A 72,089-nucleotide genomic window follows, 5' to 3' on the forward strand; every position below is an offset into this window, starting at 1 on the left:
ATTCCTACAGGATGCCCAACTCTATTCTCCTACAGCCACTAACCACGGCATCAACTACTTTTAGCCTAAACCACTATTTTTTGGGGGGGTGTGCGAAAGAATCCAGCTTCTATTCAAAGAATTCTTTACTGTGAAAGTATCATATTTTTTTTTCAGTTTCACGATGCACATTATCAGTCGCATTTCATCTTGGTGTAAGGGTAAATACGTGCAACTCTTAGAGTTATTCTGTGTGCAACAGGGAAGCGACGCCCCTTCTCCCAAAGTGCTTCGGTCCAGCTCGGGTGACGTCACCTTTCAGCTGTTGTGGGAAGAGCAAGCGAGGTGTTGGCGAGTTTGAATCGAGTGCGAAGTAGTGGAGAAGTGGGATGCGCGGGTGCTGGTTGTGGCTGGAATATGCGGGCTGCTGCTGCTGGAATGGGTTGGAGGATTAGTGATGTGCCCACACAGCCGCCCCCTGGCATTGCACTGATTTGCTCGTTGGACTACAACACCCTACAGCTTCCTAGGAAAAGTCTGTTCCACTGAAAACTTTCCCCAAGTGCCGCTTGACGATCCCCACCCCCTCTGCCTTCTCCTGGTCCCCTGGCTGCCGGAGGAAGTGACAGTTTTGTGCGAGGAGACCTTCCATCCCCATCCTGCTGTGACCTGGTAATGTGACTGATCGCTCTCCTGTCGCCTCTTAAAGGGGAAGCAGCCTAATTTGTAGTCATAGTCAGTTAAATATATTTTATGGAAATGTTCAAGTGAGATATATGGACATGGGTCATTTTGCTCAGAAATAATTCCCCCCCTCTATTTGTAATTATTCTATTAAATAGAACCTGCAGGGTTGTTATACACCCCATCATCATCATTTATTTATATAGCGCCAACAAGATACGCAGTGCTTTACCTTAATTATAACAAACTCCCCATGTATTATTTATGTATAATATCCAAAGACTTGGAATGGATAAATTTGCCTTATTGCCAGGGCAATAATGGGTAAACCGACAACAGTTTTCGAGAAAGAATTCATAGGCACGAGCCGTTGTTTTTTTTATGAATAAACCTAAAAATGATTGGTTCAGAATCGGATCGGAGATAGGTTGGTATGATCATTGCTTAGGGTTGCCACAACCCCCTTCTTTAAAACCTAACACATATGGAATCCACATCCTGCATGGCTAATTAGCAATTTATTTAGATGCATGATGCAGACTGAACTGATTTATGTGCAGCCATGCATCTAAATGAATTGCTAATTAGCCGTACAGGCTGTGGATTCCATATGTGTTCGGTTTTAAAGGGGTGAGGTGGCAACCCTATCGTTGTGCCTGTTATTTGCTACAGATATTACTAGTGCAGAGTGATCAAATGAAGAAATAAGTGCAGAAGTTTAGATTGCTGGCTGGTCCATTGGATTGCAAGTGCCCTCTGTAATCCATTTGGGAATGTGCTGCTAAAGCATCGTGGCCCTCCAGCTGCTGCTGACTTCCCAGTACCACCAAATAGGAAAAGCTTTGGAACTCTAGCATAACAGCAGCTTTACTCTACTTTTATGGGCTCGTCTTTTCGCGTCCTTTCTTTTGTATATTCTTTATTTTCCTTTTGTCAAAGTTTTGAAAATAAACAAGGGGGATACAAAAAAAACGAGTGGAGGGGCACTACTAGTCGTATCACTCTAGTAGTATACAAGTCACAACAAGTTTTTAAAGTGGATTTGTCACCTAGACACACAAATCTGTATAATACAAGTCCTTTTCAAATTAAACATGAAATCCAATTTCTGTTTTTTATTAAAGCATTCATGGCTGTTGTAAGCTCATTAAAAAAATCTCAGCTGTCAATCAAATATTGAGGCAGTGATCCCCAACCAGTTTGTGAGCAACATGTTTCTCTCCAACCCCTTGGATATTGCTCTCCAACCCCTTGGATGTTGCTCTCCAACCCCTTGGATGTTGCTCTCCAACCCCTTGGATGTTGCTCTCTGTGTCCTCAAAGCAGGTGCTAATTTTTGCAAGCAAGTTTTGGTTGCATAAAAACTAAGTATAGTGCCAATTAGAGCCTCTTGTAGGCTGCCAGTTCATTTAGGGTCTACCAAGTAGCCAATCACAGTCCTTATTTGGCACCCCAAGGGTCTTTTTTATTCTTGTGTTGCTCCCCAACTCTTTTTACATTTGAATTTGGCTATGGGGTAAAAAAGGTTGGGGAACCCTGGTCTAAGGCATAGATGAGGGGCAGACAACTACTAATTTTCCATTCAGCACTTCCTAGATGTCACTGCTCTCCTCCATGAAAGGATGAATTTTTTCCGCCTTGTTTCGCCGCGGAAATGACGCCCATAGACTTTTATGCGTGGCGCATCAACAATTTTTTGATGCCCCTGGACTATAATGGGCAGCGGTGAAATTTCGCTGGTGGCGAATTTTTGTTGAAATGGGTCGAATTCGCCCAAGACTATTCTCCTCGCGTTCCCTACACACTATTCACCATTGAATTGTGTAACCAGTGCATTTGGGTTGGACACCGGGTCCCCCATTCTGGTGCACAAACAAGATTCTGAGATGATGCAAGGCTTGCCACAAAATGGCGCCTGCCTGCTTGCTATAATTATGAATTAACAGACTGAAGGAAACAAGATGCAAATAATTTATACAGTGTAATTAAAGTTCATTTTGCTTTACTAATCTGATAAAATAGGATTTTGAATTTTTTTTAGGGTGACGGGTCCCCTTTAACTACTCATTATACAGCAATGTTCCTAAAAAGGGGTCTAATACATATTCTAATTATAAAATTGTATGGGGTTGAGCCTATAATACCAAGTTAGTCTAGGGGATTGTACTAGTAGATAACAGCTTTATTCTTTTACTGTTCCTTTGTCTTTTAAGTATTTAATCAAGGTTCCCATATGTTACAATATTCTTTACCTCTATCATATACGTTATTTCCTATATTTTCCTTATCTTTTCTACTAGGGCCATCCATTCAGCATGTGATGGATGTTGTGGAGATTTCCACCACCTAGGAATTAACGTTTTAGCTGCATGTAAAAGATGAATAGTAAGTAAATCTGATTCAATACACATTCAATAAGATCAAAGATGTATCAGTTATCTTTATTGGTATTTGAGTGATTGTAGATACAGGGAGTACTCGAGTTACATACACCCGACTTTCATACAACTCATACTTACAAAGAGAGGCTATTACAGTAATATGTGGTGGTTTGCTTGGTCTTTATTAGTAAAATAAACCTGCCCCAGTCCCCTCTGGCATGTGTTGTCTAATGCAGAGCACAGAAAGGTAAAAATAAATACTATGTTAAGACAAACAAATGTCCAAGTAGCATTTAATAAGTAAATGTACCTGTTGCAACTTACATACAAATTCAACTTGAGAACAAACCTACAGACCCTATCTCATATGTAACCTGGGGACTGCCTGTATATCCCATAAAACTTTGTTCCAAAATACTGTAAGGTTGGGGCACATGTACCATGTGTGAAGGTGATTGCAATGAAGCAATTGACTAACTATAGTCTGCCAGTGAGTATTTGTAAACCAAATCTGTTAACATAAATGTGATTACATTATACAACTCCATATTGATTTAATTAGGGCCAACCGCAGGCTACAGAAGACCGAAAACCCTACTACTTAACGACACCAGAAGTTGGGTTACTGCTGGTTATTCTCTATGGGAATGTTCTGCAGTCTGACTTCCTACCATGCGCTATAGGCTGTTGTGTTTGTATTTTTGGGCTGTTGCAACCCCAAAACCCTGAAAATACAGTGATTTGGACACAATATGTGGTCCTGGGGGATGGCACTTTGCATTATTTCCATACTGGGTTGTTGTTTTATTTAACCTCTGGCATATATGTTCTGCTACTATGGTATATAGTTATATATTGCATTTAGCCTCCACGCATGCTGCTTTAAAGCTGCAACATCCCAAACTGGTCATTCCTGCTTGGGGGACACCCCACCTGTTTACAGTTATGTCCATGTTTTGTTTTATTTTGTTGTCTGTCCCCTTTTTAGTAATTCAACCTGATATGCAGTCTTCCTAGGAAAGTACTTTTCTTTTTTTTCTTACTATACCTGATTTTTCACAGCAGAAGATTAAGCTGCGTCTGGTCTCCAACAGTATGGCTACTGAAAAAAAAATACACCAAGGAATTATTTTTGAGAGATCATAATATGCACAACCACAAACTCTTTCCATTGTTAAAATCATCACATATATGTGAAATGTCTGAAGTTCAGCCAATGCATAAAATTCTTTAACATTTTATGACTCCTGAAAATATGCATATATGTTTGTTTTGTATCAGAGCAAGATGTTCTTTAGCTGCAGTTTTCCTTTAACCACAGTGCTTCCCCACCTTGCTGTCTGTTACTTGACACTGCATTATTTATGACCTGCTGGCGGTGTATAGGTGTGAGTTTTCAGCATGAGACTATATTGCTCAGCTTTTCAAAGTGTGGGGGAGACTTTGGGAACTTAGGCAAGTAGTCTGGGAATAATAGTGTGCAGGCTCTGCTGGAAACTCTGGTTAGAAGATCCTACGTACCATAACCTCCGAGTAGAGCTTCATTATTTGCTTATTGCCTGAGAAACCGATCCAAGAAGCTTTCTGGTGTTTATACAGTTCTGGTGTTCGGGGATAAGTCATGAGCATTTAACTGTTGCTAAATGCCAAACCCCAGAATTCCTTGTCATACCGAGGATTCTGTGAGAGGTGGTTTTGGCATTGCTTTGAGCTCTGCGTGTCATAAATAATAGTGTATTTCAGTTATTTTGAACCAGTAAGCAGCTGTCTGTACAGGATCGTCGACTACTTTTTCCTCTAAAAATGCAACTTTCTATGCGATTAAAACTCTTTGAACAATTCAAATTATAGGCTTTTAGGCTATGGACACACAGGCTGTTGTCGGCGGCTGTTTTCAGCCTGCATAATTTGGCTGACCTTAGCCTGTGTGTGACCGCACACAGGCTGATCAGATTCAAATCAATGGAGCAGGGGCACTGAGCAGATCTGCTTCTCTCAGCCTGCAAAATTACTCAGACTGAAAACCGCCATTGATCAGCCACTGATGACAGCCTGTGTGTCTATAGCCTTAGGATTGCAACAATGAGAGTGACGCTTTATAATTGTCCCAGGCATATACCAACTTGATAGACACCTTGAGGCTATAGTTCTTAATGCAACACTGCAGTAATGCTTTTATCAAATGGATTATAAGCAATGTAGCACTAAAGACTAGCAAATATTGTCCAGAGATAAAGAGCTGTTCCTTTTAGACTCAAAGTGGTTACAGTATTGTCATGCTACGGACTATAGCTTGCACATTACAAGCGGGCAAATAGATTTACAGCTGAATCCATAGAAAATCTTGCCTTAAGCATCACTGTTACTGAAGTTGCATGTCTATTATGAAAGTGTGTCACTGCCTGGACAAGAGCAGAGCTGAGTCTAAAGGCATCTCTTCATCAGCTTGGGAATCTTTCCACCTGGCACAGAAATTCTCTTCCCATATCAGACTGGTAATTTGTTGGATGCAGAACTTCCCTTTGGAGCCAAACATGCTCTTTGGCTTCTTCCAATCTCCATGTCAGCGTGGGAATGACAGCAGCTGGTGTGAAGGCTTGGCATGTTAAAGGGATTCCTCTTAATACCCTTTCCTCCACAAGCCAGTTCTGCCCGTCTCCCTTTGCTTTCCATGGAGTTAGGATCTGCTGTCCCGAGTTGTGTGCAACGGTCATAACACAGTCCTAGGTATTCTGTATGAGCCTCCAAGGGAAGGGGCACTTCACAACTGTGTGAATGAGTGTTCTAGTCATCCTGAGTACAGGACATTCACAAGGGTGAACTATTGTGCGGTGTCAGATTTGTAACTCTCAGTAGCCACATCTACATAAGATACGATTTATTATAAAGGCACACGTTTCAGCTCTTTGTATCTGTAGTCTAGAACAGATATAAACCATGGGGTGTGAAATAGAGATACCTCTACACTGATCAAGAACACTGTTTAGTGCTACATACAATATTGCTTCTTTCCTAGATCACCTCTGCCCAAAGCAGTACAACACTGCCTTGATAATCCCCCTTCTTTCAGTACTGATTCTATGTCTCTGCAGCTTCATAACCTGCATGCCCAGTAAGGACAAGCTATATTATTAGACTGTTCTTGGGTGCTGCGCCTCCTCTGCTGGGTTGATAGCCCTGTTTGTTGTTGGAGGTATTGTAGGCAGGGCAGCCATCAGGGGGGGACAGGGGGGAGAGTTGTAGGGGGCCCTAAGGGTAAGGGGGGCCCGGCCACGCCGCACTTTCATGATTAGCTGGGCCCCCCTGCTTTCTGAGAGCTGCTGACTTCGGGAAGGCAGGGCTGGAGCACAAGGGGAGGTATCTTCTGTCCTTTACTTCCCCTTATTGGTCACTGAGTTTAAGTCCCGGTTGAGCTGCTCAGGGATTGGTTAGCTGAGGTTTGAACTTCTCCTCCAGCTCATCCAATCACCATGCAGCTTTACCAGGACTTGCAATTCTGTGACCAATAAGGGAAGAAAATGCTGTCACTGGAAGAAGATGCAGCCACCTGTGCTCCCCTCCTCCTTTCTGTAGTTGGCAACTCACTGACAGCAGGTGGGTCACACTAATGAAACCGTGCAACATGCCAGGTAACCCTTTGTGGTCCCTGTTGTGTGGTGGGGCCCTGGGCACCAAATTTTTTTTAAACTTCTGGGGGCAAGTTTTTTTTTACATGGACGTTTAAGGGGGGCCCTGGCCACCAATTTGCTTATAACGTGGGCGGGGGCCCTGGCCACCAATTTTTTTTTACCCATGTGGTGTCCTAGCCACCAATATTTTTTAATGGGGGGGCCCTGATCACAAATGTTTTTTTTAATGGGGGGGCCCTGACCACAAATGTTTTTTTCAATGGGGGGCCCTGACCACCAATATTTTTTTATTAACACTTGGGAACCATAGCCACCAGGTTTTTTTTTAGTGTGTGGCGGGGGGTGGACCTGTGGGGTGGGGAGGGCGGACCTGTAGGTGGGGCTTGTGGAGGGCGCAGCCCAGGGAGCCCAGGAAATTTTTTGGTATGGGGCCATGCGATTTATGATGGCGGTCCTGATTGTAGGTGTGAATGTGCAGGGGGTGGGTTAGATATTCACTCACAGATAGTCTCAGATTACTCAGATTCATTGTTTTGAATGAAGTATGTTGTTTTGTTTACCGCAGCTTCCTTATCTCAGTGTTGGTACCTTTATAATGTTGGAAATTATGAGTACCCCCGACTAACTGCTGCAGACATATAAACTGTGCACTTAAAATAGCAACAGTGCCTGTACCTAGAAAGTTTTCTATTTCTGTATATCATATGACTATAAATATTTTCTAGGGAAATACAGTAAAGTAGCAGCATTTAGTTATGTATGTGTGTGTTCAAAATTATTTGCTTGCATGCATGTAAGAACATCTATGTGTTTTCAACAGGATGCCATTTAATACAGTATTGTGTACCTTACTCCAGTTGTCTCATTTTGCAGAACAGCAAAAAGAATTAGTAGAATGCTTTAAAAAAAATATAAAAAAAAAATTTAATATATCTATCTCTCTCTCTCTCTCTCAAAGGCTTTTATAAAGGCTAGAGTGCTAGCCGAAATGTCAGTTGTTTTTTTTACAAATAACTTTTCCACTTTTTAAGACCTGAGAGTACGAACATTGTTGTTCAATTATTCTATATTTTATAACTGCACCCAGGCACTTGGATTTTTTGTTTGTAATGTGAGTGCCGGCTAATTTTGACGTTTTTTTATATTTTATATATATATATATATATATATATATATATATATATATATATATATATATATATATATATATTTAATGTTTTTTGTGTGTGTGTGTTTAAATTGTTGTTGAACCCTAAGGCCCGTGGCACACCAGAAGATTTATCACCAGTGATACTTCTCTGCTTCTACAGATGACTAATCTGTATAAGCTTTCCCGCCGACAGTAATGTTAATTGCTGTAAAACCCATATGTCGCTTCAGTCTTCCAAAATCGCTTGACGTTTTCTCTTGATGCCACTTGAAGTGATTTTTGGAGACTGAAGTGACACATTGGTTTTACCACCAGCAATTCACATTATTGCCAGTGGGAAAGCTTTTACAGGAGATTAGTAACTCACAGAGATTTGTCTGTGGCGATTAATCTCCTGTTGTGCCATTGCCCTAAAATAGAGCATAATGGTAAAACAAGAGCTTGCCTTATTAATACGCAGTCAGTGACAATCAGTTCCCTTTTGCACTTCATGCTTCCTGGTCTTGAGACTGTAATATAGCAAGAAATAAGGGGTAATTAGATGTTCTCATCCTACTAAAACCAGCCCATGCAGAACCATATCAGTCTTTATGGTTTAACATAGGGATGCACCGAATCCAGGATTCGGTTCGGGATTCAGCCTTTTTCAGCAGGATTAGGCCGAATACTTCTGCCCGGCCAATCCAAATCCTAATTTGCATATGCAAATTAGGGGTGGGGAGGGAAATCTCATGATTTTTTTTTTTGGCACAAGGGATTCGGGGTTCGGCCGAATCCAAAATAGTGGATTCGGTGCATCCCTAGTTTAACATGTGGCCGAGAACTTCTGCTAACAGCCTCCTTCAACAGGGAGACGGTAACAGCTAGAGTATATGAACAAGCACACACACTATCTTCCCTTTTGTCACATAGTATCTTCTGGACTCGATGTCCCTTTCATGACCATTCGGGCCGAATTATGTCACAGGCCAGCACAAACACAATGCCGGCAGAGATTAGTAACAGCATCTTTTGTGTCCATGCCTAGCGAGGCTGAAATATTTCAGGGTAAATAGTTGATTCCAGGCAGTAATTGAAAAGCCAAATAATGTCTGTAGTTTGGAGCTTGGTTATGAGTTCATAGAAAACAGATGGCGTGTAGCTTTGTCACAAAACACACAGGGGGATCAGCTCATTTCATGTGGGGGGGGGCATTTGATTTCATTGGCCGGCTATTTTTTGAAAAATGCATGTTATGGTCGTTACGCAGGGCATCATTTGAACCTTTGGTGCTGATGGAGAGTCTGTTGTTTAACCCCCTTTGCTTTAATTTGCTTGATACCCTTCCCATGTCTGTTCACTATGTAAAAGAGTTTATCACTGTCCCCATTAAAAGCCCTTCATGTAAATAGCTAATGTATCTGCTGGCTTAGTGTTCACAGATCTGACATTCAGCTGGGGCCAGCAGGTCAATTCTGTCTGCTTGTGGGAGGAGCGGAGCAAAGGTTCGGGGTTCTGAGGGGCCAGTAGAAGGAGGGGGTGAAAAGGGTGACAGTCGAACAATTGGGCTCTTCTCTGTTTAGAACGTAGGGTGAGCGTGGCAAAGTTATGAATAAACATCACCCTTCACTTGCACATAAGCATGCATCAAAGTCTGTCACTGCCTGCACTCTTCTTCCCAGTAACAGCACAGTGACAGCTGAAATGTTAAATGGTTGGGACCTCTCGTGCCACATTTGATGCATTGCAGTAACCTAATTAAATTGCTATTAAACTACTAAAACCTACATTACACAAAAAGTATTTGATTGCATATCCTTTATTAGCCTCATTAGCTAGGCAGTTTTTTTATTTTTGTAATATTTTTTGTTGCTTTTCTGCTTTATTATTTTACTCTTTTATAGTTAGTAGACTACTGACTGTGGGCTTTCCGTTCAGTAACATGTTTTTTTTATACTAGATATAACATTTTAGTTTGTTTATTAGAGTTTTCTGCTGTCTGTTCAGACGGGCTTGGAGCCTCATTTTGTCTGGGTCCTTAACCAGTGGTTTTTAGAATTCTTGGATTTAAAGGGATCCTGTCATCGGAAAACATGTTTTTTTTCCAAAACACATCAGATAATAGTGCTACTCCAGCAGAATTCTGCCCTGAAATCCATTTCTAAAAAGAGCAAACAGATTTTTTTTATATTCAATTTTGAAATCTGACATGGGGCTAGACATTTTGTCAATTTCCCAGCTGCCCCTGGTCATGTGACTTGTGCCTGCACTTTAGGAGGGAAATGCTTTCTGGCAGGCTGCTGTTTTTCCTTCTCAATGTAACAATGTGTCTCAGTGAGACATGGGTTTTTACTATTGAGTGTTGTTCTTAGATCTACCAGACAGCTGTTATCTTGTGTTAGGGAGCTGCTATCTGGTTACCTTCCCAGTGTTCTTTTGTTTGGCTGCTGGGGGGGGGGGGGTGATATCACTCCAACTTGCAGTACAGCAGTAAAGAGTGATTGAAGTTTATCAGAGCACAAGTCACATGACTTGGGGCAGCTGGGAAATTGACATTATGTCTAGCCCCATGTCAGATTTTGAATATAAAAAAATCTGTTTGCTCTTTTGAGAAATGGATTTCAGTGCAGAATTCAGCTGGAGCAGCACTATTAACTGATTCATTTTGATTCCCATGACAGTATCCCTTTAAGTTTGGAATCCCCTTGCCCTTACGATAATATTACATCTGCAGAAACATATCTATCATCCTGCTATGGTTGCAAATAAATCTAGGACAGCAAAGAGGCATTAATCCCACAACACATTCTAGTTGTCTTCTGGCTTGGCTTTAGTCCCCGATTACACTACCATTGTACATTTTTTTTTAGGATCCTCTGCACATAGCTTTAGCCCACTAGCCAGGTATAGGTTTGTGGTGGTGGTGTTCAAGGGCAATTGAAATCACTTCTGTATTCACATTTGCATGCGTACATTCACATTTTGTGTGTACACCTGCCTTCAGTCATCTGACCTCTCTGATTTCTCATGCAATGCAGTACATTGGACTCCAAAATAAAGCCCCACATCTGAGAAAAGGATTTCTATGGTTTTAATTGTTGTATTATAATATTTGTATTATAATATTATGTGACTTTATGGTTTTGTTTTATAATATTATACATTCGGTATCCAACATGTTTTGGGTGAGTATCCAGAATACGACATCTATAGTGACATAATTGGAACATCTGGGCAAGCTGTGTGCCATATAAATTGCTCTCTTAGTGGTCAGCTCTGAAATTAGGGATGCACCAAATCCATTATTTTGGATTTGGCCGAACCCCCGAATCCTTCGCAAAAGATTCGGCCGAATACCCCACCTGATCCTAATTTGCATATGCAAATTAGGAGTAGGAAGGGGAAAACATTTCTTACTTCCTTATTTTGTGACTAAAAGTCATGTGATTTCCCTCCCCGCCCATAATTTGCATATGCAAATTCGGATTTGGTTCGGCCAGGCTGAAGGATTCGTCTGAATCCTAATCCTGCTGAAAAGGGCCAAATTCTGCCCGAATCCTGAGGAATGGAGCAGATCTGTCTCTCTCAGCCTATGAAAAAAAATGTGTGCCCTCAGCCTAATATGGAAAACAGAAGAGCAATATATGTTTTTATTTTTTGGCGTTTACTGCCCTTTTAACCAAGACTGGTTAGTGTGCTACGGCAGTTAAAGAGGATGACGTGTCTAAGTCTGCAGACTATAAATGCTTTTCTTTTAGTTCATGGAAACAGTCACAAGTTGTCTGACATATTTGCTTAGGCATCAGCTTAGCGAAAGGTTTTGTCAACTATAATGCAAGCTGTTCCTGTTAATTCTTACACATGCATGTGATAGGCCCTTGCACAACCCTGGGAATCCAGGTTCATATCGGTAATATGAAGTCCAGTCATTACACTGAGTGCCTGGCGACTGCACTCCGGTGCAGCGTTTTCTCTCACTCCGCACAAATGCACGCATGTGTGTAAATGAAGCAGATGTTTTTTTGCCTGGTCCAGTGGTTACATATTCCATATGCGGATTCACTGCCAGATGTTCCTCAGGAGAATAAGGACAAGATGATTTCCATGTATATACTGGATTGAGTAGTAATTTTTTCCACTGTCTGCATAATTCGATTTAGCCTGCTCCTTCCAGCTAACCTTTTTATTACTGAGGCGACTCGCAGATACCATTTGACAGTGGGGTCTGAGGAGATCTAGAGCTGTCCATCTGGAAAAGGCTTGCTGTCTTGTCTTATTGTTGTTCTACAGCACTGTTGGCTCAATGTAGTCCTAGTAAGCCCTGGTGTATCTGTCCAATGTAAACTAAAGTTTATTGCCAAAGTTCTGTTTTGTTTTCAGAGTATATGCTTCCCCAAAGTTATTTGACACTACAGCACATTTGTCTTCCACTTCTAACATCCTGCTCACAGATTGTATGTGTTCTTAGAAAATCATTGTCTACAGTGTACTTCAACATCCGCTTAAATTACTTGAGATTTTATGAGACTATTGCTGCAATGTCCTTCACATAGCTTAGTGCAGGGGTCCCCAACCTTTTTTACCCGTGAGCCACATTCAAAAATAAAAAGAGTTGGGGAGCAACACAGGCATGCAAAAAGCTTCTGGGGTGCCAAATAAGGGCTGTGATTGGCTATTTGGCTCTATATAGCAGTACACCTGGTTTTTATACAACCAAAACTTGCCTCCAAGCCTGGAATTCCAAACTAGGCACCTGCTTTGAGGCCACTGGGAGCAACATCCAAGGTGTTGGAGAGCAACATGTTGCTCGCGAGCTACTGGTTGGGGATCACTGGCTTAGTGGCTGAAATTTATTACTGATCACTTGATGCCAGCCATATTTGTAGATGTTACTAGCTCTTTTATATAAGGGGATTTGGTACAGAAGGGAATATGTATTAAAAGGCATTCATTTGCCCAGAAGCAGTAACTCATAGCATCCAATCAGCAGGCAGAGTTTATTGATCACTTGTTTAAAAGCAAATACTGGGCAGACATAGTAACTTTTATTACATATGGGGACTAGGGTTGCCACCTTTTCTGGAAAAAAAATACCGGCCTTCCTATATATTTATCTTTTTTCCCTATTAATTACATTGGGATCAGCCATCATTTTTACCGGCCAGGCCGGTAAAATACTGGCCAGGTGGCAACCCTAATGTTTATGTAGATAGTGGAAAATTTAGCAAGTAGGTGGCTTAAGTCACTACTTGGCCATATACTTAAAGGTCTGCAAGGTTCCTAAACAGGCAGATCTTTGCCCAGTTTGGACACCCATTGGCTAAGTGTGATTCAGTCATACCACAGTGATGCGGTCCTTGCCCAACAAGATTTTTAGACATTTCAGATATCTGTTGGGCAGTTCTTCCTGTGGGCCTCATACTACATACATTGCTCACTTCTACTTTTTTCAGTTATTACCATTTTTTCCTGCTCACATCTAAGATGTTTACACATGACAACATCAGAGTTGGGAGGGCCAGACTGGGATAGCAATCTTAACCAGTGGTGACAAGAACTATGGCAGTTTCATCACTGGCTAAAACTCCATGCCAGAGAATACTGCATGGAGAAAACGTACGGATAACTGAGGACAAATAATGTTACATAGTACAGGTAGGTTAAGCTTAAAACCCTGAAAGACAAAATGTGACAATAGATTTATAGTGACTATTCAGCCCCCACTAAAATCTACCAAAAATATTAGAAATTAAGTCTGAGAAGAAGTCTGAGGTCTGTGACATTTATAAATGCATTTAGTCTCTTTTATAAGGTCACAGAACAACTCATAACTTCTAATGTCTTTATAATACACCAGATCCTTGAATATCCTATAAATTATATCCTTATAAACAGTGCTTGGTGATGTCATCAGTTATGATGGGTATTTAGTTTTTTCTCATATATTCATTCATTCCGGTATGGGATCTGTTATCCAGAATGCTCGGGACCTGGGGGTTTCCGGATAAGGGCTCTTTCCGAATAAGAATCTTCATGTCTCAAGGCTACCAGAAAATCATGTAAACATTAAATAAACCCATTAGGCTTATTTTGCTTCCAATACAGATTCATTATAGCTTAGTTTGGATCAAGTACAAGCTACTGTTTTATTATTACAGAGAAAAAGAAAATAATTTTAAAAATGTTGGATTATTTGATTATAATGGAGTCTATGGGAGATGGCCTTTCCGTAATTCGGAGCTTTCTGGATAGCTTTTCAAACAACAATGTCCGCGCTCTCAGGCCTAAAAAGTGGAAAAGTTATCTATTGAAAAGAACTGATGTTTCAGCTAGCACTCTAGCCTTAATCATCTTTATCACTATCTTTATATGGATATATATATATATATAAAATTATGACAATACAAAATGAAAAATGGTGATTAATGTAGTTTCAGCCAAAAGGAACTCTATCAATAGGTGGTACTGAACCACAAGATAATAACAAAATAGTTGAGAGTGAATTTTGTTCATAAGTAAAGTAAATAGATTGTTACAGAGTAGTATAAAAAGATTGATGTAAATACCAAATATCACAGTCTACTTAAAGTACTTTCACTAGCTAGCTCTGACCTGTGAAGAGCCGATGAAAACCGGAAATTTGTCTCTTAAAGTTACAGGAGTGCAATTTTTGCCACCCCTGGTAATCAGTGGGGTGCTGCCACTTGAGGCAAGTTTCTTAACTTGCTTCATTGGCGTAGTGCCCCTAAAATCCACAGCAAAATGATAGTACATAAACACTCCTTTAGTGCTATATGTGGTAAAAGCATGTAATGGGGCATTCCTTCCAGTTAACCATATCCACATATCTCTTATATCTTGTCTCTTCTGACATATTTCCAGATTTTTCACCCCAATAACAATAGGTTTGTGAAAAATCTCCGTATCCTACTCGGGGGTGTCTGGGTTTATACAAGTATTTGTCTACTGTCTATATTAGTTGCACTCTAATAAGCCTTTCTGAACCAACTCTTTGAGTATACACTGTCTTTGAAATGTCCTTGATGTCCAATACCTAGTGTGGAAGGATTCATCATAGGAGCTACCCCTGCTGGAGCGCCTATAAAAAAAGCTCCAATAAAAGCTGGATGTCCGCTATTATCTCTCAGAATGCTTTGCTGCACATCTCTCTGACCGAAACTCCATTTACCTTACTAATCAACAGGCCAAAGAATGCATTCTTACATTGTTTCAAATTATATAATTTTATATAATTTTCAAATTAATCATTCACATTCAACAGGATTGCCCTTCCACAGTACCAAGATAGTGGCAATGTGATGGAACAGGGGACCCCTGGAGGCCCTACCATATGAAGCAAAATTAACTGACGGGTAGATCTGTCAATGCTGAGAGTACCAATATTTTTCCATATTTACATATATATGCTTGTGGTTCAGGTCAGGCGTGTTGGCTATAGTTCCTGATCCGGCAACGTCCCGCTTCCATCCTGTTTGTGCTGGAAATGTATAACCTCTGACATTCCATTTATCATCTTTACCTCTGCCTGGGTGTTACATCATATATTTACTCTACCAGCGGAGTGGATTCAGTTAGCTCTTCCTAACATTGTTAGATATTTTACTTTAATGTTCTCACTTCAGATCAGGATCTCTTTCCTGGCATTATTTTTCTGAAATATGACTCACCAAATGGAAAGTTCCACCCCTTCTCCAGACTATACAAACTGATATTGTTGTTGCATTGGGTTGGTTGATTTTTTTGAATAAATTTTTTACTCCATAACACATTATTGCAGTTCGTAAATGATTTTTAAAGAAAAATTAATATTCTCTTTACATTTTTCCAGTCGTAACACTTCAGACCCATAAGTAATAGCAGCCTAGAAATAACGTTTGTTGTTTCCTGTGAGGGCCAGTGTCTGACTGGTGCACCGAGATGGCAGGAAAACTCCCGGTAGGGCAAGGTGTCGGTGCGCACTGCTGATTTTAGCAATATGGCCTATTTCATGGTCTTTTCCTATTTCTTTATGGGAACAAAGAGGCTAAATTGATGGAAGAATAGATTATAGTATGTAAAGAAAAGAGACCGAAAGAAAAAAGAAGTTGATTGAGGAGAATGGGCCTACTATGGTCTAAGATTTTCTGTTGGGTCCCTGCCATCCCAGTCCAGTGCTGTTAAAGGAGAAATAAACCATTGCTACTAAAATCCCCTACCCTACATAGACCCCCCTCTCTACTCCCCCCCCCCCCAGCCTAGGTTCTACCTTTGCTAAATGCAACTAACTCTTTACTTACCCCTCGGTGCAGATTCTGTCCAGCAGAGTTCACGCCAGCCATCTTCTTCCCTTTGGTAATCTTCGTGAAGTAAGTGCTGTGTCGATGCATGGGCAGTTGGAGCAATTTTCTGATTCGCAATAACTGCAAATGTGCTGAAAAACACATATTTCCAAAGTGCTGGAAGAAGACCTGAAGATTAACGAATCTGTTGAAGATGGCGCGGGTGAACTCCGCTGGACAGAATGTGTACCGAGGGGTAAGTAAAGAGTTAGGGGCATATAGCAAAGGTAGCACCTAGGCTGGGGGGAATAGAAAGGGGTGTCTTATGTAAGGTAGGGGATTTTAGTAGCAAGGGTTTGTTTCTCCTTTAAGGGCAATATAATATAATATTATTCCTCTATAGGAAAAATGCAACATTTTTCAGTGCTAATAGCTACTAATCTGCTGGTGTGTAATAATGTCTGGGGCAGACATTGGCTGCCACTCTTGACTGATATGGCAACAGTTGATAAATGTGTGGCCTCCCTAAGGACTAGTGTTAACTGTGGAAGTAGTCAACAACAACCAAGATATCATGGGCCCCCTTTTCAATGGGCTAGGGGTTTCAATAATTCAATTATATTGTGACCAGAATAATGGCAATGGCATATGTAGCAATTATTTGCTCGCAGGAAACCTCCAGAAGACAAATCTACAGAAAATATCTTGCTATCTGAATCCATAAAAAACACAATGTAAATCAAGAAGGTATTTTCTCAAAATTACCTAAATTGTTGCATGTAAGTGTTTTATAATCCTAATTCTATTGGATCCAAATGGCTTTGTCGCTCTGACGTTTGTAAAAGGCTAAACAAATCTATAGTTTTCCCATTCTCATCTGAGTTTCAGGTCTGGATTTTAATCTATATATTTTTTGGTATATATATATATATTATTGTGAATATCCTCGGAGTGCTGTCAATATTTGCAGAATGGATCTATATGTTACAGTCTTTATATGTTTCAGTCTTTTGGGGTGACTGGGTCTAATTGAATAAAGACATCAATGGAAGTGGATCTTGTCACAGAGACCTGACCGGAGAATTAGTTTTACTTAGGTTACTTGTTCTCTTCACATGTGGAGGGAGCCATTTAGCAACAGTTGACTTACACATCTTAACATGGAATTCAGGGGGTACCAGCTAGGGTGGTGCACACTGGATACATTTAGAACGGTGGTTTCTATGTATATTTTTCAATGTATAGGTAAACAACAGAACCAATGAGAAGCTTCAACTCTCCCCCACCTCCATACATACACACACACACACCAATACACAAAGTCTGACATGCCTGTCATGCTACCTCCTGCATGCTTCTGATGTTCTGGAGCGATTGTTGGAATATGGAACATGCCCAGCTTTGGCTGCAGTATCATTTCTCATCCAAAGGTTTATATAGAATTACAGTCCTCCTCTTCAGCTCTCCGTTTCATGCTAAAGGAAAGCCTACTACTTGTGTATGTGCACCAGATGCTGTTGGGCAGGGCAGAGCTCAGGACACACATGGGAATGGCTGAGATTCCCAGCTGCTGCCTCCTTCTCCTGTTTCCTTCATGGGATAGAGACATGGACCACTGAGTGCTGCCTGGGTGTGTACCCTGTTAATGGCAATTTTTGCTGTGCCTTTTATTACAGATACCCCCATATGTAATATAAGGTGCTAAGTTTGCCCAGCAGCAGTAACCTATAGCAGCCAATAGGATGTTTGCATAAAAACAGGTGACCTGTAAATGCTTCCTGCTGATTAGTTGCTATGGGTTACTGCCCCAGGGCAAACTTAGTGCCTTTTATTACATAACCCCCTTAGAGTTTATCCCATTTAATATCATTATTTCTTCTTCAGGTTCCACCCAGTGAAAAAGAATCTTAGATATGTGGATATCAAGCTCTCTGACAGTCCATAGCTGCTCCCCTACAATTTTCCTTAACTATGGGAGGAATTTTTCTTTTAAGTTTTGCATTTTTTAGCCCCTTTTCAACCTTTGTCAAACATAACCGATTAGCATTTATTTTATTCATAATTTTTATTCATAATGTTTATTATAAGAGAGTGTAATAGGCACCTCGTTAGCTAGGAAATTGGGAGCAAATAGGCACCTATACATTAACATGTTAATTAAACAGTGATTACATAGCCCGTTCGTTGTGGAATGAACAAATGGTAGGCTTGTCATTGGCTGACTGCATCATCTTAATTTAACTTAAATTTTCCTTTCCTTTTCACAGACTTTTCCTCTCCTGGACATGCTTACTTAACACCAGATTCAAAGATGGCATTTGATCTATCGTCTGTTGTCCCACCGGACATGCTGCAGCACATCGATAATCGGACAGTGGACACTGGTCAAGATGAAACTTATGAGGGCTTCTGTAGCTTGGAAAGTGAACGGCATTATGATGTGGTTCCCACAGTTGTCTGCTCTCTGTGCTGCCTCTTTGGGCTGATATACACCTTTTTTGGTAAGATATGCATGTGAATCATTTTGAAATGCAGTAAAAAATCTGCCTAGAGAATTAGGGTGTGTGAGAATAGAAGGTAAATCTTGGGGAATGAGAAGTATGCCTGCTATAGGGTACCATAGTGTGGAGTTTTCTTCATCAGTAGAACAGGGTGATACACCAGAAGCACAGTGTTTGTAAACATGGCCATACATGCTATAACTGTGGAATCATCAGACCTTTATGCTTGTGGGCTGATCAGAGTGTTGGCCCTGCATAAGTCAATTAAATTACATGGGTTGATCTGCTCCTTGCCTAACCAACACTTTTATAGGTATATTAGTGGTTTTAAACCAGTTCAAAACAATACCTTGGCTAGAAAACAGAAGTGTGGGATTTTTTAGGAAGACTGGAATGTATTATTACAGGTATGGGATCCCTTATCTGGAAACCCATTATCCAGAAAGCTTCGAATTACGGAATGGCCGTCTCCCATAGACTTATTCAAATAATCCAATTTTTTTTAAATTATTTCCCTTTTCTCTATTATAAAACAGTACTTTGTACCTGATCCCAACTAAGCTATAATTAATCTTTATTAGAAACAAAACCAGCCTATTGGGTTTATTTAATGTTTACATGATTTTCTAGTAGCCTTAAGGTATGAAAATCCAAATTACAGAAAAATCCATTATCCAGAAAGCCCCAGGTCCTGAGAATTCTGGATAACAGGTCCCATACCTGTGCAAAAATTATAGGTGGACTGCATTTTGCATACAAAAAGAAGTAGGTGCATAGTCATTGGTCAATGGCCATCCAGTGTGAAGTAATAACAAGTAAACCATGGTCCACAAGTCTCTGAAATTCATCCTTTACTCATTAGTAGACAGAAAAAAACAATACTGTTTTTTATTCTGTCTGTTTGAATGGCATTGTCTTCTGGTCAGTTCTCACTGAGTCTTTGACTAGAATCAAAAATATAGTCTCTGCCTGCTATCTCATTCCGCTTCTGTATGCCTATTGCATGATGCAACTTGGTCCTAGGTTGTCTTCTTATTAAATATTATTGTAGCTCTGTCTACCCTCATTCCTATTTCTCTTTCGTTCCTCAGGCTATCGATGTTTCAAAGCCATTATGTTTCTATCTGGTCTGCTGGCTGGTTCGGCGGTCATTTTTTTACTTTGCTATAAGGAGCGGATCATGGACACACAGCTGAGCCTAGAGCTCAGTGCGGGCATAGCCTTGGGCATCGGCCTCCTCTGTGGACTGGTCACAATGCTTGTGCACAGTGTGGGTCTCTTCATGAGTGGACTTTTACTGGGACTTCTGCTTGCCGTTGCTTCCTTGGTAGGCCTTGAACAGTTTTATCACCCGCCCACTGCCTGGATTCCAGTGGGACTGATGATGAGTTCTGCTATGCTTTTTGCTGTACTGACTCTCCAGTGGCAAAAGCTTTTTACAGTGGTCTCTACTGCAACCTTTGGAGCAGCAATCTTGACTGTGTGCACAGATTATTTCATAGAGCTGATGCTGCTGGTACAGTATGTGTATGACTGCCTTCGCTTAGAGACCTCTCACCCCCTCTGCTGGTATAGCTGGGTTGTCTTGGGCATGTGGCCGGTGCTGAGCATCTTGGGAATTGTAGTTCAGTGGAAGCTGACAGCTGAGGGCTTCTCTCATACTGATGGTAAGTACATTTCTGCATTCATTTTTTTTCTAGTCATAAAAATAGTAAGAGTCTTCTTGTTTTGTATTAAGTCTACTAAAAAAATCTAAAGGACAACTATCAAATCTCTATAGCTGTATATAGCCATGCAAATAATAATAGTAAAGTTGCTTGTAAACAAACCAAACATAATATTGTCCACAAATGCTTGATATCTGACTATGCCCCATATTATGAATGGTCAGATCAGCCTGGTTTGGCCCTCTGCTTTGCTGGGAAATTAAAGGATTTAATTGTTTGGAGACCGTGCCAAATTAATGTATTATTGTGTATACTTAATCGGTCAACCTTATGTAAAGAGCAGGAGATCAGGATCCAAGATTGGGTTGCCATATTGCTTTTGAGTGGTTTATTAAAGAAGTTGTTTTAAAGTAATAAAAATATCAAAGTGTTGCCCTGGACTAGTAAAACTGGGGTATTTGCCTCAGAAACACTACTACTGTTTATATAAATAAGCTGCTTTGTAGAAATTGGTGCAGCCATTCAAAGTAGATGAGGTTAGACAGCAGATAAGCTCTGTAGAACATAATGTCATCGGTTATCCACTATTTAACCTGTGCCATATAGCCTTTTTTCAATTTCCGCCATTACTACACAGCAGCTTGTTTATATGAACTATAGTAGTGTTTCTGAAGCAAACATCAGTTTTACCATTGCAGAGCAACATTACATTATATTTGCATTACTTTAAAACACTTTCAGTTTTTGGTGTTACTGTTCTTTAAAGGGATACTGTCATGGGAAAAAAATTTTTCAAAATGAATCAGTTAATAGTGCTGCTCCAGCAGAATTCTGCACTGAAATCTATTTCTCAAAACAGCAAACAGATTTTTTTATATTAATTTTTGAAATCTGACATGGGGCTAGACATTTTGTCAATTTCCCAGCTGCCCCAAGTCATGTGACTTGTGCTCTGATAAACTTCAATCACTCTTTACTGCTGTACTGCAAGTTGGAGTGATATCACCCCCTCCCTTTTTCCCCCCAGCAGCCAAACAAAAGAACAATGAGAAGGTAACCAGATAGCAGCTCCCTAACACAAGATAACAGCTGCCTGGTAGATCTAAGAACAACACTCAATAGTAAAAACCCATGTCCCACTGAGACACATTCAGTTACATTGAGAAGGAAAAACAGCAGCCTGCCAGAAAGCATTTCTCTCCTAAAGTGCAGGCACAAGTCACATGACCAGGGGCAGCTGGGAAATTGACAAAATGTCTAGCCCCATGTCAGATTTCACAATTGAATATAAAAAAAATCTGTTTGCTCTTTTGAGAAATGGATTTCAGTGCAGAATTCTGCTGGAGTAGCACTATTAAATGATGCGTTTTGAAAAAAACATGTTTTCCGATGACAGGATACCTTTAAGCTTCTCTTTTAAAACCGTAAAATATATATTTATTTAATATAGAAGACACCAATATGTATAAGGAAGTGATTCCTGAATGTTGAGAAGTGGCCTGCCATGTGCTAGGAAGTTATGTGTATATTCTCTCACATGATGTTGCCCCATACTGATGCGAGTGCCTGAAGCCATTGGGAGGGATGGGTAGATGGGACAGTACATCAGAAAATCTCAGAGCCGGTGCTTTTCTGATTCTCACCACTCGTTGATGTATTTCTCTTCCATTCTATGATTAATTTATTTTCATCAATGCTTTTAGCTTTCCTTTTTTGTGCACTTTGCTGTCATGTACAGTCTAATTGTGGCCTTTTGTCCCACCACTAAAAAGGCTACAGTGAAAAGAAACTTGAATGCTGTGCCCAAGGCTAAAAAGGAAAACAGACTTGTAATTGTGCCAGATGTGTCATAACCCTGAGGCCTCTAATAGGGACTGCCAGATTATTAAGATCTATTGAATCAGGAACATCTGTCTAAAGCTTTATTCTCACTGGAGGCCGCTCTGATTGTGTGTCTCATTCTAGCAGTGGGTTGGGGGAAAAGAGACTTTTTGGAAGTTCTGAAATTGAAATCTTTAGAACTGCCGCCATTCAACCTTTCTAAAATGCTGTAAGTCCTAACCCTGTATGACAGATGCAACTTGAGCAGTTTAGCAGCATGAGGCCATAGAGTTTAGCCTTTCAATACTGTGCTTCCCATCATAACACCCTGTGACCTAAAGTTTGTAAAGTTAATAACTTAAGACTATTTGGATATATTGATTAGGTGAATAAATGATTAGCTGTGTCTAAGTGCAATGCCATAGAAAATTCTACAAATATTAAATTGAACCTCTATTATACCCAGCAGGACACATCCAATGGTTGTTGCAGTTCATTTAATAAGCATGAGTGTATCTAAATGTTTTTCATTAAAAAAAAAAAAGTAACACCGTGAAACTGCTGCACTTTATTATCACCGTGGATACATCAAACTATTTTCCCTCGGGAAAGTGATTCATGTTACAAAATCAGGAACAGAATGGCCTGTAATATTATCCTAAATAGGTTATGCTTTCCTTAGGGCAGGGCTGTGCATCTGGAGACTTGTGGGCCAGATAGTCCTCCGGTGCTTGTATTTATACATATCAATGGCAGCTGGCCCACTAAGTTGGACAACATGGCCGTAGGTATTGCTTCTTCTCTGCATTCTGGTGAATGTCTCATGTTTCTGCAATTCCTGGCATTATGAAAGTACATTTGTTTTTCAACAGCTGCTGATACAGGCTCTTACTTAAATCATAATCAGTGAGCTAAATGGTCTCCTGTTTCTTGGTCTGTCCCTCATTTTATAAGCATGATGCTTAGATTCCCATTATTATTACCATAATGTATTTATAAAATATAAAGATATTCTTGAGCACTGTACAAGTACAAGAGTAGTTAGAATGACTGCTGTCACGTAAAAAATGCAGGGATGCATTAGCTCTTACTCATTGGGTTGGTTAATAATTGTATCAAGTGCATGTCAAATCTCCATTTGTTTCCTTGTAACCATTTGGAATTAGGGTAATTCAGCCATGCAATTTGTTGTATTTTGATATAATGAGAAAAGAATCATGGCATTGCCCGGCACTTAAAGAAATAGATGCAAGACCTCATTAAATATGGTGTATGATAATTGCCAACGTTTCATCAACTAGCCGATGCGGTCCTGGATCGTACGAAAAATCAAACTTGAAAGATCGATATCTGGCCAATTTTTGGCCTGATATAGATCGGGAGGACCCGTCGGGAGCCCCCACACATGGGCAGATAAGCTGCCGAATCGGTCTAAAGGACCGATATCCGCAGCTTTAATCTGCCCTTGTATAGCCACAGAGTAAGAGAGCTGAAAAGCAGGAAGTCCTGTTCTGTTATGTTACACATCCAGTCACTCCAGCCTTTATACATTACATTTTTGGCTAACTAACTATATTAGAAACCTTTTTTTATTTGCACAGCCTATTTACCTAGTTTTTTATTGAACTGTTCCTTTAACCAAATAACCAATAGAAACATTTAACATTTAAATGAGTAACCAAAAAAGAAAAAAAAAAGACACTTTATCACAAATCCTATGAGTATTATACCCAAATGCCCAAGTTGCATGGGTAAGAGATTTGTTACACCTGTTACACCAGTGCATAGGTTAATGAGACAATATAAAAGTCGGTGCAGAAATTATTAGGCAGGAATTCTAATATAGTAGAAAGCTCTAAGAATACAAGTGCAGGAGTAACAGGCTATCCTGGACAGTCATAGTAGTATATGAGCAAACATAAGAACCCATTTATCAAAGCAAATACTCATTAGTTTCATGTTTTCAACGCAGTCAAACTAATTCTGACAATTATTAGTGGGTGGCTAATATTGGGAGAAGGAGTTTGGGCCATTATTTTCCTCACTGGAATTAATCTTTCCAGTGTGCAAATGAATAGTTAAGTAGAATATTGGGATCTTTTTGGGAATAGTCTATTATTATTAAGTCAGCCTTTTTGTTTTTAATGCAATAGTTGGTATACTGTTCTGGTAAGAAAGAAAAATTAACATATTTTGTCATTGTGCTGGGGAACTTAATAAATCTGTATATTAAATTGTCTCTTTAACCATTTATGTGCCAGGGAGCAGGCCCGGACTGGCAATCTGAAGGGCTGCTATAAGGTGCCATAGAAAGTCAGTATTTAGTGGGCTGGTGGGGGCTGTTTGGGCCTCTATGTGGGCTGATTGGGCCTCTGTGTTCCTGAAATGCCAGGGCCTATTTTAATTCTCAGTCAGGACCTGCCAGGGAGTGTCCCATTTTTGCAATTAACTCACAAGTACCAGCTCTGTCGATTCTGCATTGACTCAATAAAATCTATGCTCTTTCTATAAGGGTGTGGAAAGATCAGGGCAGTATGGCACACAAAGGGTTAAACCACTTATCAAACTAAGTTAGTTTATTAGTATTTAGTTCTGATTTATAGTGCATAAGTGCAAGTGTAGCCTGAGGTATGTGAGAATCAGAGATGATTATTGATCAGCCCTGTTAACTGTAGGTATTATATAGTGAATAAAATACCCCCTATTGTAAAATATAAGGATATTATAAGACTTCGAGGAGTTCTATGACCATATAAAGGCACGAGGCATAAGGCCAAGTGCTTTTATAAAGGTCATGGAACTCAGAGGTTACTTCTTATATATTTATACTTTACAATAGGGGGTACTTTATTTATTATAATACACAAGTTTTAGAGAGTCATGTGACAAAAATGACATCACTAGTCACTGTTAAGATTATTATTTACAAGATATTCATGGCTTTTGTGTATTATAGGGGATTATATCTGAAGAACGAGGTAGAAACGCTAAGCAAAAAAAAAAGTTAAAGTGGACCCGTCACCCAGACACACAAATCTGTATAATAAAAGTCCTTTTCAAATTAAACATGAAATCCAATTTCTATTTTTTATTAAAGCATTCATAGCTGTTGTAAACTCATTTAAAAATCTCAGCTGTCAATCAAATATTGTCTGCCCCGCCTCTATGCCTAGGCATAGAGACGGGGCAGACAATTACTTTCACTTTCCATTCAGCATTTCCTACATGTCACTGCTCTCTCCACATTCCCCTGTTCTCTTCACCGTTTAATTGTGTAGCCAGTGCATGGGGATGGACATCAGGTCCCCCATTCTGGTGCACAAACAAGATTCTGACATGATGCAAGGCTTGTCTTAATAACAGTGTCCCCAAAATGGCTCCTGCCTGCTTGTTATAATTATGACTTCCCAGACTGATGGAAACAAGATTCAAATAATTTATATAGTGTAATTAAAGTTAATTTTGCTTGACTAATGTGATAAAATAAGATTTTGAATAATTTTTTTCGGTGATGGGTCCACTTTAATAAGACATTGCGTTTTAATTTTGGGTATTTTAAGCGGGGAAGTGTAAGTGCACTTTCTTTTGTAGCAGCGGGGAAGTGTAAGTGCACTTTCTTTTGTAGCAGAAATTGTGTGGCAATGGTTGGCTGAAATCAACTAGTAGGACAGCCTGGCTTTTTTTCAAACACCTTTCTGCTTCAGTCTGTAGTTTCAGGTCAGGGTTGGATTACCCTTGTGTGTGTTACTTTATAGATGCAACTGGCTCCTCTTAACATAGATGTCTTTGCATTTATAGGGCGTGAAGCTGCTGTATATTCACAGTTACTGATCGTGTGTATCACTTTGCGTTTATGGGGTGAAAAGCTAGTGTGGTTAGAGGAGGAATATTTTTCTATAATGCTCTGCCAACCATGTGATGCCCAGCAGTTTGCACAGAGGTTAAGCAGGGTTAGAGGCTAATGTGAGACTCGAAAATATGTGACAGCTTCCTGCTCTAAGGTTACCTTGGGCTAAAGACCTCACACATTCTGTATCTGGAACAGTTCTTATAGAAGACGGGCTGCCTTTAGAGTGAGCAAAGATCAGACTTTAACTAGGGAAATTTACTGGCTTATAGATAGGTAAAGGCAGACAGGTAAAGGCAGACAAATACCTTGGATAGCTGAACTGGTGACTTAAATACCCACATGTAAGATTAAAGAAATGTTCCCTTTAGAGAAGAGACAAATACCATTTTGTGCTGGCAGGCAACCCACTTTGCCACAGCTAAAACAAGATCTCTCTCTCTCTCTTCAATTATTACTCTCTCTAGTTTCTCTTACTTGATTTCCTTTTTATCTTGACAGTCATAATAAGTAGACGTCAGAAACGCCTCCAGCTCTTGCGAATTCGGCAGAAGGATGCCAAGAAAAAGCAAAGTGTTGCTTCTCAAGAAGGCACTTACCGTCGAAAAGCGAACCCTATGAAAAGATATACTGGAGATATACTTGCGCCGGTAAGAACAAATGGGAAGCTAGCATCTAGCATTGGGTTGGCACACTATACATACTCTCATACTCTACATTTATGCAGCAAGATCCATTAGTAACATTCATATATATGAAATCTATCTCTACAGTATTCTGAATTTTATGAAGATGATCAACAATATGTCCATGTTCCTGCCTATCGTCAATGCGATTGGTGCCTGTGTTAGTGCTGACAGGAGCACGGATAGGCACAAACATGGGGGCACTGAGGCGTGGATAATTTAGCATAAATTGTCAAGTTCTCTCTCTATTTCTCAGTACAAATATCAGAAGTTTATCAGAATGCAATGTCTCTGAAATAAAGCTTTGATTCTGAATGAGAACAATGCTATACGGAGCCTACAATGGCTGTATGCCTGTCACTGCACACACGTCAGGATATGGCTCGTTCAATACAAACTTTATCATATGGAAATCCATCCTGTGTGCGCAATGACAACGTCATGCTGTTCATGTCACTGTTTAAAGGGGATGTAAAGGCAAAAAAATGAAATCCCATTTTTACTTTCTTTAATGAAAAAGAAATCTATCGCCAATATACTTAATTACAAAATGTGTACAGTTTTTATAAACCTGACTGTATGCAGCGAAATTCCCCCTTTGTTTTACTTGCTTTGACTGCTGAGGATAGGAAACTTCAGACGGTCCCTAATTGCTCTGCAGGGAAACGATCATACTTTCAAACAGCAGGAGGGAGGCCCCCCACCTTACTTCCCAGAACTCAAGCAGCTTTGTTTGTTTCCCTGTAGAGTGGCAGTCGGCCCAGTGCAGTCTGCATATTCTGATTATTAATCAGTCTTGCTGTATCGGCTTCTATGACAGATATTATTTGACCTGTGCTGTTTTGACAATTTATGATGATCCCTAAGCTTAACCTCCCAACTAAAGCCCAGACCACACTGAGCATGTGCATAGTCTTGGTCTTGCAAAGATGTTTAACAAAAAGACAAGATGATGACCCACTGCGGTTAACTTTGAAAGCATAAATCGTTTGTTTAATTAGGCTTATGGTGCAGTAAGTTCATTTTTATATTTAGTATACAAAATACAGCATTTCTGGCATTATTCTATTTTAGATTTTAGTTCCCCTTTAAGGCTAGTGCCACATGTAGTGGATCTTGGCCTGTGTAGAAATACAGGCGGAGACTCCACTCCTCTGCTCCTCGACTGCTGCTTTGCCTGCTCATGGAAACCTTTCCTCTCACTGGGTACAGGCAGGTGCAGCGGATTTTGTCGCAAAATGCAAAATCTGACTTAGTGACCCTTTAAGGGCATTGGCAAGTCCCTCAATTATGCACATTGCTTAAAGGAAAACTATACCCCCAAAAATGAACACTTAAGCAACAGATAGTTTACATCATATTAAGTGGAATATTAAAGAATCTTACCAAACTGGAATATATATTTAAGTAAATCTTGCCCTTTTACATCTCTTGCCTTGAACTACCATTGTGATAGTCTGTGTGCTGTCTCAAAGATCACCTGACCATAAATAATACAACTCTAACTGTAACAGGAAGAGGTGTTGAAGCAAAAGACAGAACTCTGTCTGTTAATTGGCTCATGTGACCTAACAAGTATAGTTTGTTTGTGTGCACAGTGAATCGTACAATCCCAGGGGGTGGCCCTTATTTTTTTAAATGGCAATTTTCTATTTATGATTACCCAATGGCACATACTACTAGAAATGTATATTATTATGAAAATAGTTTATTTACATGAAGCAGAGTTTTACATGTGAGCTGTTTTATGCAATATCTTTTTATAGAGACCTACATTGTTTGGTGGGTATAGTTTTCCTTTAAACAGAACAGACATTTTAAGGGCTTCACCAAATTGCAGCCAACTTCCCACAGGGAGACAGTATTAATGTTTGCTGGTGCAAAATGTTTATTTATAACCAACATTCAGTCTTGTGGTATAATATAGTGCTGTCTTTGTTTCCAGCCCTTGCTTGCATAACTATACATAACCAATTAAAGAGAGACCTCCTTACAAGTCACTGTTCTAGCTGCTTCTTCCTGAAATTCGGATATAATGGACTAAACCGTGACTGGAAAAAACTAGTTTAACGGTTTCAGTTTATCAGGCTTCATTGCAGAAAGCAAAGCCTGGTGGGTGGGGGGCTGAGTACGTCCAATCAGAATGTGAGCGACGTATGTAGGTAGGTTGTATAACTGAAACACAGATATTCAGAATCATAAGCAGCATCACAAAAATATCAAAAGATAAGGAAGAGAACTCCAGCAGATTCACTGCAAGTGACTTTAATATGGGTAGTGGGTACACAACATATACTCATAATCTGGTAACTGTGTAATGTTGGGACACCCTGTCAAATCTGTCCTGTATATGTCCGTTGATTTCAATTATGAGAATTCAGTATACTTCTTTTCTTTTCTTAGAGTTACCTGCAGAGCCTGAGAGAGCGGCAGACTGGCACAGGCACGTCCATGAGCAGCCTGAGCACCAACATGCAGACGATTGTAGATATGGACTACGAGTGTGGCTCCACTGTGCCACTCACTGCCACTACTCCTGTTATTCATGTTTAAGCTGGAGCCTTTGCCCATGATCCTTTGCCACCAGGAACCACTTCAGTGACTTTTTACAAAACTGCACTGTTTATTCTGTGCCTTAAAAAAATCTACTTATTTTTGTGTGCCACATTTGACACTGCTGGAAAATCAAAGGTCAACAGCATGGAACTGACTAAATTGTGTTGTTTCCTGGTCTGGATACTTATGTACTGTATATAGTGGGTATTCAGAAAAGTAAGCTGGAGGCCATAGGTGGTGTCTTTCATGGTGCTAAACCAGATGGAAGTTTTTTGGAAAGACAACATGACCTTTAGTATAGTACATATCTTTGTAATTCTCTGCATCTTTAATGAAACAATAATTATGTAAAATGATAGTGTGTGTTCATCTGTGATTACATATACAGCATATATTATACACAGGCAGTGTACATGGAACATTATAAATAGATATATATAATGCACAAGTTGATTAAATTGTTGATACTGCACCCAGGCATCTGAAACTATGTCACTATGTCTCTCTCTCTCTCTCTCTCTCTCTCTCTCTCTCTCTCTCTCTCTCTCTCTCTCTCTCTCTCTCTCTCTCTCTCTCTCTCTCTCTCTCTCTCTCTCTCTCTCTCTCTCTCTCTCTCTCTCTCTCTGTCTCTCTCTCTCTCTGTATTGGCTATTCTTCTCTCAACCCTTTGTGTGCCATAGTTTAAGAAAATCTATGGCACAGGCACTTAAGGTTTTAGGTTAATCAACTCACGACCAGACTAAAAAAAAAAAAAAGCAGCGCACAAGGGGTTAAGCCTAAAACAGTTTTTTTGTTGTGAGGATGAAGACTCTCTGCACCTCAATAAACAGTTGCAGAGAATTGGGGGGTGCTCGTGAGAAGCCGAGCAGCAGCAGCTTAATACGTGACCTGTGGGACAAAATTACTGTGGTAACCACCCAAAACCCATATGGTACATAAACGTCGCAAGATGGAGAAAATAGGACCACAATCAGACCCGCAACTAACCACAGGGAGTGTTGCGTCCTTTCTTAATAGGCCACAAGCTGTGTCCCTAATGGAGTCTCAGGAAGATTCCTGGCTGGGACTGGACTCACAACACAACAGCTACTCCGCAGTGCACTTTGGGAGAAGATGCAACTCTCCTTGACAAATTCATTCACGCTGCTCCAATAAGAACTGGCAGCCACCACAGCGTCTTTAACTTTGGATATAGCCAAACAGATTCAGGAACTTGGCCACAGAACTGACGTGCTGGAACAAAAAGTGGAAGACATAAGCAGGGTTCTAGACGCACATGAACTGGATATAGTGGATCTCCAAGCGCAATTACAGGACGCGTTGGATAAAATTGAGGACTCTGACAATCACTCCAGACGAAACAACTTGCGGATTACCCGAATTGGTAACGGACCTACAGGCAACAGCACAAGCAATTTTAGCAATTTCATAATTCTGAAATGATAAAATTGACCAAGCAGCTTGAAGACTTACTATCTTCTCAGGCCGCTAAAAACGATATTGACCTCTTTAGCCAAATTCAAAAGGGCTAAGACGGTGTTGGAATTAATACTTGTATCTAAATCCCAATATGCACTGCATTGGACTCTGCAACACTTTTATTCTAATAAACTGAGCAGACTTTTTGCAAAAAGACTGCTTAATAGGCTAGATTATATCCCAATAACAAACCTTAAAACTACATCTGTCCAGTTTACCAATGCACTACCTAAAATCCTGCAAAAATTCTATACATTTTTAAGACACTTTATGTTTTTCCAGCTTCTCTGACACCCACAAATCTATTATGGAAGCAGAGATAACCAAAGACAAAGTCAAATCCACGATAAAACACCGTCAGCTCTCAAAATCCCCTGGACTAGATGGGTTCCCAGCCCTATATTATAAAATGAATTCTCACATTTGAATCCCCCATTTTACTAAAATGTTTACTTTTGTTTGGGGATAATTTTCCACAACAAACACTCACATAAATATCACCCCTATCCCTAAACAAAATACAGACCTCACAGATTGTTAAACTTTTGTCCCATTTCAGTACTAAATATAGACATAAAAGATTTGGCTTAAGTATTGGCTGAGAGCTTGAACCGGATCCTTCCCTCCATAATTCACAGGGACTAAGTGAGATTTGTTTGTTGGAGACAGGCAGAGGATGAAAAACTGAGATTTACAATTTTGGTAAATCAAGCCCAAAAATCAGAAACACCATCAACACTCTTGAAGTAAGACATAGGGAAGGCATTTGATGCAGTCACGTGGCCCTATCTTTACCACACATTGCAGGAATGGGGCTGCAGCCTTAAATTTATCAGATGGATTAATGCTCTCTATCATAAGCCAATAGGCAGAATGACTATAGGCCCTCATTCTTCTACTACATTTCCCATAGAAAGGGGCACAAGACAGGGTTGTCCCTTGTCCCCCTTGCTGTTCAACTTGATAATAGAGCAACTAGCTATAGCTATAAGAAACAACCACTGTCCCCATGAACACATCCTTAGCCTGTTTTGCTGACGATGTAACCATATTGGTCCCACGACCAGTCACATCATTGCCAAACTTCTACAAAATAATGCAAACATTTGGGACAATCTCTAGATTAGTGAAAAATCTCACAAAAAAGGAAGCTCTAAATATTAATCTGGCTTCGGAGCTGGTTAAGTTACTGACTATAAACTTTGAATTTCAATGGTGTAAAAAGCATATTACGATACTGGGTATAAGGTTTACTGCATTGTTTAACCAGTTAAATCAGACTATATTATCTCTATATTTATAAAAAAAAACTGCAAAAGATGCTGGAGGACTGCAGCAAGTACCACATTTCTTGAATAGGCAACTCTCCATATAAACATTAATGTAGGTGACCTCAAATGATTTGAAAAACATATTGTGAACTTCATTTGTAAACTCAAACCACCAAGGGTAAATAAAGTAACACTCCAAAGGAGACCCCTGGAAGGAGGCATAGGCCTCCCTAACCTAAGAAAATACTTTTTAGCATCCCAAATAGCTCAGATCCATTTGCTACATATACAATACTCACCCCCATTGTGGGTGGAACTGGAAAATTTTCTGACCCATCTTTACTCTGCTGAAACTTTACTCTGGGCCCAGCTGACAGTGTGCCCACTAATACAAAGCCCATATTTGTAACATACACTAGCACTTTGGGAACAGAATACTAAATTATACGCTCTGGTGTCCCCACATACACCAGTAGTGCCAATCACTTGCAATCCACAAGCCCATCCCTTTGATTGGTGGTCTTCCTGTAAATTAAACAGAATAGCTAATCTACGCACAGTGAGGGGGCCGTACACACTTGCTTACCTGACAGAAAACATAATCTTCCCAAGACAGAGCACCTTTGGGCATCCCAACTCCTCCATGGGTCAGGAAATGTGGGAAACAAAGAAACCCAGAGGTAGCTACCCAGACATACGTTGAGAGTTGTGCATGAATGATGCACCACCTCCTAAAGCTATATCACTTCTATATTGTAATATAATATCACTTGTGAACGTTACAGATCTCACTTATATTAAAGGAGAACTAAACCCCCCCGTTAATCAAAAATCCACATCCCCTTCCATACATTGGCCCCCCTCAATGCTTTCTCCTTAGTAACTTAGTGGAAAAAGTATCCCTGTCATGTACCTTGGCATAATTATGCAGAGTATTGCAGCGGAGCTTTTCTGCACTAGCTTCTGTATCTTCAGATACTCTTCTTTTCCTTCGGCAATCTTCGGAGCTTTCTGCGCATGCGCAGTAGGCATGGATACCAGAATGGTCCCAACTGCGCATGCGCGAAAAAACTCCGTGCCGTTGCTCACTTCCGCGAGGAACCAGAAGGTACAGAAGATGTCGCCAGATAGCTCTGCTGCGCTACTCTGCATGAATATGCCAAGGTACATGACAGGGACTCTTTTTCCACTGAGTTACTAAGGAGGGAGAAAGCAGTGAGGGGGGCCAATGGACGGAAGGGGATTAGGATTTTTGTTAAAAGGGGGGGTTTAGTTCTCCTTTAAAGGAGAACTAAACCCCCCAATAATTAAAACCACTACCCTACATATTCAGCCCCTGCTTCCCCCCCGAATAGGTGATTACCCCTGAAAGTGCCCCAATTCATTACTCAAGTATAGGTGCAGAGTAAGCGCAATGGAGCTCATGGTTTGTAGCAACTGCGCCCAAAAGTGCGGGAAATTGCCAAGGGAAAGAAGAGGACCCAAAGAATACCAAAGAGCCAGATGATGGTGCCCATGTGCTCCACTGCGCTTACTCTGCACCTATAATGAATTAGGGGCCCTTTCAGGGCACATTATTCTGTCCTTTGTATTACTGTACTCAATATAACCCATCCGTAATTATATATTTATATTCTAGCTGATTCAGATAACAGGTCTGTCATGTATTTGGGATGCACAATTCATATGCCATTGTAGTTGGTATATCCCTGTTACTTGCAGTGCCACCATGTGCCTGTACTTAAATATTTATTTTTTAACAGATGTAGCTATGCAAAGGAAAACGATATAGCAGTGGCTGCAGTACTAGTTTTTATTATTACTGTACTGAATATAATAATAATAATCAGTGGCTTCACTACTTCTTTTTAATACTGACATGAAAACAATGAAGCATTCTCAATTTGCTTATGGCCACATGGGGAGATTAGTCGGCAGGCGACAAATCTCCTTTTCTTCATGGCGACTAATCTCCCCGATCTGCCTTCCGCCGGCTAGCCGGCTAAAATGAAAATTGCCTGGGGGCAGGCACACGGAGCACTTCGTTTTCCGAAGTCGACTGAAGTTTCCTCGTGATGTAACCTGCCCCCAGGTTTTAGCCGGCGGAAGACAGATCGGGGAGATTAATCACTACGCCAGGTGACAAATCTTGTCTTCTTCACAGTGACTAATCTCCCTGATCTATCTGCCTTCTGCCAGCTAAAATGTAAATCAAAGTTGAAACTTTGGGCAACTTCGAAAAATGAAGCGCTCCGTGTGCCTGCCCCCAGGCGCTTTACATTTTAGCCGGTGGAAGGCAGATCGGGGAGATTAGTCACTGCAAAGAAGAGGAGATTTGTCGCCTAGCGACTAATCTCGCCGAATCTGCCCGTGTGGCCAGACCCTTACACATCAGCATTGCTGTGTTCCCACGTGTTGGCTTTTTGTCTGTGAACTGGTTGTGGGAAAGAGGGACTTGTAATGCTGTAGTGCTAGGTTTCTAAAGACTTTACTCCAATAGACAGTCTTGTGGTAACTTTATCATTATACTTTGTCATTACAGGATTAACAAAGCATGCTGGGAGCTGTATGAACATCAGGGTTAAATTCTATAAGCAACATTAAAACTTAAGAAAACTTTTCTGTTGTCTCTGGGGGACACAGGGACCTTAGGGTTAAGCTCCATCCTCCAGGAGGCAGGACACTTATGAAAATTATTCAGGGGGGTGTGTCTGGATAGCCAGCTTAACCCCACACACTTACTTATTCCAATCAGTTTTTTGTGTCCTGCTACCTGGAGGATGGACTACACTCTGATGGGGAACTATTTCTTCATCAGGAACATTACTACAGACAGCAGGCAACCTCAGGAGCAGGAGTAACCCTGCATCCTTGAGGGGGAACCTACTACGAGGGATTCCACCGTGGGAGCTGGAGTCACAACCCGAAAACGGCTTAGTGGACCCCCCCAGACAAAACCTGTTCCCTTTTTGGTTCAGAGGGTCTGACCGGTGGGCGAGGTTGAGGTACAGAAGAGATTGGGGTAAGTAGAGGCTCCCCATCACTACTTTAACTATACTCCTCAACCTACACGAGGCACAGGGCTCCGTGCCTGTTTGAGCTGCGCACCTCCCCCCCCTCTTACCATGCGGAGTGGTCAAGAGTGCGCCGCATCTCCTGGTAAGCAGCGGTACATTGCCGTTCTGTCCAAAAATCATAGGAGCCATCTGCCAAGACTCTGCAGCCGTCACGACCCTTACCAAGTGTTCACATTGAAGGAGACAAGGGCGCGCGCAGGGAAGTGCATGGCGCCATCTTGGATGAGGGCATAGCACAGAGCAAGCGGGCCAAAGACACGGCGGCCATCTTGGAATCGCAAGGCGCGAACACACTCACAGCAGCACTGCCGCCTCACTACCTGCTTGCCATTACAGCACACAAGGTTCCCAATCCCTGCATTCATACCTCGGGACGGAGGATTAACCCTTTCATTGCTACAGGGATGGCAGTGGAGGACAGCAGCCGTACCCCACACGCTTACCTAATTCAACAGGTACTTCCAGCAGAATGGCAGAAGGTAAGGCAGGGGGGTTATTCCCTAGGGCGAGGGTAAAAACCCCAGCAGCAGCGCAGGTATCGCATTTTGCCTGCACAAAATGCCAGACTAAATTTGTGGGAGGCCAAAGTCAACCGCTGTACAGAGCCTGTTCTGGGGGACAGGGAACAACTTCCACCCAGGTGCTCATTCCAGCACAGAACCACCCTCAAGCGGGGAACAGAGACACAGGTGATAATACCTCACAAGAGGCACAAGCACCACTTTGGGCTATTCAACTCTCACAATCCTTGGCCTCACTGCAGGTGCTCCCAGCCATAGCAGATAATTTAGGGAAAGCCTTATGTAAGCTAGGCCAAAAACACACGGGAAAGCGCAAGAGAACAGATAGCCCTAAGATTCTTGCAACCTCACATAACATATCTGATGCATCATCATCAGACAGGACTCTTCCCATTTGGAAGGGGAGCTCCCTCCATCTGAAGCATCTTCAGAAGATGAAAAAACCCAAGGAGAAGGCAAGAAAAAAGATGCACAGCATGACATTAATGGCATCATTAAGGGCGTACTTGAGATATCACGCCATCACAAGAGGAGAAGAGCAAGACCACAGGCCTATTCAAACGAAAACAAAAATCCGCAGCTTGTTTTCCTGCACATGATCAATTAACCAACTTGCTACAAGAAGAATGGAACGCTCCAGAACGAAAGTTCCAAGCCACTAAGACATTTTCCAAGTCCCATCCATTCCCTAAGGAATTGGTAGATAAATGGTTCAACCCTCCAACAGTAGATGCACCAGTTTCACAATTGTCCAAATCTACTACCCTACCGGTTACCGATGCTGCAGCATTCAAAGATCTTGCCGACAGACAGATGGAAGGTACCCTCAGAGCAATTTACTGAGCTTCAGGGGCTACACTACAACCATTACTAGCTTCAGCGTGGGTCTCCAGAGCCATACAAGCATGGGCAGAGGCACTTCTCAGAGATGTCCAAGATGGAGTGCCTCGATTCGAACTTGCAGCATCCATTCTACCCATTGTGGACGCATCAGCCTACCCTATGTGACACCACTTTAGATGCTTCCCAATCCACAGCCAGAACCTCAGCACTCTCAATAGCAGCGAAGCAGACAAACCACTACCTCCAGACGAGGTAGGTTTTTTCAAGGCCAAAGTGGTCGTTTTCCCAGAAGAAACCATTCACCTTCTAGGTCTCACTTCAGATCAAAACCAAGAGACGGGGGAAGGTCATTATAGAAGTCCAACAAGACCCACAACAAGCCGTCAAATGATAAATCGACAACAGCCTGACTGGCCATCCCCTCTGGAATCAAGGGAACAAATAGGGGGCAAGTTACTGCGATTCCGGGAGGCATCGATACGGCACTCTTCAGCCGCCTGGGTCAAAGAGATAGTGTCAGAGGGGTACCATATTGACTTCTTTGCTCTTCCCCCAACAAATGTTTCATGTCCAAAGTTCCTTCCAAAAGCACTAAGGTTTAAGCCTTTCTCAAATGCATCAACGATATGCAACTAGCGGGAGTCATAGTGACAGTACCAGTACTAGTGTCTGCAGCGGCCCTACGTCTACAAGGGATCGCAATCACTCCCTACCTGGACGACCTACTCATAAACCGTGGAACAGCAACAAAAGCAAAGCAAGTTCTCTCTAGCAATCTCTCTGCTCCAGAGATTCGGATGGACAGTGAATTGGTCGAAATTGAATTTGGATCCCAGCCACCAAATGACCTTTTTGGGGCTGGAATTCAACACGATCACTCAACTGGTCTGTCTCCCTCACGAAAAACAGAAAAGACTCGGAGACCAGATAAAACATCTACTTCTAACTCAAAAGATCACAATACAAGCAGCAATGAGAGTGCTAGGGGTGATGGTCTCAGTCATAGAGGCAGTACCATTCGCACAGATGCACCTTCGTCCATTACAGTCGAACATACTTGCCATCTGGAAAGGGGAACCACTCTCCCGAACATTCTCCCTCTCCCAACAGACCAGGAAGTCCCCTCTCTGGTGGTTGAAACCCTGCAACCTAAACACAGTACAGTCATGGGCGACACCAGACTGGAAAGCCATAGCCACGGATGCCAGCTTAAGGGGATGGGGAGCGACCTGGAACAACCTATCAGCACAAGGGCTATGGTCCACAGAAGACTCAAAACTCTCAATAAACATACTGGAATTAAGAGCTGTAAGACTGACACTCTCTTCGAACGAAACCAGTACGAGTACAGAGCGACAATGCCACAACAGTGGCATACATAAACCGCCAGGGAGGATCCCGCAGCAAAGCGGCCCTAGCAGAGGCTCAACAAATCTTACACTGGGCGGAAATCAACAAGGTGAGGTTGTCCGCAATCCATATTCCGGGGGTATCCAACACAAAGGCGGATTACCTTAGCCGAAATCAATAAGATCCCGGAGAATGGGAGTTACACCCGGAAGTGTTTGCCAAGCTAGTACATCACTGGGGACGTCCACAAATAGACCTCATGGCCTCCAGAGACAATCGCAAAGTACCAAGGTACTTTGCCCACTGTCGGGACCCGACAGCAGGGACAGATGCAAATACACAAACCTGGCAATTCAAGCTAGTGTACGTCTTTCCATCCCTTCCATTGTTACCTTGGGTACTAAAGAAGATAAGACAGTCACAACTCACTGTAATCGTAGTGGCACCATACTGGCCATGACGGACATGGTTTTCAGACCTGCAGGACATGTTGGTCGCTCAACCAATACAACTGACCCCCAGTTCAGATCTCCTCCTTCAAGGGTCCATAGCCCACCACAACCCAGGCCTGTTCCTTTTGATGGGGTGGCTATTGAAACCGACATCTGGAGAAAACAAGGACTGCCAGAAGAAGTCATTGCTACCATGCTAAAAGCCCGTAAAGCGACATCTTCCAGATCATACCACAGAATATGGCACTCATACCACAACTGGTGCATTTCTAGAACTCAACATCCCTAGGATCCTATCCTTTCTTCAGAGGGGTCTCCGACTAAATCTAAAGCTCAGCTCTCTTAAGGTATATAAGATATCAGCCTTATCGGTACTTTTTCAGAAAAGACTGGCATTTGATGATTCCATACGGACATTCATGCAGGGGGTACAACATCTAAAACCTCCGTTCCGATCTCCAGTCCCAGGGAGTTAAACCTAGTACTCGAATCGCTACTTGATCCACCGTTTGAACCCATGGGATCCATTTCAGAGTCACTACTGAGAAAGTGATTTTTCTGATGGCAATATCCTCAGCCAGACGAGTGTCCAAACTGAGTGCTTTGTCAACTGAAGAACCATACATAATTTTCCACAAGGACAAAGCCTTCCTCAGAACACTACATTCCTTCCTGCCAAAGGTGGTATCTCAATTTCACATCAATCAGGAAATAATAGTGCCGACCTTATGCCCTGATCCCAAGAACGATAAAGAGCGCAGACTGCACAAATTAGATTTGTTTGTTGGTGTGTGGAATGCTCAAAAAATTTCGATTTTATACTACCTGTGGGTCCTAAAAAAGGCCAGGCAGCCTCAAAAGCAACACTGGCAAGATGGATCAAAGAGACGATACAACAAGCCTACCTATCCAAAGGGAAGTCCCCTAAGGTCCCTGTGTCCCCCAGAGACGACAGAGAAAATAGGATTTTTCATACTCACCGTTAATTCTGTTTCTCTGTAGTCGATAGGGGGACACAGGGCTTTCTGCCCTTATGAGGAATTGTTGAACACGTTGGTCTAATTGGGAATATTCTTTCTTTTTCTTTCCTGTTCTGCCATTTGGCTATGGTTTTATGAAGTTATTATAGCAGTATTTTTGGTACAAACTGATTAGAATAAGTAAGTGTGTGGGGTTGAGATGGCTATCCAGACACGCCCCCTGAATAATTTTCATAAGTGTACTGCCTGCTGGAGGATGGAACTTAACCCATAAGGTCCCTGTGTCCCCCTATCGACTACAGAGAAACAGATTTAACGGTGCGTATCAAAAATCCTGTTTTCCCTTGCTCCTCTGGGCCTAAAGCCTCATTAACATGCAAATGAGTGCTCCAATGAGACTCTACCTGATCTACTGTATGTAAATCTGTTTCCTCTTTTTACTCCTGGAGCCGGGATGCAAGCTTTAAACACAGATTTTCTATCTCAGAACAGCTGACAGCAGTGTCTTCCTTGCTGGTGTTTCATTAAAGCCAAAATCCCACAATAATTGCTCTGTAGTGCTGGGAGCAACATTCTTATTGGTCAGTTCTGTCTTAAATTACTAGAAGGTGCACTTTTATGAATGGATATGGCTCTGTTATTATTTTTATGCTTTATACAAATTGATTTCATTACTGTGGAATAGCATTTACAACATTTACAATTCAGAAAGGGATCTATCTCTCTCTCAATGAGGGTAAAGGTAAATTTGTCCCTACTATAATTGGGTCTCTCTCTCTCTCTCCCCCCCCTACTATAATTGGCACACCAGTCTATTGTAGACATTGTAATCACTACACTTATATTTATTGTGCAATGGCAACCTTCCAGTCTGCCGCTGTTACTGGCAGAGGATGCAGGGAGTTGTAGTTCTGGGACTGATCAAGTACAACCACACTCTCCAACCCAGGGACACATTATTCTGCAGTTATGTAAATGAGCTACTCTGTGAATATTTCTCATTTGTTTCTGTACTTGGTAATGGCTAGTGCTGGTGGCGTTGGCACTTTCTTTTAACCTTATTGCAATTAACAGTGGCACAGCTTCCATTTTGTTTTCTTTTAACCCTGCCATTCTGTTGGGACCACTTTATAGCCCTGAACGTTTGTAATATAGAGTATTTATGGCATATGATGTATGTATTATCATCTCGGCCATTTGGCTTTGTTTACAATTTTATAGCTGCCATGTGAAAGTAATGGAGGAATAAAGCGTACACTACAGCAAGCTCTTCTTTCTGTGTGTGCCTCATGTATAAACATGTTATTCCTCTGCAACTTCCAAGGCCAATTTCACTAAAATTGTTCCCTCTTTACTCTGGCCTAGCTTATCCCTACTTTTAAAAAAAAATGTACAGTCCAGGGGCACTTTTATCCTGAAAACAGTATTATGTTTATGTTCTCTTATGTGCTGTTGAAATGCCAATGGAGTGGAACTGAGTACCTAAGCTTGGGCTGCTACTGCCACCTAGTGGGACCTGGGAACAAATACACTGTTAATGTGTAAGCCACCACAGGCAAAGTACACCATCCTACACTATATTAGTAAAAATATCCAGACACCTGTGTATCCAACATCTTTCTGAAACCAAGGATAGAGTAATATGAGGTTTATCATTTCATTGAACACCATCCATGGTTTGTAAGGCCTTTCTGTCAAAAACTGGGACATTGTTGATGAGATTAACAATGAGTGTCACAGTGAATGTCTAGAGGTTGACCTGTTTTACCAATACTTATTGAAATGGTATACAAATTAGGGTCTCATGGACCCCCTATATCTCCTTGGCCCCCCAGCAGCCACAGGGTCTGCTTCCTCTGTAGTTACACCCCTGCTAAGGATAAGGGATGATTCCAGCTATACTAACAGCTGCTGGGCTGATCTTGTCTATATTGCAAAATCGTTTGCCATTCCCTGGTATGTGTGCAATTGTCTAACATTTTATGGTGCACTTACTACTGTACAAGGATTGTGTGCAAGAAAAGTGGAGGTGACATGGTAGGGGCAAGTGTCAGGGATTAAGCCATTCTCACTTGTTATTTTTAAATTTAACAAACGTAATACTTGTAATATGTAACATGTAATTCGAATGACTTACATATTGAGAAGACGTAAGTACTTTTTATTTGTATCAAATACTCTATATGAAAACCCACAGTTTATCTCTAATAAGACTGACATGCACAAATACATTAGGGTTAATGGTGTATCATCACTATCCTCTGGACAGAAGGCAGTATTCCTAGAAACTGCCAGAATGGAAAACAATAAAAAAGTAAAAATAGCAATAAAATTACGTCTGCAAAGCTGATCTACCCAGGTTGCCAGGGTATGTTACCTATGACATTTTAACTTGCAAGCTAGAAAAAGGCAGAATAAGAACATAATTAAAAATAAATAAAAAAAATAAAGATCAGAAGAAAATAGAATTATCTTTCTAGAATTTTAGTGTGATGAGAAGGGCCAAGTGATTCCATAATTAACCATTTAGTTTATATTGTTAGAGGGAATCTGAACCCAAAAAGTACAGTTGGTTGCGGTGCCAATAAAAAGAGTTGGAAGTAAATTGACAAAATACTCAGATGATGACACTGAGTAAATCAAATTTTGGGGGGTTAGGTCACCTATAAGTCAACCCTTGTGTTGCCCTGTAGCCTCCCCAAACGGAAAAATCACTCTCCGCCCATGCCAAGTTGCCAGGAATTCTTTATATCCAGCAAGTGCAAGGGGATCATTAGTTACTGGAACTGAGTTTGTAGATTGGAGCCAGTGTAGAGAAAGAGAGGAGTGCCTAAGGATCAGGAGTGGGTAAGTAGTGCCAGTTATTTATAGCAAAGGAACAAGGTTAATAGGAATATGCTATCCTATATGAGGTTGCTGTCGATAAAATGCATAATTCATTCATCTCCTATTCCTAATGAGAGTTTTCTGCTGACACTGATTGAAAAGGTGAATGCTTCTACCTGGTGTATTGTTCTAGATAAATAGAGGCAAGGTTTCAGGAAGCCGGACAACTTACAGGAAAGAAACTGCTGACAATACACAATTAGAGGCTGGTCATCATTTACAGAGCATTCAGACCACTGAAAATAAATTGTTCACATTAGTGCAGGTTCTATATAAATAAATGATGATGATGATAAAGTCAAAGGGAACGACTCCACAGGAGTTATTATGTGTTACTGAATGAATAGATTTAGTAGCGGATAGGACATAATGATATAATAATATACCCACTACACCTTCACTGCTTCCACTATAAACTCCTATAAGTGCCCTACTGGTGACTAGGCTGCTCAGCGTGGCCTTGTCTCATGTAATTACCCGTCTTCCTTTACCTCTGTACTGTATATACCCCTACTACAAACCAATAAATAAAAATATTTTTTTGCGTGACCAAAGTTTCTGAAATATCCCCTTAATTTCCGACCCAACAGTCCTCGTTTTTCCTCAAGTAAAACAACAGCAATCCAAAGTTCAAATAGGTCAGCGCTAATCAAAGCTCAGGGGAAAAATATGAAGAAAAAGATAATATAGTGTAGTATTTAGTTAGAGAGTTATAGTTCCACAACACCATATGGTTTCACTTAACCATTAGTGCAATTAACTCTTTACACTCCATCACGTGCATTTGTTTAAAGTGGGTACTTACAAACAAACGTTCAAATTATTTTGTGCATATCAGAACTTGTAGATTGCAAAACTTTTTGTTGATCCTTCTTGCTAGGGGAAGTTTAGAAAGCGCAGATAGTGTAAAAACGTCTTTCTTTTTCAATAATAAAAACCAATTGGTTACACTCACATTTAAGTGGATTAAAACAGGCAAAACATCTCTCTCTATATCGTCCCAGTTTCTTGGATCTTTAGTGATTTGCAGTTCAGGTCTTGAACAGCGTTTCCTTCACACACTACTCCACTTGGTCCTTCCTGGGTGCTTAGTTGTGATGTCAGCGCTGACATCACAACTAAGCGCCCAGGAAGGAGCAAGTGGAATAGCGTGTGAAGCAGATAAAACAGGACAGGGCTTATCTGTTATCTGCTGAGTATTCTGTGCTTTTTCTCCTTTTTTTCAACTTGAATGGCATGTTTATATAAACTATAGTATAGTCTTTCTGAACAAAACACACACATTTTATCAGTGCAGGTAAAAACTACATTATATTTTAATTACTTTAATACACTTTCAGTTTTTGCTGTTACTGTTCATGTTGCAAAGTGCTGTTATTTTTCAGGCAATGTCCCTTGCCCTAAGCTGGACTAACTAGGACTATGGCGATTAACTAGTGCAATGTACTAGGTGCTGCAGCCCAGTAAGTCCTCCTGGGACTTCAGACACGTATTTTCTAAACCTAAAGGCCTCTATAATGCAGAAACATTGCACACTCTCTTTACATTGGGACAGAAGCAGGGCCAGAACTAGGAGTAGGCAGAAGAGGCACCGGCCTAGGGTGCAAGGAGGGGGGGGCTGGGCAGGTACCTGGTAAAGGGCCTTTTGCCAACCCTTAGTCCATGTTTGCTCCTGCAAAGTACATGCTGAGAACACCATAGTTCTAAGACAGGGCTGGATATTTTTTTCAAATAAGGAAAGTCTGTTAAACTTCATAAGTTACAATAAGTTTGTGTTTCAAATGAGCAAAAATTGCCATGGGGCAAGGTGAAAACCTTGTGGGCAGTGAGCGGGCAATAACTCTCTGCACTAGTGATACAGCCCCCTTGACCCATTCCAATGCTAAAGTACAGAATGAGGGGGGAGGTGGCAGCAGCCCCAGGATCAGCACTGGAACTTGGTTTTCCAGGTAAAGGATCTAATTTGGCTCACCATTGTTTAAGGTACTTACATTTAAATAATTAAAACATGAAATTAAACTATAGGAATGTTATTCTGACAATATGGATTCATGCGCTCAGTTACCATCAAAAACAAGCTACTGTTTTATTGTTAGAGAAAAAGGAATTAAAAAAAAAAAAAGAATTATATTAAAATGGAGAGATGGGAGATAACCTTCCTGTAATTCAGAGCTTTTTGCATAATGGGTTTCTAGATAATAGGTTTCAGGATAATGGATCCAGTACCTGTACTAAGAATGAAGAATTCTTGTTAAGCAGGGCAACGTCTTCATTTTATAGTCTAATTGACGCCAGTGAGAAAAGCGCAGCTGCAGGGGTGTAACAAGAGTGCTCCAGGCCACCCCCGCCAGAAAAACCTTTTAGAGGGCTTGGCACACTTAGCTGCTGTAGAAGAAGTGGACTCATTTTCCTGTATATTTACACCACTGTGTATTTGGGTTAATTTTCCATTGCTTGGGAACAGATGGAAGCTTTCGCTTCTTTCCTTTACTAAACATTACAGTTGGTCTCTCTTTTTATGGTGTTAATGAAGGCTGAGTCACAGCACCCAGTGAATAAATCAGTTTCACAAATAGTTTCTGTATTTTCCTATGTTTTTTTGCAATTTTTAGCTGGCCATTCAATTAAAGAGCTACTCGTTTGGAGAGTCCCCAAATCAGTGGATCTTTCCCCGGTAAGCCTCCCTTGAGTTGGATATTATTAGGCTGATTGCTGTTCAACTTTTATAGTTACATAAGAACTTGCCCAGGTTTAGGGTATAACAGAAAGGGCAATTTCCCTGGGCCCCCAGCACTATTGTGGCCGCTTGGGGAAAGAAACATTGCTAGAAGTACAAATGACATATTACATTGTGTAACAGCTATAAGGTCATTGTTGTCATTAACTGTAACTCAACAAACTGTCCACCAGACAACCCGAGGTTGGACATCACCCTTCTCCCGAGACCAGACTCTAGGCTTGCACTACTCAGAACAGGCTGGAGCTAGACTACAATGAATTAATATTGTGGACTTGGACTGAACAATTGTTCAATGCTGTTTGAATTTCAATAAACAGCCCACTAGTGCGGGGCAGGGCAACAGTACATGATATTTTCATTACTTTAAAACACTTTAATTTTGTGGTGTTACTCCTTCTTTAACTAGGAGTCAGCAACTCGAGGATTAACTGAATATACAGTTGTGTTTAGAATAATAGCAGTCTGACCACTAACCTGATCAATCACTATTTTTGGTAGAAATGATATTTCTACATGGCAATTAATTTACTAGTAGGTGTAGTAGAGTAATAGAATACCAACAGACCCAACAGTCATGACATGCTGCCGATTCTGTGTAATTGAATCATTAAAGGAAAACTATACCCCCAAAATGAACACTTAAGCAATAGATAGTTCATATCATATTAAGTGGCATATTAAAGAATCTTACCAAACTGGAATATATATTTACTGTAAGTAATTATTGCCCTTTTACATCTCTTGCCTTGAGCCACCATTTCGTGATGGTCTGTGTGCTGCCTCAGAGATCACCTGACCAGAAATACTACAACTCTAACTGTAACAGGAAGAAGTGTGGAAGCAAAAGACACAACTCTGTCTGTTAATTGGCTCATGTGACCTAACATGAATAGTTTGTTGGTATGTTTGTGAGTACAGTGAATCCTATGATCCCAGGGGGCGGCCCTTATTTTTTAAAATGGCAATTTTCTATTTATGATTACCCAATGGCACATACTACTAAAAAGTATATTATTATGAAAGTGGTTTATTTACATGAAGCTGTATTTTACATATGAGCTGTAGAGACCTACATTGTTTGGGGGGTATAGTTTTCCTTTAATTAAGGCTTGTTCAAAATAATAGCAGTGTTCCAAATAATAATAGCTTGTTCCAAATAATATCAGTGTGGGATTCAATTAGTGAGGTCATTCATTCTCTGAAAAAACAGGTGATAATTATGGCCCTTAGTTAAGGAAGGAAGACGGCAAATATTCTCTCTGAATAAAATGGGTCGTTCCAGGCATTGATTGGAGAGGGGAAACATAAAGATAGTGCAGCAAATGATAGGCTGCTCAGATAAAATGATCTCAAATGCTTTAAAATGGCAACAAAAAACTTTTGAAGAATAGACAAAATGGCAAAGACTTGGTCAGTGATCAGCTCCAGGAAGATCAAAGAAGGTCTAAAGTTACCTGTGATACTGTTACAATTAGAAGACACCAAGCTATCAGCAAGAAGCCCCTGCAAAGTCCAACTAATACTTCTTAGATTTATTTTAATATAACACTAACAAACTATGCACAAAATATCTGAAGTATAGTGATTACTTACCTGTAACCCTTACTCATACTCTTTGGGTCTGCTACAGCCAGGGAAATACCCCCAAGCCAACAGGAGGCTGGAGGCCCATGGAAGTATATAAAGATGTAAGTCCACCCTGTGACTACAATTCCATGTACTCCTTAATGGCCTTTGGATACCAACCCTAAACTGAATACAACTCTCTTTCCAATGAACTCAAGTTTAGACTGGGATATATCACAGCAGTGCTGAATCCGCTCTGGAGTACTAAACAGAGATGGTAGGTATTACTCACTCAGTTGTCACAATTGTAATTAATAAAAAATTGACAATTTTCCTCCAAGTTTGTCCAAATCCTGGTGTAATGGAGTGTGAGCTCGTCCCAAGATACCGACAGATCTGCGGATAGCTGCCAAAGAAATTACTCACAGAAAGCATGAGAGAATTCAAAATGAAAAGTTAAAAGTCAGCACCATTAGCCACTATTAATAGCAAATGTAGGCACTTGATTTTATATTTATTATACATCTTGCTATAGCAACATGGTTATATGAGACAGAATATTCAGTACATTTGCTGAATCCCCTAATGTATTTTATGGTAACCTAGTAACATAAGATTGGGCCTAGGGGTTTAGCAATGGCGTTACCTGACTGACTGATCCTCTGGGATGAGACCTGGCTTATAAACAAGGTGCTGCTTTAAAAGATTGATGACAGCTACAGGAAAGGCTGTTTATGTGGACGGTTAATGTGGTACAGGGGAGTTCTGCTCATAAAGATGGAGGATAAGTACAGGGCAGTGCAGCTTATATTGATGGTTAATATGGTTTAGGGTAGAACTACTTATAAAGATAGGTGTGATAAGTACAGAGCAGTGCTGCATATACAGTATATAAATATATGGTGGATATGGAATAGGAAACGCTCCTTATAAGGATGGGGGATATGTACAGAGCAGTGTGGGTATATGAATGGTGGATATTGAACAGGAAATGCTCCTCATAAAGATATGGGATATGTAGAGAGTGGTGCTCCTCTCTATGGCTCTGAAGTACAGATGAGGGACCGACTACATCTGTTGTAAAGATTTTAACTATAAGCAATAATGGACTGGTTAACTTTTTTATTCTTGAAGACTGGGCCAGAATATAAGTAGATGCTGTGCAACACACTCCAAACATCTGTATTGCTATTATTTTAATGTACTACAGATAGAAAATTATAGAATAAAATAATAATGACAGATAAAAAAAAAAGATACAAAATGGCGATCTGCTCATCTATGATCTGTGATTTTACTGCATCTGAGGCATCTGCTAAAGTGAGATTTTTTTATTCAAGTATATATTCAGCTGTAAATATTGATGCAGGAAAAAAAAGTATTTACAAACAGTAATAGATAGATTCCAATTAAAAACATAGGGCCAGAGGTTGGCTTTTTGGTCTATGTTGTGCATTATTATGTAAACAAATGGTAATGATCAAAGAGCCAACTGGAAACAGGCCAGCACAAAACAATTCTACATTGTATGCCACTAGCAGGGCAAAATAACAACATAACTCTCACCACTCCCCAACTATATAACATCCATGTCATCCTCCACAAAACTTCTGTTTGGACTGAAAAACATTTCTCAGAATGAACATTAAAAGAAATACATGGAGCAGGCTATATTACAACTGAATTTTTATTTTATTTTTTAAAAAAAAAGTTTGAAAACATTTTTTAACAAAAGTTGTATATTTTGTCTAGGACAGGGGTGCACAAACATGGCCCCTGGGCAGATTTCAGGGAAAGAATAAAAGAACGAATGCTGGCATGCAACATTCCCACTAACAGCAGTTCTCCATGACTAGAATAATGCTAAACTAGCCAATAAAACGTATCACTCACTCTATATTTCAGGTTTTATTTTATCAACACTTGGCTATAGTGCTCTGAGACTGCAATAATAATAATATTTAGTTGCTCTGCTTGAAATCAGCCATGGGTAGACCCGTGCACCCCTGGTGTAAAGAGAGAAAGAAGAGAGTCAGTGTAATGTTACATACCATGAGAATACACAGGCACATAAACAGTCATGCAGCAGATTATCTGTATGGGATCAGTTATCCGGAAACCAGTTATCCTGAAAGTTCCGAATTACAATAAGGCTGTCTCCCATGGACTCCATTATAAAAAATTAATCCAAATTTTTTATTTTTGTAGTAATAAAACAGTAGCTTGTACTTGATCCAAACTAAGATACATTTAATCCTTATTGAAAGCAAAGCCAGCCTATTGAGCATATTTAATGTTTACATGTTCTAATAGACTTGGTATGAAAATCTAAATTACGGAAAGATCCAGAAAGATCCAGAATTCTCGGGACCCCAGGTCCCGAGAATTCTGGATAACAGGTCCCACACCTGTATTGGGTTTGCCGAACTGTATTTGTCAGATAGCCTATGAATAACAGATACACGTGGGCTTGTCTGAGACCAGACCTATTTCCAGTTAGAGTGTACATTATTCTGTGATACTACAGAGGTCAGGCAAACATCCATTTAGCAAAAGAAACATAAGGCCTTATTTATAAGCAGAACCAAATTCTAATTCCATGGTCTTCAGGGAAGCACAATTACTGATTTAAGAAACAAAGAAAAGTGTTCTATCAACATTGAGGCAAATATATTTTGTGCAAGGACCTCTTGTATTGATTATTTAGTTGTTTTGTATGCAATCTTGTATGTTCCACACACACACTCACTTATTGTATAGTGCTGTGGAATATGTCTGCATGTATATCAATATCAGAATGAAAATTACAACGAAATAGTAAAATGTTACTCAAATCACAGTTTATAAATAAATACAATGTTTTCGGCCAGCAATAACTTCATGTGGATTTGAGTGTAACTTATTGTAACAAAAACAAAAAAAACAACCTATGCTATCACGGGAAGGACATTTTGTCTAAATTCATCTATTTTTCCCATTGTGGCAGCTGATAAACAGGGTCATTATTTGCGTCCCTATACAGTGCTCCTTTTTATTCATATGCAGAGTAAGTTTTACTAGTACAAAAAACACAGGGAGCACCTGCCTGGCTCCTGTTTCCATGTTACATTGGTATAGGCTTCTAATACATGGTTTGGATGACTTTTATATTGTTGTATTAGGTGGACAACATTTATATAGGATGGATTCTAAACCTGAAACACAGCCAAGTTACTGTAACATGTAAATACAAACTTGAAACAAATACTCCTTGATAAATGCTTTGTTCAGTTGTACCTGCAGAGTCAAAGTAGTGAGACTACTCTACAGTATATCTAAATAGCCTCATTAGGTTCCTAAAAATACTTGCCAAAGGCAATAAAACATGGAGATTTCCATCATTCTGCCTAACACATAATTATTATCCCAAAAACATGCCATAAAAAAAGCCCCAGAACACCCTACAATCATGGAAAAAACGCCACAGGTGCTTGTTAAGTGATTCTTACTAAAACATTTTGCTGTGTGCATTGCCATATTAACTTAGGTGGGAAAAAAGCACATGTCCATCAAATTCAACCTTTTACATCTGCATAAAACTTGCCTAGCTGCTAGTTGATCAAGAGCAGTGATCCCCAACGTCACAAACGCCTTGGATGTGGATCCCTGTGGCCCCAAAGCAGTTGCTTATTTTTCAATTCCTGGCTTGGGGGCAAGTTTTTTGCAGCATGAAACCAGGTTTACTGCCTGTATGGCTGCCAGTCCATATAGGGATACCAAATAGCCAATCACAGGCCTTATTTGGCACTCCCAGGAAATTTTTTCATGCTTGTGTTGTTCTCCAACTCTTTTTACATTTCAATGTTGGAGACCCCTGATCAAGAGGAAAACATAAAAGAGGCTAATTTGCCTCAGAGGGGAAAAAAATCCTTCCTGACTCCAAGATGACAATCAGACCAGACCCTGAATCAACTTGTAATAAGAGCTATTATCAATAAACCTGTATTTCCTCACTTTCTAAAAAGCCATCCAACCCCTTCTTGAATCTACAGTATCTAATGTATCAGCCTGTACAACTGATTAAGGAAGAGAATTCCACAACCGCACAGCTCTCACTATAACAAACCCTTTCCGAATTTTAGATGAAACCTTCCAGTCAGAGTGGATGCCATTGTGTCTGCTGAAAGGACCTACTGGTAAATAAAGCATTAGAGAGATTATTATATGATATATATATATATATATATATATATATATATATATAATATAATAATCTCTCTAATGCTTTTTTTACCAGTAGGTCCTTTCAGCAGACACAATGGCATCCACTCTGACTGGAAGGTTCCATCTAAAATTATATATATATATATATATATATATATATATATATATATATATATATATATATATATATATATATATATATATATATATATATATATATATATATATATATATATATATATATATATATATATATATATATTTCGTTATCAGATCACCCCTTAAGCACTTCTCCAGCTTAAACCACGAAATTAATTCTGTGACATATTCCCGTGCTGGCATTCTCCAAAAATCTTCTGTGGGAGCAATGGGAAGCGATTTTGGGTGTATACTCCAAAAAAAAAAAAAAAAGAGATCAGGAGAAAAAGGCAGCAGACAAAGAGCTTGAAATCACTGTGTACCATTGCCGTAAATCATAACTGCAGAAACAAATGCAGAACATTAATTGTTAAATATCTCCAGCACACACAACGTTTATATTCAATGCCACAAAGACAAAATACAAACACCCCTAAATAACATGTCTACACTTTTGTAGCTACATATAAATATCTTGTTTAATGTATCTAGATTTTCAGTACAGTCCATCCAGAGGACAATATGATTTTTGCAAACCATAAAGGCTTCTAATAAACCTATATCTAATCTTTCTTTTGTACTTGTCTATGTAGTCAAATTATAGGGCAGCCCACTGAGGGATGTGTGACCTATAATTGGTGCTTGGCTATATAATTATTACAGTATATCAGAACTATTTCTGCTATAGGTGTCACTAACTGCACTCCTGTATGAGACTCCATTGGTCTCTAGCTTCTAGTTGATCTTCCTTATGATTTGCCCTGTACTAAGAACACTTAAGTAAGATCATGTCAGAATTCAGTGTGCCCTTATAACATGTTGTTCTATGAAATGTCTCCATGAACAAAAGAAAGCACTGTTAAAAACAAAAGCTATTTCAATAGTACTGCTCAAAAAAAACTTCTCTTCTGGGGCTGATTTATGAAAAATAATATTAAATTACACCAACAGTAACCAATCTGCAATTAGCTCTGAACTATATTAGTAGCTGGAAAATTAAAGAAAAGATATAATTGATTGTGAGCAATTTAGCACCAGTATGTTAGGAAATCTGTGTATTGAGATTTATGCCAGATCATTGCTTTCTTAAATCCACCAATATCAAAGCATGCAAAATATACAGAGCAGGCGACAGTGAGCAGTGAGTCAAATTTACGGGTCTAAAGTTTTAAGCGCGGAGCGGTGAGAGGGGCAGCTGCCCTTAAAATATATACTAAAATAACTTTGCTGTACTGTAGAAGAGAACTATGGGTATATGGAAGTGACTCCCTCCAACAACTGCTAAACTACTCAAGTTGGTAATAAAATGCAAACTCCTGAGTAGGACTATTACACATTACGGATATGTTTTTAAATAATGGCACTTGTCCATAATTCTGTTTTGCGCAATGCAACTCAATCAGTGAAGACAAACACACCTAGCAATGAGGAACCTGCATTTACAAACTACTTGTTTTAATGCTTTGAGAAATTGTACATTACATGGGATCTTTTCCACAGAACTGATAAGTGCTAAGGGGAACATATTAATACCAAAACCTGAATTTAAACCAAAATTTCCCATTCCCCTACAAAGGAATACATTCGAATAAAACACAAATGTATTGCTTCACACGTTATGTGAATTGTGGGAAGTGTTGGAGCCCAGTGCAAATGTGTGAGATTGTGGAAAGTGGGGAGATGCAGCCTTGAAGGCTTTATACATCTTTTATTAAGATGTATTTTCTGAAACTGAATTAACCTTTAGTGGGCTAAAATCGGCTTGAAACTATATTTAAAGGCAACTTCAGATCATATAAAAAGGAGAGAAGGATCTACATTTGGGGTGGCAGTAAGGCATAATGGAGGTCTTTCAGCACAAAAACACTATCTTGAAAGAAACTGCACTAAAACAGGATGAAAAAGACAGACAGAAGACTAGGTTAAAGGCATACCACATTTTAAGACAAAGACTAACAACCAGCACCTCTAAGCTGTTGTTGGAACTACAACTCATAAAATACAGATGGGGGTAACTGTAGTTCACTAATGGCTGGATTGCTGCTGGTTGAATGTCCCTGTTCCAGAACATGAAGGCCATCCCCAAACTTGTGCTTTATAAGTCCAGCTCTAGGTCCTCTATCTCCTCCTCTAAAGCTTTCCTCCTGGACAGTTTTTCGAGCTGCTCTTTGGATGGCTGTTTGATCTCCCCACAGTCTATTTTCTGTTGTAATTCCTCCACCTGACGAAGCTTTTTGCGTAGGTTCTTTATTTTCTTGGCCTTTTCTGCTGCAGGGTTGTCACTGCTTGCTGAGCCATTTTTATGTGCTGATGCCACATGTTTTTGCACAGGGGTTTGTGAAATGTTAACATTCTCCAGATCTTGCAGTGTTTCTTCCACCTGATCACGCTCCCCTTTCTCCTGTTTCCTTTTCTCTTTGCGCTTCATGTTCCTCTTGGCTGTTTTGGACAAGGTGGTATCATTATCTGGCATTGACTGCTGGGGTTTGCCTGTAGTAGCATCGGCTTCAGTTAGACCAGGAGGCAGAGAAGGTTTGCTCTTGAAAAACTTAACATATTTATTTTCATACCTGCAAAACATGAAATTGGACAGAATCTTCAGTTTATGCAACATCCAGGGCATTCTGTCACTATGGTTATCCTGATTAAATGAAAGTGCCACTTTTAAACTGCTCCCTGTTGATTCCCATAAAGCATTGTTATAATGGCTGCTCCAACTTTGTAGTAGTTAGTCCAGTCTGTGCTCTTTTCCTTCATGCTTTTATACAAGGGAGCGTGTAAAGCTGGGTAATCCTTATTACTGAGAGCAATGGATTTTGTGGTTGGTGAAACCCAAAGTCCATCATATGGACTTTATTATAGCAAAACCACTTTTTTTTCTGGTGTTTCGGAAGATAGCACAACGAGATCTGATGGGATTCTAAGATGATTGGGTTTTTTTGAATTTAAAGGGACAAGAACAATTCCAAGAAACAAAATATATTCTACGTTTTCTCTAATAGCAAGCTACTTGCACTCCATTCTAGAAATGCAAAGCGATGCACTCATGGAGCAACATCTGTACCAAATTTCATGGCAATAGTGAAGTCACAACAGACTCACGTAGTTGTACTGGCATATATTACAGTTTGAGAGGGGTGAGAGATTGATTTTACATTGTAATATCAGGAAGGTAGTTTTCCTTTTCCGGCACACTGGAGATGGCTTCAGACTGGCTGTTCTACCTTTCCCTGGATCAACGAGGAACTAAGCAGGAAATATTTTAGCAAATGGTTGCACCTAATAGACATGGGTCCTGGAAGGAACAAGAGATGTAAATGAACTGTGCAGAAATTTGTTATATATATCTCCACTCCAAAAATGATTAAGTGACTAACCTTCTCCGGCTGAAAATACATTTAACAAAACATGTGAAGCCTTCTAAAGTAATAGCATTTGGAATGAGAAATACATACACTGGTACTTCTTCTTGCGGCACATATCCCTCCTTCACTTTTCTCTGTTTCCTCCAGGAACCGTCTGGTCGCTGAGTTGCTGCAATGTACTTCCCTAAAACAGGAAAAGTCACAGGGCTTCAGTTTCATGTTATTGCAGCACAATCTCGCAATGGAGCTAACAATTTTGAGCACGTGCGTTATGGCTGATGAAAAAACCCTCGAAAATGTTCAGCTGAGAATATTAGCACTTATTTTGACAATGCTTTACTGGGCTGCATATCTTCTGTCAGTTATAGCGCCAAAAAGTTCTTGACCAGAGCAAACGGATACATCTCCATCATACACCATGGTCAAACAGTGACCTCCAGTGGCAAAGTCATATAAAAATATTGCTACATTGGTTTCACCATGTCAACACTCTTAAACTTGGCCACTGTGAGGAATTTTTTGTCATACTAAAAGCCCCTTATGTCATAAATTTGCCTGAACCCCATTCTGGGACTTGAGGAAGTGGATGAGGTACCCAGCCTAAGGCTAATGCCACACAGGGCCGTTTCTAACAAGTTTTGTAATACTAAACGCGTAAGGCTGTGGACACAAACTATTTTTTCACTCTGGGCCAATTGACTGGTGGAAGATTGCCTTTATTAAGAATTTATAGAGCTAGGGCGGTTCACCTGGGCCTCTTCCTTTATGTGGTGAGTAATCATTTACTATTTGGAGACCCTATCCTTTGATTCATTATATGATTGTCTCTCAAAAGCACTGATGACTTGAGCATCTATGGATACAGGAAATTGCCACTGCCACATTTGTTTTGCCCACCCCAGGTGGAAATAGCTTAGGCAACAAAATGCCATAAATACCAAGTCCAAGTGACAGTTGAGAAGAACCGGAAGTGCTGATTGGAGTGGAATTAACAATTCACAATTTTTCTGTTTTGAATTGCCCAGTGTGCCATTTCATTTGGTGCAGCACCTCTACATAAACCATTTCACAAGTCCTATTTTTTGAGAGTTTTTCTGACTAGTCCTATAGAGAGCCATAAATGGTATTTGACCCTTGATTATCTTCCTGTGTAAAGGATACTGTCTTGGGAAAACATGTTTTTTTTCAAAACGCATTGATTAATAGTGCTGCTCCAGCAGACTTCTGCACTGAAATCCATTTTTTCAAGAGCAAACAGATTTTTTTATATTTAATTTTTAAATCAGACCTGGGGGCTAGACATATTGTCAATTTCCCAGCTGACCCCAGTCATGTGACTTGTGCTCTGATAAACTTCAATCATTCTTTACTGCTGTACTGCAAGTTGGAGTGATATCACCCCCTCCCTTCCCTCCTAGCAGCCTAACAGAACAATGGGAAGGTAATTAGATAACAGCTCCCTAACACAAGATAACAGCTGCTAGGTAGATCTAAGAAAAGCACACAATAGTAAAAATCCAGGTCCCACTGTGACACATTCAGTTACATTGAGTAGGAGAAACAGCCTGCCAGAAAGCAGTTCCATCCTAAAGTGCTGGCTCTTTCTGAAATCACATGAGCATCATATGACCTGAGATGGCTTACTACACACCAATATTATACATTTAAAAAAAATACACTTTCTGGTTCAGGAATGACATTTTATATAGTAATTTGTAGAGTGAATTATTTGCAGTGTAAACAGTGTAATTTAGAAATAAAAATTACAACATAAAAATCATGACAGAATCCCTTTAAGAACTTTACTCATTGCATTATACAGGGCATATGTATAATTTACGTAAACAAGTGCCCTGTAGCCTAAGTTCAACTAGAACGGCTGCCCCTCTTGTATACACCGCTGTTTTTATCATATAAACTGAAGTAGTAAGTTGACAGCAACCATAAATAAGTGAAATAGATTTTACAGCAGAGAAAACATCTTCTGGCCCTGCATCTGTCATTCCAAATACAGAGCTTTTCAAAGCCCTTTGTCAGGAGTTTACAAATATCAGAATATTCAAATATTCTAAAAACTATGCTGCAGCAGTAGCCATTATTAAAGGGATTGTTCACCTTTGAGTTAACTTTTAGCATGATGGATAGAGTGATATTCTGAGCCAGTTTGCAACAGGTTTTAATTTTATTTATTATCGTCTGTTTTTTGAGTTATTTAGCTTTTTATTCAGCAGCTCTCCAGATTGCATTTTCAGCAATCTGGTTGCTAGGGTCCACCTTTCCTAGCAACCATCAGGGGCGCTCGGGCAACAAGGCAGGCTGAGGCGTTTGCCTCAGGCGGCAGCACCAGATACATTTCCAGGGGCGGCAAAAAGACAATCTTGTACTTTTAAGGGACGAATTTCCGGTTTTGAAACCGGAAATTCGGCTTTACTAGTGCGAGAGAGTGCAGTTGCGCTCTCCGCACTAGTGTTTCTGCCTCCCCACCCGATGGGTAAGCCGGCGAGGGGGGCGGCATTTTGAGGAGCCGTCTCAGGCGGCTTCTTCACCAGAACCGCCGCTGGCAACCATGCACTGATTTGAATAAGAGACTGGAATATGAATAGGAGAGAGGCCTAAATAGATAGATAAGTAATCAAAAGTAGCAATAACCATATGTGTAGCTTTACAAGCACTGTTTTTTAAGATGGGATCAGTGACCCCCATCTGAAAGCTGGAAAGAGTCAGAAGCAAAGGAAAATTAGACTATACAAAAAAAGACCAATTGAAAACTTGCTTAGACTTGGTCATTCCAGAACATTAAAAGTTAATTTAAAGGTGCACCAACCCTTTAAGCATAGTATGATTTGCTTGACTGCAGACTGATTGGAGTTCTATATTCTGTCCAGCAGAATGGCGTGGGGTGACATATATTGGGAAGCTGTGATTACAAAGAGTTAAGGGGCTGAAGAGAATGGAGCCTCTCTAGGTCTGTGTAAGAGAATGACTGAGAAGGCGCAGGCTGGCAGCTAGAACTGGCAGTCACGACTCCCTGGCACAGACAGTGAATAATGGAAGAGCGAGCTAGTAAGCAAGAAAAGCAACACATTGAGTGACAGACATAACCCAGACAATGAAGGTGTAAGACACGCTGAGCCCGCTCCTGCACTGTTCCCACTTGTCACGGCTAAAGTATATTGCACGAGGCGACAATAGGGCACCACCCACACTGAATTTGGCGTGCATTGCACGTAAGTCACCACCAAGCTTTAGGGGACAGATGCGCGCACTGAAAGACACGAGCGTCTCTCGTCCGAGATGCTCCACTCACCAGACTCATCGGAAACATAGGGAGTCGCCATCTTGGTCCTCTCACCTTATTCATTTCCGCCACTATTTTAATACGTCATAAAGCGATCGGAAGACTCGTGCTTGGAAAAAAAAAGGCGATGTGGGGTGGGCACTGGCCAGAGGAAGACCGAGAACATGCTGGAGCCTGGACGTTCATTACTAGAAGTGTTAAAATAAGGAGTCAAATGAGTTATTTAGATGGAGGTTGCTTTTCATAGTAAATACTGTCTGTAGAGAGTTTGAGACCATTTTCAACAGTTTGTTTTTGTTTATTGGTTTTTATTTATGTAATCTTCATTTGTTTTTTGATTTATTTCGCTTTTTATTCAACAGCTCTCCGGTTGGCAGTTTCAGCAATCTGGTTGCTAGGGTCCAAATTAGCCTAGCAACTGTGCACTGATTTGAATTAGAGACTGGAATATGAATAAGAGAAGGGAAATAATAATACAGAAAAAAAAACTAGGCCAATTGGAAAGTTGCTTAGAATTGTCTATTCTATAGCAGGGCCTGAGTGGGGAGGGGAAACACAGAGGGGAAGGATGGAGTGGGGATACGTTTGCAACCTTTTCTGGAAAAAAAATACCGGCCTTCCTATATATTTATCTTTTCCCCTATTAATAACATTGGGATCAACCATCATTTTTACCGGCCAGGTGGTAACCCTAAGTGGGAATGGGAAGCAGTAGAGGGGAGGGGGAATTGAAGCGGCAGAGGGGAGGGTTCAGCAGCAGAGGGAAGCAACTATGAGCTAGGTGTGGGTAAGCAGAACAGGCACATTACCCCGCAGTGTCGGACTGGGATACCAGAGGCCCACCAAAAACCCTTAGACCAGGGGCCCACTCTTAAGTATTTTCTTTCTCTCCTCACTCAACCTTTATTCTCACATTCTCTTTTCTTTTCATACTATAAGCCTATTATTCCATCTATTTAGCCTCTTTATTCTCATAGAAATAGGGAATGGCCATGAAATAAGCCAAATGTTTAGCATCACAAGGGCCCACCGGGAGTTTTCCTGGTATCCCGGTGGGCCAGTCTGACACCGTTACCCCCCTATTGCACCCTAGGTAGGTGTTTCGCCTGCCTACCCATTGTTCCAGCCCAATTCTCTAGCATTCTAATACTTAACTTATAGGTGAACTATTGTATACTCTTGCTACTTTTTTTTACGATTGTTCATTTTTATTCCTTATCTTACTATTTAGACCTTTTCCTGATCATATTCCACTTATGTAACCTTTGTGATGCTGGCAGTAAGCTAAAGATTGCTTGCTTTTCTCTTTGTCAACTTGGCAGGGCATGTGCACGAGTAGGAGCTGCTAAAGGGGTGATACACAGTATTTGCGCCTGTGTTCAAGTAAAAGAAATGTAATAAATAGTGCACCCTTTTACAGTATCTAGTAGAATTAATTCAAGTTGTTGTTGTTGTGAAACCTTTGAAGAATAACTCTAAAGAATAACTCTAAATATATATATATAAACAGCAAAAAGGGTCCGCACTCTCAGGTCTTAAAAATGTAAAAAAGTTTTATTGTAAATGCCAGACTTCCAAGAAGGAACTGAAACGTTGGATCACAATAAACCTTTTTGGTTTCACCTTATTGGATTGTTGTAATTTATTTTCCTGTGAGTGCCGTCACTTTTGGATGGACTATATATATATATATATATATATATATATATATATATATATATATATATATATATATATATATATATATATATATTTATAAAACACTTACGGTTTTCATTATGCTTCAACTTCATATTACACAATTTGACTTTTGTGATTCATCTGAGCAAATATGGAAGCATTGCAGTACATGCCCTAACAAAGGTAGATCTTCACCAAATTAAAATATGGCTTCACTCACACTTTAAGACCAATTCTCACTGCTTCTGTCCATTGTAGCTATATAATTTAGTCCAAGTAATTGTCAGAAAAGGTCAAATGCAGTATTAATTCTGCAAATTCAGGGTGCTTTTATTTCCACACTACATGTTTCGAGCAACACCTCTTTTTCAAGTGTGTTTTTCAAAACATCTAGGGGCAGATTTATCAAGGGTCGAAGTGAATTAGAGGAATTTTAAAGTAAAAAAATTCGAAATTCGAAGTAATTTTTTGGATACTTCGACCATTGAATAGGATACTACGACTTCGAATTTACTTCAATTCGAAGTAAAAATCATTCGATAATCGCAGTACTGTCTCTTTAAAAAAAACTTCGACTTCAATACTTCGCCAAATTAAAACTGCCGAAGTGCTATGTTAGCCAATGGGGACCTTCTACAAACTTTTTTAAAGTCTTCACACATCGAATAAAAATCCTTCGATCGTACGCTAAAATCGTTCGTTTCAAATTTTAGCATTCGATCGAACTATTTTTATTCGAACGTACGATTGCCAAATTCGGTGAAAAAACTTCGAATTCGAGAAAAGAAGTGGAAATCATTTATATAAGAAGACATAAGTACATGAAAAGAAAATTACAAGAGGTAAACAGCAGACAAAGAAATTGGAGAAAAGACAGCCATACAGAACAGAAGTGATAAAAAGGGGGAAACATTTGGAATTATGTATATGTATGTTTCTAGTGGGAACAGTAGGCGGTGCTAGTGGCCAAGGAGTACAACAATATAAAAAAAAGGAAATGATATATAGTGTAGTATTTATGTTTAAACGCAATCACCACTTGTGCAGACCTTTAAGTTTCTGGTAACTTTCTGTTCCCTGTTTTAATGTCTTTTTATCAGTTTCTGCTAGTATATTGGGATGGATCTTTAGTTCTTTGCGACTAATATTGCATTGGCTCCCTGGGCACACAGGTCATTTTCACTGCTGGCACATATACAAACATTTACCGTATATACTACTTTATCCTCTAAAAGAATACAAGTTAGCATAGTTACATAGTTAGATCAGGTTGAAAAAAGACCAAAGTCCATCAAGTTCAACCCCTCCAAATGAAACCCAGCATCCATACATACACTGCCCCCTCCACACACTTACATAAACTATATATACTCATACACTAAGGGGCAAATTTATTAAGGGTCGAATAGTAAATCTGAATTTTCGAAACTCTCAAAATCGAATCCAAACTTGATTAGAATTTTTTTATATATCTCTTTATGATTTTCTCAATTTTACAATAACAAATCACAAAATCAAAATAAGAATAAACTGATAAATAAAAAAAGGGGCAGAAATTAAGTAGTAGTCCTAGGATAGGGTGTAGCACTTATACATTTTTTTTAACAAATGGTAATTCACATACATTTTAGTGTACAATATTATATTCTGGTGATCTAAACGGGACATTAATAATTTCCCTCAGCATAAATTTAATCTGTTGGGGCTTCTGTAGAAGATTTATAGTAGTCCCAAAGAGCCCATATGTCTTGAGTGTGTATCCAGAGCATCCTCTAACCGAGCTGTGAGAGGTGAGGTAGTTGGAGTGACCTTGTGTTTCCGCAGTGGAGTAATATACTGCACTGCATACTCCAGATGAGAGATTACTTTATATGCCATCTCTGATCTTTCCGGCGTAGATGAATTGGTGTTTGAGAGTGAAAAAAATTAGGTATCTGAAGGCTTCTATAGTGGGAAATTGATCTATTCACCACCTAAAACCTGCCAAGTTCATGTAGAAGTCAATGGTAGAGGTCCAGTGACCCATTTGAAGATGTTAATAGCCTTCCTGACATCACAGAAAAAACTTGATTCAATTTTATTTGAATTCGATTTGAATTTTTCAGTCGGTAATATTTGTTCGAGTTTTAGACGTTTAAATTTTTTCATAAATGACCTCCCAATCGAATTCCAAGTGTATTCAAATTTATTCGAGTAAAAAAAATTCACATTAATTCGAAATTCGATCTATGATAAATTATAGATTTTTGTATCACAATAGCCTTGGATATTATACTTGTCCAAGAAATCATCCAAGCCACTCTTAAAGGCATTAAAGGAACAGTAACAAAAAAATGTAAGTCTTTTAAAGTAATAAAAATATAATGTAGTGTTGCCCTGTACTGGTAAAACTGACGTGTTTGCTTCAGAAAAACTTCTATAGTTCATATAAAAAAGCTGCTGTGTAGCAATGGCAGAAATTGAAAACAAAGCTATATGGCACAGGTTAAATAGTGGATAACTGATAACACCATTATGTTCTACAGAGCTTATCTGATGTGTAACCTTTGAATGGCTGCCCCCATTGCTACACAGCAGATAATTTATATAAACAATAGTAGTCATTCTGAAGCAAACACAGTAGTTTTTGATGTTATTATTCCTTAAACAGAATCAGCCAACATAATCTGGCAATGCATTCCATAACCTTACTGCCCTCACTGTAAAGAACCACCTACATTGCTTCAAATGAAAGTTCTTTTCTTCTAGTCTAAAGAGGTGGCCTCTGGTGCAGTGATCCTCTTTATGGGTAAAAAGGTCCCCTGCTATTTGTCTATAATGTCCTCTAATGTACTTGTAAAATGTAATCATGTCCCCTGTTAAACATATTTTTTCCAGAAAAAACAACCCCAACCTTTACAGTCTACCCTCATAATTTAAGTCTTCCATCCCTCTAAGTAGTTTAGTTACATGTAGGATGCACCGAATCCACTATTTTGGATTCGGCCAAATCCATCTTGGAAGATTCGGCCGAATACCGAATCCAAATCCTAATTTGCATATGCAAATTAGGGGCGGGAAAGAAAAAAGTGGAAAAAAATTGGTTTGCTTCCTTGTTTTGTAACAACATGTGAAAACTCGCCCTCCCCACAATTTGCATATGCAAATTAGGATTCGGTTTGGCCAGGTACAAGGATTCGGCCTAATCCTGTTGAAAAAGGCCGAATCCCGAGCCGAATCCTGGATTCGGTGCATCCCTAGTTACATGTCTCTGCACTCTCTCCAGCTCATTTATATCCCTCTTAAAGACTGGAGTCCAAAACTGAAATCCATTTCTGAAAATAGCAAACAGATTTTTTTATATTTAGTTTTGAAATCTGACATGGGGCTAGACATTTTGTTAGTTTCCCAGCTGCCCCAGTCATGTGACTTGTGCATGTACTTTAGGATAGAACTACTTTCTGGCAGGCTGTTATTTCTCCTACTTAATGTAACTGAATCAGTCTCAGTGGGACTTGGGGTTTTACTATTGAGTGCTGTTCCAGGGAGCTGTTATCTTGTGTTAGGGAGCTGCTATCTCGTTACCTTCCCATTGTTCTTTTGTTAGGCTGCTGGGGAGGGGAAAGTGAGGGGGTGATATCACTCCAACTTGCAGTACAGCAGTAAAGAGTGACTGAAGTTTATCAGAGCACAAGTCACATGACTGGGGGCAGCTGGGAAACTGACAATATGTCTAGCCCCATGTCAGATTTCAAAATTGAATATAACAAAATCTGTTTGCTCTTTTGAAAAATAGATTTCAGTGCAGAATTCTGCTGGAGCAGCACTATTAACTGATGCGTTTTGAAAAAAAAACATGTTTTCCCTTGAGAGTATCCCTTTAAATTAAATTGCCTTTCAAACACACACATACCATGAACATTGGTGTATAAGGATTTGTTACAATTTTGTTTCCACAACCCAAAGGTCTGGTGACACACTTCACTTCTTAATGGCACAAGTGGTGATTGCGTTTAAACATAAATACTACACTATATATTATTTCCCTTTTTCTTATATAGGTGTACTTCTTCGCCAGCCTTAGTGCGCTGATCATTATTGCATAATCTGCTTTAGATACAACGTAGAGACTGTATAGAGATTGGCAGAAGGAAGAGGACTGAAAGTTTTGAGCTATCGCTATTGAAAACTGTTAATTGTATCTAAAGCTTGGTGCTAGTGGCCAAGTTACCTTCACAGTATTTACAGCAGCAGCCTTCCATACTGTCTTATCCTGTTATCTGTCAATTTTTAACAGGATAATCACATCTCTACAGCACTTCTTATCATCAAAACTGATATGGCAAGTAATTTTCTGATCATCTATTATTCACAGGCTCCTACAACAACCTAGGAGATCTTCTCACCGGATTATGCTCCCTTTTTGACCTCCACAGGCTCCTACAGACAAGAGTATCCCACTAAGGTGGTGTCATTAACCTGAATAGTGTTTCAGCAATATTGTATGCCTAACCCACTTAGTATTATCTCATTCTGGGAGGTCAAGTGATTGCCCTTATATCTTTAAATTAGGCAACTTAGTTTTAGCCTATATATAAAATGCTCTGCTTTCTAGTCTATGTCAGGGTTTGATGTACAAAAGAGGGAATCACCTGACCCCAATGATGCACTCCATGTATTGTTGAAAAACTTGGGCTTTATATTTCCTCAAATAGATGGGAGCTTCATGGGAAAACATACTTTCATCAAAACACAAATAGAGAAACCCCTATAAATGGATCTGCAGTCCAGCCAAGGTTTATAAATATGCAAGCAATTTTATTTATTTCTTATGCAAAAATATATGATTCAAAGTTAAAAACACAAACTAAATAATAGGACAGAGAGTTAACGTTAGGTAATGGACACTCAAATTAAATATGACATCTCAAATAACAACAATATTCAACAATATATTGAATCTTAAACTCTTAACTATTTAACAACTCAACAAAAATGTGTGGTTTTTCTGTATTTCTTCTAAAATTTGAGATTTATAAAGTGTAAAAACTATGAAAAACTCTAATACAAAATTCTCTCATAGAAAAATTCACCAGGTAGAAGTTATCGAGGTCCTATAGAAGTCAGTGGGAGTTGTGCTGATCCTATTGTACCTTTCTTAATCAATTTGGGCTTTTAAAGGCTTTCAGATTTTTTTTCCCGCTAGGAATTGTCCAAAAAACTCACGTTTAAAGGTATTCCCTTTATTTTTCGGATTCTGATTTTCTTTCATTCATGCTTTTTATATTTGGATCTTTCAATAGAATCCATGGCATTCGTGGTTTTAGAGAAAGTGAGTTTATTTGTGGTTTATAAACCTCTAATGACTAAGTGCCAGTAAGGCACGGAATGCGTAGTGCTTATGGAGATGTGTGAATTTTAAATTCTTCAAATAAATATTATTATTTTTACTTGATTTTTTTGGCCTTGTGGATTCCTTTGAGTGCTTGATAGCCCCATTTTGTTTCATTTTTTTTTTTATTTCTGATTGCCGCTCCCTGAAGCTGAGGGTCTGGGGCTGGTGCACCTGAACCACTTATTTGGTGAGTTATAGAAATTGGTGTTCTGTGGCAACTTTTTCTCTTGTGTGGATTCTAAAACCACGAAAATGAGACTTTTGATATATAAGCCTTCTTAAACCCTTGTAAAGTGATGGTAAGCATGACCATGTCAGTGCGTGAAAGCAGGCAGTATGTAATTGCCTTGGTTATGTTCCTACCAAATCAGTTCAAATAATATAAAGTAATTAAACTTGAGTTAGTAAATACAGGAACCCACTCAAGAAATCAAAGATAACTTTACATGATAATGCTGATCAAACAGGACATAAACCCACATCAGACCTCACCAAAACCACAAGTAAATTAGAGCTTAAAAATCCAAAGTCACTTGTACAATGCACATTTTGCACATAACTAAGGCTTCCTTTATATAGAAATCTACATTGTTCAGGGGTTTAGTTTTCCTTTATTTGTGGCTGTTGTTACATTTTTACTTTTATTGTAAAATGCTACCAATACATTTGTCAACAGTAAGACAATTGCTGTGTTTTCCAGAAAGTTAGGTGAGTACTCAGGGCTGTATTATCATGAAGGAAAGAATTGTGGAATCATTCACAGGGTGAGAATATGGTATTAGTCAGTAAGATACAAACCATTTCTAATCGAGACAAGCAGTGGTAAGCATATGAAATATGTGCTAAATTGTACAGATAAGTGTTTATGCTGGCTTCATTTTATAATGCGCACATTGGCTTTCACCTGAATATTCCTGTTTCCCTCCTGACAATTTTGGATACAGATCATACAATACACTACACTTAGGTGGTTATCTACTAAACTCCGAATGCAAAAATCACAAAAAAAATTGTGATTTTTTTTTTAAAAAAAAAAAATCAAAATCACAATTTTTTTCGGAATTTATTAAACCCAGAGGATGGGAAAGCCTGAATCTGAAAATCCAGCATCTCAGACCTGTCGAGGTTGCATATAAGTCAATTGGAGAAGTTCCAATGATTTTTTGATGTGCGCTGGGTTTTTGCGCTGGGTTTTCGGGTGAAAAATTGGGGAAATTCAGGTGAAAAAATTGTGAAAATTGTGAAATGGGATTTTTCACGATTTTTTTCCCGCAAACAAAAGTGTATTAATAAATAAGCCAGGGATGCACCGAATCCACCATTTGGGATTCTGCCCAATCCCCGAATCCTTGATGAAAGATTCAGCCGAATACCGAACCGAATCCTAATTTGCATATGCAAATTAGGGTAGGGAAGGCAAAAGTGGGAAAAAAAATCTTGTTTTTTGACGAAAAGTCACATGATTTCCCAACCCACCCCTAATTTACATATGCAAATTAGGATTTGGTTCGGCCAGGCACAAGGATTCGGCCAAATCCGAATCCTGCTGAAAAAGGCCGAATCCTGCCCAAATAAGCCCAAAAAACCTGTGCAGAGTTTTTTTCAGAAAATATTGAGATAAATTCAGACTTTGATAAATAACCCCCTTAGCATTTTCATTCATATCCATAGGTATAGGCTTTTATACATCCATAGGACAGGAATATCCATCTGCTCTCATGTTTTCATAGTCAATATCACCCTTTCCTATAGCTTAGTTTATTTGGGCAACACCCCACTATTTCATTTTCTCGAGATTTTCTTCATGTTTCTGTAGATATGTGTATGGCTATTGTTAATGCTATGTACTGTACAGTTTTTCCAAACTGGTCTGTAAATTGGGTCATTATTACACTCTCACACTGTCGCATTGTACACAAACCACATCAAAAGGTCACTTTCCTTGATTTTTAGCAGTACATATTAGTACAATTAATGTAAGTAACATTTCTTTGTGGTCTCTTTTTATTAATAGAGATCTTAATGGCCTAGAAAAGAAATAAATGTTGTAGTTATAGTGGTTAGTTTTAATAATAAAAGAGGTACCATGGCCACTTCAGCAAGAACACGATACCATGTATAAAATACAACCATGATGTTATATCATACCTCCGAATTGTCCTGATTTCCAGATTTTGACAACTCAGCCCGCAGTCCCAGGTTCCTTACTGAAATGTCCCGAGTTTCTCTTTAATCATCTGTACTGACACCAGAAAAAGATACAAAGTTTCTGAAACTTAATTAAAATAAGAGACTTTTTGGCAGAGAACCCAGTACACTGAGAAGCTGATACATTTGTAACAATTTAAGATAAAGCAAAGATACAATTGTAACTTTAAGTTTTTTGGGGAAGTGACTCGCATAAATACATAAAACATGGGCCCAAAACTCTCAGAAATGTGCTCAAACTTTCATAACCTGCCAAGTTTTGTAAAAATTAGCATGGTAATTAGTGGGTGTGGCCATAAAATGGACTTGGTCAAAATTTTTTGCCACGTACACATGGTTGATGTTTTTGTCCCCGTTTACATTTTTCACATGTCGGGAGGTATGTTATATGACTGGGATACAGAGATGGGTTGCTACTGCATTTGTTTTTTTGTCCCAAGTACAAATCTTGCTGAACCTACCCATGAGAAAGCAACACATGCTGGAGATATAAATCGGGTGTTGGCACACAAATTTTCTGGGAGTGTTTCCATCTCAAAATTCCTTGTATCCAAAGATAGCTGTCCCAAAGGCTTGTGTTTCCATCTCACACATTATTGGCCAATAATTCTTCCAATGTGCTCCCAGGTATTAGGTTGTGGGGTATCAGATTCCCCGGCTCAAATCCTCTTTTTTTTTGGGACGGGGAAACTACTAAGAGAGTGTCCCTGACACCACTTTGGAAAAGCATTTACTTGACTTGCTGCTAAATTTGGAAATCTGGGCAGGGAAGTTTTCACCCAGAATGCCCTCCCAAAAACAGGTGACAGCCATAGGCCTTTGGCCACAGGTATAATAACAATAGTTGCATCAGAACTAACAGTCACTTGATGGCTCAGGAGTAAAGAGCACTTACTAAGGATCCTAATACACAATATAGGGTGCATTCATAATGCCCCCCCCCCCCCAGTGTGCAAAAAGGGACATAATTGGACTTGTTTCACTTTGGGACATTGTGCAAATAGCTGCATGTCTCTTCACTCTGGGAGCGCAGAGATCTCAAGGCTACACCTAGAATTCAGTACAACCCGTGTTAATCCTCACTGGGATTAATTTATCAACACTGGGCAAATTTGCCCATGGGCAGATACCCATAGCAACCATTCAGAATGTTGCATTCATTGATCTACCTGCAGCTGCCTTGAAAAAAGCCAAGCACTGATTGGTTGCTATGGGTTTTGGCCAGTGTTGATAAATGAGCCCCACTATATGGGGAAGATATGTAGGCATACTCCACTCCTACCTGCCCCTAACTTCTGCATTATTTGCACAAAGTAAAGTAGGGGGCTGAAGGTGGCACAGCTCACATAGGGGGCTCTATACAATGCCTATAGGAAGGTGGATAGGACAGGGGTGGTCATCTCCAGATACTGTTCTATGCATGAAGCACTGGATTTCCATGTAGAAAGCAGCAACTCCAGAGGATGGAAGTGCTGTTAAATATAGCACAATATTGCAGTTCTGCCCTCCTAGTGTTGTAAATGACTCTTTATGTGCATGTGAAACCGGCTATCTACCCTAAGGCTTGTTAAATAGGACTGACAGTGTTTTTGCAGTGGAGCTCACTATACTTTAGCTTAGCCACTGACTGCACACGACTCAGCAGCCTTAGAACATACAGTTTTTTCTTTGTATGTAGCTGACCTTATATTAAACATAGAAGCGCCTATACCTATGAAAATATTTTCATAGAAATAATTCAATAATTATCCTCAATACTTTCAACCCCAACACAAGGTCTTTATGTTTTTAACATAAAACATTGCCCAATGTATATTTTTGAGTTAGCATGTGTTTTCTGTTAAAAAAACTTGGCATGATGAAATCATTGTTTATTTTGGTGTGCTATTCTTTCATATTGTATCTGTTCTGTATTCCATGTAAGAAAAGAAACATTATCTTGTTAAAAGGTAACTTCCTAGCAACTGCTAAAAAAAAATGTACGTTTGTTTTTTCAATATCATTTGTATAAACTGGAGGCATTAGATGCGAGTTTTCCTTTTCAGCAGTGAGACTGCCTGAAACCGTTTTTTGCCCCAGGCCTTACACGTGTATAAATTTGGTGTCATTCAATTGAGGGAGTTATTTATTAAACTCCAGTTTTTTTTCTGATTGGAGTTTAAAGGAGAAAAACACAATTTTTCTCACCACACCACTCAACTTTTTTGAGATTTATTAAAACCCAATGTTGCTAAAAGTCTGAATAAAAAAGTATATCTCAAACCTGCCGAGTAGTGATGTGCAGGTTGGGTTTTTCCTGACCCACACGCAACCGCCACCTGCTCCCGACTCTCGGGTTCCTTTTATAGACCCGCGCTGCCCTGCCAATAATGTCACAAAAAGGCAGGGCGAACCGACGTGCATCTAGGGATGCACCGAATCCAGGATTTGGTTTGGGATTCGCCCGGGCTTCAGGCTTTTTCAGCAGGATTCCGATTCGGCCAAATCCTTCTGCCTGTCCGAACCACATCCTAATTTGCATATGCAAATTAGGGGTGGGAGGGAAATCGCGTGACTTTTTGTCACAAACAAGGAAGTAAAAAATATTTTACCCTTCCCACCTCTAAATTGCATATGCAAATTAGGATTTGATTCGGTATTCGGCCGAATCTTTCATGAAGGATTCGGAGGTTCGGCGGAATCCAAAATAGTGGATTCGGTGCATCCCTAAATTCAACCCAGAAAATGGAAACCGGTATTTGTAAGGAGTGTGAGGTCAGAAAGGGGAGTGTGAGGTCGGAAGATGTCCCATTTACAATTGGAAGATATCATGATCTGTGCTGGGTTTTGTACAATAATCTGATTCATTTGTGGTGATAATCCCAAAATATCTGAGTTTTTGGGTGTCAGATCCGAAAAAAAATGTACAATTTTAGCAAGTCTTTTCTCGCACCAGATTTTTTCTAGTTAATTTATTGATAAATACAGTAAAAATATGGAGTTTGGTCGAAGTGGTTTTAAGAAAATATTGAGATATTTTCATCTTTTAGTAAATAACCCCATGAATCTTCATGTCATTGAAACATTAGCTGTCTAACACGGGAAATTTTCAGGCAGTCACTATTCACTAGTAAGCATAATCAGATCATACCTCATGTCTGTGAATAGGGCAAAGGTTAAAGACAGTTCCTCATAAAAAAAGGCAACAACAACTCACAAAAAAGAGCAATCAGCTGGTCAGGCATTTCCTCATTCCAGTCTCCATTCATTGAAGAAAAGAAATAGCAAAAGTGAAAGCCTGGAGCAGGAGTAATGACGATACTTCCAGTGATGTAAGGAAACAAGGAAATGCTTCAGTTTCCCAGTTTATTCCCCACTGCACACGAGTCAGCAGGGAAAGGGTTTGTAATTTGTTTGTCTTTTTAAATGCAACACCACTCCTGGTATTTCCACAGCAGGACCACTCAACCATATCGACTTTGTCTAACAGCTTTGGGACTGGAAACACACAAATATAACTCCACATTCAAAGATTACTCAAGCAATAGTAGAGGTTTTTAAAACAGCCCCAGTGGTGGTACTAAGGGACTAAGGGCTCTTATGTAATATAATTCAATGCAAGGTGTCACTTACAATAACTGACTGGGTAAAGGCAAAATACATTATATCATGATGTACAATTTTTGAAAGAGACCAGAGCTTGAAGGAAAACCACATAATAATGGGGGTACGTTGTGCTTTAATGGATGGGTCACCTTTATGTAACATTTTAGTATGTCAAAGAATGGCTAATTCTAAGCAACTTTTTAATTGGCCTTCATTTTTCCTTTGTATAGCTTTTCAATTATTTACCACCTTCTTCTGACTCGTTCCATCTTTCAAATGGGGGTCATTGACGCTATCTAAAAAACAAATGCTGTGTAAGGCCACAATTGTATTGTTATTCTACTTTATCTTTCTATTCAGGCCCTCTCCTATTCATATTCTAGTCTATTCTTAGTCAAATCAGTGCATGGTTGCCAGGGTAATTTGTGTCCTAGCAACCAGATTGCTGGAATTGCAAACTGGAGAGCTGCTGAATAAAAAGCAAATAACTCAAAAACCACAGGAACCCAGGAGCCAAGTGGTATAGGAGAGCAATGTTAATCTCTGTGCCTCACTTGCATTTTCTTGGAAATACCTACATATCATATAAATAGCAAGTATATTTTAACTAGAAGGAGTTAACTAGAAGATCAACTTAATTTGATTGTTCTTGTTTTAGTTAACTACCTGCAACTGCATTTCTTTCCCAATAAGATGTCAGATACTAAGGGGGTTATTTATTAAAGTTCGAATGCCAAAAAATTCAAGTTTTTTTTTTTACTATAAAATCCGAATTTTTTTGTGGGAAAAAAACTTCAAAATTTTCGAGATTTATTATACCCCAAGGAAGGAAAAAGTCCAAATCCGAAAATCTGGCATCTCAGACCTACAGAGGTTGTATATAAAGCAATAAGAGAGGTCCCTATCCTATTTGGAAGTTTCTATGGTCTGCGCTGGAATTAGCCCAAAGGCTAAAGCCCAAAAACATCGAACCATCCGGGAAAAAACGAAGAGAAAATTGTACGATTGGGATTTTTTTGTGTTTGCCCGTGATCCGATAAAATTGAACTTTTTTAATAAAAATAAGGTCTAATCGTGGACTCTAATTTGGTCGGACTTTTTTAATTTGAATAGTTGCAAAAATTAGGATTTTGATAAATAAGGCCCAAACTGCCCCAATACAATGTATTTTCAATAAAAATTCCAGTGTGGTATCCTGCAAAATGTTTTTTCCCTTTAACCTGTAAAAACCACAGTGATATCCATGAAACTAAAGATCTGAGCAGGGTTGGAGAAAGCCACTTCTGCTTAATCTGTGCTTCAGCACCACCGTGCCAGGAACAACTTTGAACTTCCTGATAAAACCAAAGCATGGGCTCTCACGTCAACTCTCTCAGTACTTCCTAGTCCAGTGTTTTCCAGACTTGTTTGGTCTCTCTCCTTGTTTACAGAGGATCAGTCATTCACACATGTGCATTTCAGAATTACTCATGGACTTGCATCACCTTGAAGAAATTGATTTACTGTGTTGTTGTTTTTTTTAACTTATCCACCCCCATAATAACTCACCTGAACCATATGTGTACTTCAGTAAAGCATTTTCTTATTTATTCAAAGTTGCCTACTTATAGTTGTTCTCTTATAAATTTCTTAGATGGGGGGGGGCACCAATGAGATCTCTGCCCTGGGCCCAAAGCGGTCCTTGTAGACACAATACCATAATACTTATAAGATATGAAACCCATTTAGAAGTTTTTAATTTTTTTCTTATTTCAGCAGTGGAACCAAATGTGGCATCCTTAATGAGTATTTATTAAAGGAAACCCATACATCCCTGAACAATGTAGGAGTCTATAAAAATATATTGCATAAAACAGTTCTTATGTAAAACCCTGTTTCATGTAAATACATTTTCATAATATACTTTTAAGTAGT

General features: G+C 39.8%; 2 protein-coding genes across 4 annotated transcripts; one reads left to right on the forward strand and one right to left on the reverse strand.

Annotated features, from left to right (window-relative positions):
- Positions 1 to 251: 251 nt before the first annotated feature.
- Positions 252 to 29,629, forward strand: tmem198.S (transmembrane protein 198 S homeolog). Of its 3 annotated transcripts, XM_018248364.2 has the most exons (6): positions 252 to 651; positions 2,964 to 3,048; positions 18,349 to 18,582; positions 19,674 to 20,249; positions 26,419 to 26,567; positions 29,007 to 29,628. In XM_018248364.2, the coding sequence occupies exons 2-6, from the start codon at positions 3,042 to 3,044 to the stop codon at positions 29,154 to 29,156; spliced, it is 1,116 nt and encodes a 371-aa protein (XP_018103853.1). In that variant the 5' UTR covers positions 252 to 651; positions 2,964 to 3,041; the 3' UTR covers positions 29,157 to 29,628. The 3 variants fall into 3 exon arrangements, with proteins under 3 accessions (XP_018103853.1, NP_001087727.2, XP_041439124.1); NM_001094258.1 differs by lacking the exon at positions 2,964 to 3,048 and having other exon boundaries at positions 364 to 651; positions 29,007 to 29,629; XM_041583190.1 differs by lacking the exons at positions 252 to 651; positions 2,964 to 3,048 and adding an exon at positions 16,225 to 16,337.
- Positions 29,630 to 52,353: 22,724 nt separating this feature from the next.
- pym1.S (PYM homolog 1, exon junction complex associated factor S homeolog) lies at positions 52,354 to 57,487 on the reverse strand. Its single transcript, XM_018250032.2, has 3 exons — positions 57,338 to 57,487; positions 54,121 to 54,214; positions 52,354 to 53,235 (listed from the first exon to the last, which is right to left on the reverse strand). The coding sequence occupies exons 1-3, from the start codon at positions 57,366 to 57,368 to the stop codon at positions 52,761 to 52,763; spliced, it is 600 nt and encodes a 199-aa protein (XP_018105521.1). The 5' UTR covers positions 57,369 to 57,487; the 3' UTR covers positions 52,354 to 52,760.
- Between the last annotated feature and the right edge of the window lie 14,602 nt (positions 57,488 to 72,089).

The sequence above is a fragment of the Xenopus laevis genome, chromosome 2S, assembly GCF_017654675.1.
Source record: "Xenopus laevis strain J_2021 chromosome 2S, Xenopus_laevis_v10.1, whole genome shotgun sequence".
NCBI classification, from domain to species: domain Eukaryota; kingdom Metazoa; phylum Chordata; class Amphibia; order Anura; family Pipidae; genus Xenopus; species Xenopus laevis.

Bases quoted from the DNA above. Each gene is read 5' to 3' on its own strand.
- pym1.S (XM_018250032.2), bottom strand. From the start codon at position 57,368: ATGGCGACTCCCTATGTTTCCGATGAGTCTG. The intron at 54,215-57,337 runs GTGAGTGGAGCA...TTCCTGTTTTAG, and splicing joins CTATGTTTCCGATGAGTCTG to GGAAGTACATTGCAGCAACT. The intron at 53,236-54,120 runs GTATGTATTTCT...CATGTTTTGCAG, and splicing joins CCGCAAGAAGAAGTACCAGT to GTATGAAAATAAATATGTTA.
- tmem198.S (XM_018248364.2), top strand. The intron at 18,583-19,673 runs GTAAGATATGCA...TTCGTTCCTCAG, and splicing joins GCTGATATACACCTTTTTTG to GCTATCGATGTTTCAAAGCC. The intron at 20,250-26,418 runs GTAAGTACATTT...TTATCTTGACAG, and splicing joins GGGCTTCTCTCATACTGATG to TCATAATAAGTAGACGTCAG.